Source organism: Hevea brasiliensis, chromosome 4, assembly GCF_030052815.1.
Source record: "Hevea brasiliensis isolate MT/VB/25A 57/8 chromosome 4, ASM3005281v1, whole genome shotgun sequence".
Lineage (NCBI taxonomy): Eukaryota > Viridiplantae > Streptophyta > Magnoliopsida > Malpighiales > Euphorbiaceae > Hevea > Hevea brasiliensis.
The window spans coordinates 17181027-17252065 of NC_079496.1; the positions used below are offsets into that span (position 1 = coordinate 17181027).

The window sequence follows — 71039 nt, forward strand, 5'->3', positions numbered from 1 at the left end:
GTTTACAATTTTGTTTTTCGGTATTTGTCTTTTGCCTACTATTTTTTTTAATTAGTTCTCTGAATCATGTCTGATGCAAAAAATTCAGTAGTTGAAGGGAAAATAACTACTACAACTGAAAATCTCTCATTAATTATAGCTTGATGGGACAAATTACCTTGCATGGTCTAGATTGTGTCTCCTTTTTATTTAAGCTAGAGGGTTGCAGGGTTATCTTACTAGAGATAAGCAAAAACCAGAAAAGCCTGCTTCTACCTACAGTCAATGGGAGTCAGAAAATTCTCTTATCATGTCATGGCTTATCAATTCCATGCAACCACATATAGCTTATGAGTATTTACTGTTGAATATTGCAGCTGCCATTTGGAGTGCAGTTTCTCAGACCTATTCTCAAGTTGGGAACGATGCACAAGTGTATGAGCTTCAAAACAAGGTCCATGGTATGAAATAGGGTGAACTAACTATTGCTCAATATTATGCAGAATAGAGTGGTCTATGACAGGAAGTAGACTTTTACCAGAACTTTCAAGCCTCATGTCCTGAAGATGCTGTTAAATTTCAGAAGTTGGTTGAGAAAGAGCGGATCTATGATTTTCTTACCGGGTTGAATATGGGATATGATCAAATTAGAGTCCCAGTGCTTGGAAAGAATCCTTTACCTACCTTAAGACAGACATACTCTTATGTTCAGCATGAAAAGAGCAGGAGGAGTGCCATGATTCATTCATGTCTGTTGATAAGGCAGGGTTAGTTGCTAATTCCTCACGTGAACAGTCACACGGTTCATTAGATAAGGATCAACTACATTGTGACTATTGTGGAAAAAACCAGCATACTAAGGAACATTGTTGGAAATTGCATGGTCGCCCTACTAAAGGGCGTGGAGGAAAAAGGATTTGCCTTACTAGACCATAAGCTAATGTATCTGAGGTTGTGAATCTGTCTGAAGATACTAACACCACTGAGATGTTTTCCAATGAAGAGGTACAGACTCTAAGGCGTCTGCTATCACAACTTAAATCGCAATCCACCACAGTTGCCTCTTATAACTTCATCAACTCAGGTAATGCTTTACTTGTCAATCTTAATAATTCTTTTTGGTTTATAGATTCTGGAGCAAATAAGCATATGACAGGCTCTTCAAATAAATTCATATCTTATTCTCTATGTTAAGGAAAAGAAAAAGTTTATACTGCGGATAGATCCTTGTCTAGTGTTTTTGGAGCAGGTTCTGTTAAATACATCCCCAATATAAGTCTTAGTTCTGTTTTACATGTGCCTAGCTTTCCTATTAACCTCTTGTCTATGAATTCAAACACAAAAGCTCTAAACTGCAAAATTGAATTTTTTCCATTTCACTGTGTATTTCAGGAATTGACGACAGGGAGAATGATTGGCAGTAGTAGACTGCAAGATGGGCTATATCTCTTGAATGATTATGTTGGCCAGGCTATGTTGGGGCAATCTATGGGTGCTAAGGAACAAATTATCATATGGCATAGGAGACTAAGACATCCTTCATTTACTGTGTAAGAAAAACTTTATCCTTTTCTGTTTAAATAATGCAAAATTGAATTGTTAGTATGTGATGCTTGTGAGTTTGCCAAACATACCAAACAATCTTATCCTGCAATAAATAATAAGGCTTCAGTTCCTTTTATGATTATCCATTCTGATATATGGGGGCCTACTCAAACTGTATCTTTATCGGGTTACAGATGGTTTGTGACATTTATTGATTGTTGCAGTAGGTTAACTTGAGCATATTTGATGAAAGGAAAAAATGAAGTTTTCTCTTTTTTCCAACAGTTCCATAAAATAATTAGTACACATTTTGATGCTCATGTTAAAATATTGAGAACTGATAATGATACAAAATATATGAATGGAGTCTTTCAGAAGTATTTGAAGGCACATAGGATTTTACATTAGACTTGTTGTGTTAATACTAGTTCACAAAATGGAATATCTGAGAAAAAAAATAGACACTTACATGAGGTTGCTAGGTCTCTTATATTTACCATGAATGTTCCTAAACCTTACTGGGGGATACTATTCTTTCTGCTGCATATCTTATTAACAGGATGCCTCTTCGAACATTAGAGTTTAAGAGTCCTTTAGAGGTTTTGCAGGGTAAAAATTCATATACCGTTCCTCCAAAGGTATTTGGTTGTGTTTGCTTTATTCATAAGCTTAATAGTGGAAAATTAGAACCCCGGGCCCTGAAATATATTTTTGTTGGTTATTCTAGCACTCAGAAGGAATATAGGTGTTATCATCCTCCTTTACGAAAATATTTTGTGAGTATGGACGTTACCTTCAAGGAATCTGAATCTTATTTCCATCCACCTCTTCAGGGGGAACATAGGAAGGAAGAGGTATATTTTCCTTCATCCTCATCCTCTCCAACCTTCAATTTCAGGGGGAGAATCTGGGTTTAGAGCCTATACCTAACAATGAAACTCAGGAAAAGTCACCTAAATCTCGAGAAAGACTGACAAGGCAGATTTGAGAATATATACCCGACGAAACAAGACAGATATAGCCATTGAGCAGGAGACTGCTGATCAACTGGAATCCCTGGATTCAATTCCTGGACGTCTTGAGGTATGTGATGAGTCTCCTTTGGCTCCTGATGAGTCTAATTTTGATTCTCAGTCTGTTCTTCTTTCTTCTGATAATGATCTTGATATTCCTATTGCTCTCTAGAAAAGTGTTAGGACCTGTACTAAACATCCCATTTCTAATTTCATCTCCTATAATTCTCTATCTCCATCCTACAGAGCCTTTCTACTATCTGTTTCCTCTGTCTCTATCCCACAGGATTAGAAGAAAGCTTACCTCGATCCAAAATGGAGGCAGCTATAGTGGAGGAGATGAAAGCTTTGGCAAAGAATGAGACATGGAAACTGGTTACTCTCCCACTGGAAAATAAGCTAGTTGGATGCAAGTGGGTGTTCAATATGAAGCATAGAGCAGATGGTTCAATTGAGAGGTATAAGGCCAAACTGGTAGCAAAAGGCTTCACACAGACGTACGGAGTAGTTTACCAAGAGACCTTTGCTCCTGTTGCTAAAATGAATACCATCAGAATTTTGTTGTCATGTGCAGCGAATCTTGAATGGGACTTGCAGCAGTTTGATGTTAAAAATGCCTTTTACATGGTGACTTAGAAGAAGAAAAAGTGTATATGAAAATTCCTTCAGGGTTTGAAGATGAGAAGACCAGAGGGAAAGTTTGCAGATTGAAAAAGACTTTGTATGGTCTAAAACAGTCACCTAGAGCATGGTTTGATAGGTTCAGTAAAGCGATGATCTCCTTTGGATACTGCTACAGCAATGCTGATCATACCTTGTTTACGAGGCATCGTAGAGGCAAAATCACACTAATTATTATCTATGTGGATGATATTGTGGTAACTGGTGACGATAAGGAAGAAATGACTATTTTAAAGGAGCGCCTGGCACAGGAGTTTGAAATCAAAGATTTGCGAAGACTCAAGTACTTTCTTGGAATAGAGGTTGCCAGATCAGATAAGGAAGTCTTTATTTCTCAAAGAAAGTATATCTTGGATCTGTTGGAAGAAACAAGAATGCCGGGCTATAAACCGAAGGAGTCTCCTATTGAGGCCAATCATAAATTGCAAGCTGGAGTTGGAAAATCAGTGGATTTAGGGAGATATCAGAGCTTGGTTAGCAAACTAATTTATCTTTCGCACATTAGACCGGACATAGCATATGCAGTTGGTCTAGTGAGCCAGTATATGCATGATCCTCGTAAATCTCATTTGGAGGTTGTTTTCCGCATCTTGCGATACCTAAAATCTACACCTAGGAAATGACTTCTTTTCTCAAAGCATGGTCACATTTAGATTAAAGCCTTTACAGATGCAAATTGGGTTGGGTCTTTTGATGATAAGAGATCAACATCAAGATACTGTACCTTTGTTGATAGTAATCTAGTCACTTGGAGAAGTAAGAAGCAAAATGTGACAGCTAGATCCAGTGCAGAAGCCAAATTCAGGGCAATGGCTCAAGGTATCTGCGAGTTATTGTAGTTACGGAAGTTGATGGAAGAATTAAAATTGTTTAAAGCTAATGGTTTGTTTTTGTTTTGTGATAACAAAGCTGCAATCAATATAGTTCATAATCCAGTTCAGCATGATCGGACCAAGCATATAGAGATTGATAGACACTTCATAAAAAAAAAAATTGTAGATGGTTCCTTAAGTGTCTCTTACGTAGGTTCGAAAAATCAGTTAGCTGATGTGTTCACTAAAGGATTAAGTTGTAAGGTGTTTCATACCCTAGTTTGCAAGTTGGGCATGTGCAACATACATGAACCAACTTGAGGGAAAGTGTTGGAATCCCTTAATTAGTGCATTAGCTGTAAATTAGAAAGTGTTAAAATCCCTTAATTAGTGCATTAGCTGTAAATTAGAATGTAAATTAGTGATATTAGGGATATTAGTATTTATTAGCTTTTATTTTCTTTCCGATTAAGGCTATAGCCTTTGTGTATAAATTTGAATCATTGTAACACTGTGAAATGCATCAAGAAATTCTTCAAGAAATTCTTCAATTCTCTCTAATCTCAACAAGGTTCATGGGAGAGTTCTTCCTTGAGCCCTTAAAATTTTTATGCTTTTGGGTTCAAAGGAGAGTCTTTCTTTGAACTCTTAAACCCCTTCTATTTAAACTTTTCCTCATAAGTACAAGGGAGAGTACTTTCTTGAGCCCTTTCCAGCATTCTATTTTTATACACTAATTCAAGGGAGAGTCCTCCCTTTGAACCTTTTCTTTTATTTTTTTTTTTTTAACCTGAAGTATCCTTTGAGGTGCTACATCGGAGCCCGGGTGTAGTGATAAATATGCAAGGGTGTAGGGCATTCATCGAAAGCGACGCGCCATGCCGGCGCCCGGGTGTGGTGTTAAGTGAGCAAGGGTTCCCACATCATGGACGGGTGTGGGTAAAGAAGTTAGTCCATAAGACAGATAATAGAACAAATAGTGGAACAGAACACAAGATAGACATAGAAAATAATAGAAGATATCATAGAAGGAGACCAATTAGGAAGGAGCAGGAAAGGAGGAGGATCAGGGTTGGTACTTGGAATGTTGGATCACTTACAGGAAAATTAATGGAGCTTGTGGATACCTTGGAAAGGAGAAGGGTGAATATTGCTTGCATTCAGGAGACTAAATGGGTAGGAGAGAAAAGTAAGGAAGTGGGTAATTCAGGGTATAAATTGTGATTTACCGGAAAGGAGAGAAACAAGAACGGAGTGGGTATAATCATAGACAGACATTGAAAGACGCAGAGTAGTGTGAAAAGAGTAGGAGATAGAATTATACTAGTAAAGCTAGTACTAGACGGAGAAACAATAAATATAGTTAGTGCTTATGCCCCACAAATAGGACTAGACAAAGGAGAGTAAACAAAGGTTTTGGTAAGATATGGATGATTTAATGCAAAGCATACCGAATGAAGAGAATGTTTTCATTGGTGGAGATTTGAATGGACATGTAGGAAGTGATAGGCAAGGTTATGAGAATGTTCATGGAGGTTTTGGTTTTGGCAGTCGAAATGAGGAGGGAAAAAGCATCCTGGATTTTGCTATGGCATACGACCTAATACTAGCAAATACCTACTTTATAAAAAGAGAGTCACATTTAGTGACTTTCAAAAGTGGGCAACATAGAAGCCAAATCGACTTCCTCTTAACCAGGAAGACAAATAGAGCTCTATGCAAGGATTGCAAGATCATTCCAGGAGAGGCTTTAACAAGTCAACATAGGTTGGTGGTCTTGGATGTCAAGTTTAGGAACAATTCAAGTAAGGTCAGAAGAAATAGTGTAGCTCGAACAAAGTGGTGGGAGTTCAAAGGAGTAAAGCAAGTGAAGTTCAAAAATGAGCTTCTTGAGTCCAAAGTATGGAAGCTAGATATGGAGGCCAATGATATGTGGATACAGATGGCATCAAAGATTAGAGAAGTAGCTAGAAAAGTACTTGGGGAGTCTAAAGGACATGGACCACCCTCAAAAGAGAGATGGTGGTGGAATGAGGAAGTACAAAAGGCGTTGAAGAGAAAAAGAGAATGGTATAAGAAATTACCTAAATGTGATAATAATGAGGCATATGAACAAGACAAGATAGCAAAGAAAGAGGCAAAAGGCGATTAGCCAAGCAAGAGCATGTGCCTTTGAAAAGTTATATGAGAAACTTGGAACTAAAGAAGGGAGAAACATATTTATAGATTAGCAAGGAGTAGAGAAAGGAAATGTCAAGATCTCAATCAAGTTAGGTGCATTAAGGATAAAGAAGGAAAAGTGTTGGTGAAAGATGAGGACATTAAAGAAAGATGGAGAAATTATTTTAATGATCTCTTTAATAATAGTCAAAATGGAAATAGCGTGAATATAGATTATAGAACAATAGAAAAGAATGTAAATTATACTAGAAGGATTAGATCTTTAGAAGTAAAGGAAGCACTTAAGAGAATGAAAGTAGGTAAAGCCTGTGGACCCGATGAAATACCAATTGAAGTGTGGAAGTATTTGGGAGATATGGGAGTGGCATGGTTAACTAAATTATTTAATAAGATTCTAAACTCAAAGAAAATGCCTGATGAATGGAGGAAGAGTATTTTAGTACCTATTTTTAAAAAAAAGGAGACATACAGAGTTGCTCAAACTATAGGGAATTAAACTCATGAGCCATACTATGAAGTTGTGGGAGAGAGTTGTGGAGCATCGACTACGCCATGATACTTCTATCTCTCTCAATCAATTTGGTTTCATGCCCGGTCGTTCAACTATGGAAGCGATCTTTCTCATTAGAAGCTTAATGGAGAAATATAGAGATGGGAAGAAAGATCTACACATGGTTTTTATTGATTTGGAGAAGGCTTATGATAGTGTTCCAAAAGAGGTCTTATGGAATGCGTTAGAACAAAAGAGGGTATCTATTAGGTACATACAAGTATTGAAAGATATGTATGAAGGAGCAACTACGATTGTGCGCATGGGAGGGGACACAAGAGATTTTCCGATCTCAATTGGATTACACCAAGGATCAGCCATAAGCCCTTACCTTTTTACATTAGTTTTAGATGAACTGACGAAACATATACAAGAGAGTATTCCTTGGTGCATGATGTTTGCGGATGATATTGTTCTGATAGATGAGACACGAGAAGGAGTCAATAGGAAGCTAGAACTTTGGAGAAGTACTCTAGAGTCAAAGGGTTTTAAGTTAAGTAGAACGAAGACAGAATACATGCATTGCAAGTTCAGTGAAGGCCAAACTGGTGATAGGGAAGGAGTTAGTTTGAATGGAGTGGCACTGTCCCAAAGTAATCACTTTAAATATCTAGGCTCAGTCCTTCAAGTAGATGGGGGATATAAGGAGGATGTTAGTCATAGGATTAAAGCCGGATGGTTGAAGTGGAGACGTGCCACGGGAGTTTTATGTGATCGTAAGATTCCCAATAAATTAAAAGGAAAATTTTACCGCATGACCATACGACTTGCTATGCTATATGGTAGTGAGTGTTGGGCACTGAAAGAGTCGTATGCATCTAAGATAAGAGTTGCAGAGATGAGAATGTTAAGGTGGATGAGTGGTCATACTAGACTAGATAAAGTCCGTAATGAAAGTATTAGAGAAAAGGTAGGAGTGGTGCCAATTGAAGATAAGTTGAGAGAAGGGAGATTGAGGTGGTTTGGTCATGTGAAGCATAGACATACGGAGGCTCCAGTTAGACAAGTAGAACACATTAGGCTAGAGGATAGAAAGAAAAAAAAGGGGTAGACCTAAATTGACTTGGAGGAGAGTAGTACAGCATGACTTAGAAGCATTACACATTTCTGAGGATTTAACCCAAAATCGTTCAGAGTGGAAAAAGCGAATCCATATAGCCGACCCCAAATTTTTGGGATAAAGGCTTAGTTGAGTTGAGTTAACCTGAAGTATCCTTTCATTGTTTTGCTTAACTCATATCCATCACCTTCTGAAATTAATTTAAAATTTTGTATTCTAAATAATAACACATAAACATTGATTTCAACTTCAAATATAATTTAAAATGTCTCTGATCAAATATACAAATAGGATAATAATTTATTTAGTAGAACATAAAATAGTTGTTTGCTTGAAACCTAATTTAAAATTTAGGAATTGGTTAGAATCATTTTCTGTTTGAGGAAAGAGACACATGTGTAGACATGCAGGCTAGGACAGCATTTCTATGCAGGTTATCTTGAAAACAGGAAAAACCCGTTTTTAAGGGAAATCTACCAGATCTTCTGTAAATTTATAAGTAATAAATGTATCAAATGTGTTAATAATTGATTGAATCAATATGGGTAAGGATTGACAGTTAATAATACTGATGATGAGACTTTGATTCGTTGACTGAGAGTCCTCATTAATGAATCAAACTCTCTAGGTTTTAATTTACATATTTCCTTTTGAATTGAAGTCTCCATCGAAGGAAGTGAAAATCTAAACCCATTTTAATTCAATTTTGTCAATATTTTTTTTTTAATCATATGAGTAGCATATATGCATTTTTATAAAATATTCACTTCACACATAACACCCTCTATCGTTTGGGCACTGATGATGAGATTAATGATGGATAAGCTGAAAATCCTCATTACTCATTATAAATCTCTAGAAACCAAATGATACTTTTTCAAAATTAAAATCCTAATTTTGAGGGGGGAGAAGTTAATAAAAATAATAAAGTAGAGTCAAAATTCACTTTTAGGGACATCCTACTTACTTTTGTATTTGGTTTACTATAACAGTGAGAAATTGAGCGCTCCTACATTTATATGACAAATATAAGGAATCGATATAATAATTTAAACTCCAATAAAATATTAGTGTTAAATTATAGTGAGCACACTTTTAAATCTACCTACCCCATTGAGGAACGATGTGGGGTGCCTAATACCTTCCTCACACGTATATAGACCCCGAACCCCGAATCTCTAAATTAGAGGTGGAAAACATTTTTTTCCAAATTTTTAAAAATCAAAAGGTTCTCTTTAATTTTTTCCAAAATTAAAGTGGCGACTCCTCACTTTCCACTTCAGTGAGAATTGTCTGGCCATCGCAAAACCCTTCTACCTTTTAGTGCACCACAATTGTCAATCGAATGACCAATTGCGCCTCCATGATATTCGCATCGAGCATTAGCATCATGCCACCTATGATATGGAGGTTGTAAAGGATCCAATGATACCGGGACAATTTGATTAATGCTTAGTAAATAGCGATAAATTTCGCTTAAAGGCATTGGAAAGGAAAGATCAGGATTCTTAGGTGGTCTGGGGTTGGTCTGAGCAGTTGGTGGTCAAATGAAAGAATTTGGTTGGATAGGTGGCCTGGGAGTGTAAACATGAGATGGGAATTGTTGAGGACGAGGGTATGAATAATGTTGGAATTATGGAGGAACATTAACCACCATTGGGTTTTGATTAGAAAATCGATGATAGAAGGTATTTTGTGAAAAGCGTGATTGGTAGGCCTGCTTAGCCACAGCATGAACCTCTCTTTCTTTTTTCTTTCTTGAATTAATGATCCTTTTTATTGGATTTTCTCCCACGGCTTCCTGCAATCTTCCCAATCTCAAATCTCCAGTCTGTATGATGTCAGCAAAGCTATTGGAGGTATTCCCAATCATCCACTTAAAGTAGGGAGCTTTCAGAGTTTCAATGAATAAAGAGCAAATCTCATTATAGGCTACTATGGATAAACTTCTGCTGCTTTTTTTTTTTCCATCTTTAAGCATATTCCTTGAAACTCTCACCCTCATTTTGCACGAGATTTTGAAGATCCTTTCTAGTTGGAGCTACATCACAGTTAAACTTATACTGTTCTAGGAAGACATCTGTCAAATCCTTCTAGGAGTGTAGTTTACTCCTATCAAACTGAACATACCAGCGCAGAGCTAGGCCTATAAGACTTTCATGGAAAAAGTGAATTAGTAGTTCATCATCAGTTAATACTGACATTTTGGCTATGTAAGTAGCCAAATGTACACACAGGTCTAAAGTGCCACTGTATTGTTCAAATTCTGGAATCTTGAATTTTCGAGGCACCACCACATCTGGGACTAAACCCAAAGCTGACACATTAACTGAGTCATACATGTTCAAACCTTCAATGGCCCTCAGACGCTCCTCAAGGGCTGAAAGCTTCTCATTTTCCACTTTATCTTTTCCCTTATCTAATCTAGTTGATCTATACATCATTCCTCCCACCAATGGATACTGTGAACTAGCAAGTTATGGAGCTAACGTAATAAGCATGATTGCTAGATTAGGAGTCGATGTGTAGCATTCAGCATATGGCAAAGCCTGATTATAAGGTGGGTTAACAGGTTGAGTCATGATAGGGAAAGATGACTAATTTGCTTGGAACATTGTAGTATTTGGGTTGGCTTGGATATTAATAATGGCAGCCGAATCAGTGTTAGCTTGACTTGAATTAGGGGATTGAAAAGTAAAGGATGCTGAAGCTTGATCCTGAGTCCGCTGGGTACTTGAATCCCCAATCATTATTGATAAAGCACTTGCAAAGATATTTATTTAACGAGAGGGCATTACTGTATCCTTGTTACGAGTCATTTCCATCATCATTTTCATCAGTTCAGAAACTTGTTCCTTCAATTCAAAACTTGTCCTTGTAGATTTGGGGCCTACTCTTGCTCTTCCATCATTATTCTCCTTACTCGAGCTCGGGTTAAGTAAACTCTTGATTGAGAGCTTGATTGTCTCACCAGATTTGCTTTAAGTCTAGCAATGTTGATAATTTTTCCTATTAAGAATGTGCATGCGTTAGTTCAATTCATTATGTCATTTGATTATTTTGGTTATTTTCCTTTATTTTGTCAAAAGGATACAGTAATATCTTGGTTTTCGTGTTATTGTTTGCAAAGGGTAATTCGAATCATCTACGTAGTGGCATCATTCAATAGTCAAACCATGAATGACGGAGTCATGTACGTGTCCATGATACTTGTTCATGTGACTTACATGACTTTTCACTCAACCCTGACGAGGATAAATCCTATGGGAGTTTTGCTTTTCATTCATTATCATAATCTTAAGACACAAAACATACCTCCAAATTCCTTTCATTGTATTAATGTCCAGAATTGTTCATCTACATGATCATATATATATTACAAAACTTTTCTGAGAACAAACTCTGTTAACGTCTAGGTTCTGGGAGGCTCTGCAGGATGCTGTGGCATTTCTTAAAGTATTCTTACAACCTCTCTTCTTGTCTTGCTAGATTGAATGTTTGCAGAGCCTACTTTGATTCTGGTAATAATTCTTCTTTACCCTGCACAGCCATCATCTATAATCTATCTACATTTTCTTTTAGTTCTAGATTGGTATGATATTCTTTTCAGTTTTCTCCTTAGTGTATTCTTTCAAAATGTCATTGATCAACTGAGATTGTCCATCATATTCAATCCGTTTCATTTCTAGTTCCTGTTCATATTTATCCACTAACACCTTGTGACAATTAAGCTCTTCTTGTAACCTGTTATTCTGTAAGCCCGCTTCTTTTAGTTTCCCTCAAAGTATTGATTTCTCTCTTTCCCATTGGCCTTTACTTTCCTCATACTCTGCTTTAGTCACCCATATTTCTTCTCTGAACCTCTTCCTTTCATTTTTCACAGCTTGCTGAATATCTTGGATTGATTTGTCTTTCTTTGCCTTTAGCTTCTTAACTTGTTCCTTCAACTGTTGATTTTCATATATTATCTTTTGGAAATGGATTTCTAATTTAGCTCTAGCTTCTTCATATATTACCTGTGGTAATTTATTCTTTGGACCCATCAAATTGGGAATATCATACCCTTTATCTCTCTTTTCCCTCCACATAGGATAGCCTTCTGTCGTGCTAGGCTTTTTAGGTGAACGGTCCATCAAGGTTACTCTTTCCCAAGATTTGCGTAAGGTCTTCAATTCATCTATTTTCCTAGTTTCATGGTAGAAATGAACTTTGGAAAATTCTTTGATTAGCAGGATGAACTGGATACAATCAAATTTCCTCATTACTAAAGCTGGTAAGTAACTTGTACATCCAATCACCCCTATCAAAGGCACAAACTGATAATCCACTGTGTTAAATATGAAAGGTTGACCGGGATTCCAAAGCTTTCTCCAACAATAATTCTGACTGTTATAGCTCATAATAACCTCTTGCCACTGTTATTCGCTCTTCTCTTTTACTACTATCTTCAACATTTTTTCTATAATGGGTTGATCAGAGTACCAAGTCAATCCTTTGATTTCCCGTGGCAATATATGGCTTAAAATCCATAAATACAACTGATTACAACATTTCCAACTTCCTTCACTCTTTTCTTGGCAATAGGTCAAAGTAAAAAAGGTTTCAGTAATAATGGCAGAAATTGGGTTTATGCTTTGCCTTTCTACTGCCTAGAATATCTCCACCACATTTCAACTCACCACATCCAATGGTCCTGGTAGCAAGACTAACCCATAAATGCTCAAAGCAAGCGTCCTCATAGCCATCTCCATCTTCCCATTTTGAATATGCTGGTCAAAGATTTTCTTAATGTAGATCCAAGACCACCCATGGGAATAACGCTTAATAGCTTCCTTAGCTTTTGCCTCCTCCACTGAAATGCCTACTAGGCTGGCAAACCGTTTCCAGGTTTGTCTATAATCAAGATAGAGGTATATACGATTCTGAGCTATATAAGGTATCTCCAACAGTGACAGATATTCTTCTATTATCGGGGTCATATCAATGCCATTAAAGGAGAAGACCCCTTTAAGTAGGATTCCCTAAAGACAATAATGCTTTCAAGGCGAAGTTTTACACCTTGACTTGTAATAAAGAGGCAATCTTCTCATACTTCTTTTCAAACATTATTTGCATATGTGAAGGAAGTAACTTCCAGCATTTAAGCAAACTATCGGAATTGACTGATCTTACTTCAATATTAGTGTGATCAAATGGTGGCAATGAACGAACTTCCATGTCAATACCCTTTTCTTCAGCTTGCAAAGATTCTAAATTTTGAATTAGATCATGCCATCGTTGAATGTTTTGTTCTCGTTGTAAGATCTCATCGGCTGACTGACTTGAGGATGCCATAAAGACTATTGTTGCTCACCCTTTGCAAATAAATGTTTTATGATACCTGATCTAAAAGAAAAATACTATATTAGAACATAAACAATTTAAAAAAAGAATGCCTCGTCATTGAGACTTTACGAGAAATTTTCTCATGATTGTAAATGTTTATGTAAGCAAAATTTTATTCAAGTAATTTCAAGTAGTACTATTAAGGCAAATGATATCTATACATCTATCAAAGTAGGAAGATGTTTAGACTATCTAAATGGTATGATTCGGAATTACTTTTTCTAAAAAAACATGAAAGTGCTTAAGTAATCGTTGTACCAACTACAAGCTAAGAGGCATCACACCTCTATCCATGAATAAAGTGATGACAAATAAAGTAAAGGAGAAGAGAGCACGTCCCTTTTGTCCTAACAATAGGATAATCTTAACAATGGATAAGTGCTATCCAATAGAATGGCTCTATCCTCAAAGGTGGTTTGCTATGGCTCTTGATTAACGTGCTAGTTTAGCTTGAGGGCTAATTCGCTAAGGTTTACAAGGTTCCCAAATTGTTCCTACTGTAAATAGTAGAGCCTCATTTCATTACCATAATATTGACGGGGAAACCCATGGGTATCACGATGAATGCAACGAGTTCTAATCTGAGTGGAAGTTCTCACGGATACTGACGAGAAACCCACGGGTATCGCTACACGACTTCCTCCTACTTCCTAGAGAGTAAAATAGCCCAGAGATAGAGCTCAAATGTGTGAGGATATTGTATAAATGTTAAGTGTGTAAAGGGACATACCAAACTCTTCCCTTTCAGGGGAAACTAAAACTATACACCACCCATCCATCATGATGGCAAATATTCAAACAATCAATCATATGACAAAATAGTTGGTAATAAATAAAGGCAAAAGAATCATCACAATAATTTATGCAGTTAAAAATATATTAAATTTAATAAAACACAAGAACCCTCGATATTTCATAAGTTAAACCCTAAAAGTGATACCTTCATCAGTCAATCTTCATCTGACATAAAACATAATGTAACATTAGAGAACAAGACTAATTCAAGAATCAAGACCGCTGATTAATTGTTCCCAAATAGATAATTTATGCATTGGAGAACATATGGTAGAGAAACCAATATATCAAACTACTTAAACAACAAATATAGATAACAGGAATCCATTTGCAAAATTGTCATGATGAAGAAATTTTATGTTAGTTCCGGCATGTGAGATTAGCAAAAAAGCTCAACTCGATCAGACCAAAAGCACACTATAAATCTAGATAATCATTTGCATGTCCAACAACTGAAATGCTTACTTACCAGAAAAACAACAATAATACAAGTTTTTATTTTTTTTGTTGAAATTTAATCGTCTCATCTTCCTACATATTCTCTGGAGCCAAACAAAATCTTCAGTCTAAAACGCAGAAAATCACAAGTTCTGCTCCTCAGTACCAAACAAGATGTCTAACACAAATTTCATCTACATTTCTTTTCCTACAATTACACACACACACACACACATCTCATCTGTACCAACATATCAACATTAGAAAATAATGAAGATAAGAAAGTGAACAACTAGCTTCCATATGCCTAAATATCCTCATTATGTTGTTTCAAAGAATATCACTTTCATGTAGATAATCAAAAGACAATTCCTTGTAGTTTTCCCACATTTTCTGAGCAGCCAAGAAAGAAAAATTCAATAGAGCATTTGACTTTAAAACCCAAACCAAAAAAAAAATTTCAAAACAGAAAAAAAAATTGTAAAATGTGAAGAACATACCACAAGTCAGTTTGTCTGATAATCCCATACTTTCCCCATGAATTAGTGACAGCTCCCCTTTTCCCTCTCTCCAACTTTTTCTTCTTTCTCTTCTCTCTCTTTCCTCTTTTTCTTCTTCTTATTCATCTTCTCTTCATTCTCTTTCCTTCTCCTCTTCATTTCTTTTTCTTTCTCTCTCCTTTTCCTTTCTTCCTCCTCCTCCCTCTATCACCTCCTTCTCCTCTCCCTCCTCTTCCTCTTGCTCTCTCTCTCTCTCTCTCTCTCTCTCTCTCTCCTCTGTACCAGACTCCGACTTCAATACCTCGACTCTTCACTATAAGAACTCGAATCCGAATCGTAGCTTTTATTGCGTCGCTTTTGCTATCTTCACTTGTCACTTTTGCTGCTTTTCTCATCTTCTTCTTCTTCTTCTCCCGAATCGAAATCGGAGCATTTATCTAACTGCTTATCCCTTATGTGTTTGCTATGGTTTCTATCTTGTGAATAGGAATCAGTGGCGACATGTTGTTGAGTTTTTCCTTTGGATTTTCTGTCTTCCTCTATGTCGTCCTTCTCTAGTAGAGAACTATTTTCATCGGTGGCCATTTTTCCCGCTTGGTTTTGGGGAGAGAGACGCACGAGCACCAGGCTTATAAAGGGAAAGCAAACTTGGGCAGGCATTATAGATTGTGTGAATCTCTACACACTGTCCAAGTGTCCATATTCAATTAACTCGTAGACGATTTAAGCCCAGCATAAGTTGGACTTATTTATTTTGAAAAACTTTATTGAATACTTTCCATTGTTTATGTATACAAAAAAAAGTTATTTGATTTGTAGAAATCATCATATTTCCTGTGGTAAGGTATGATAAAATAATGCAACTTAAGACTTCACTTGTCTTGGAATTTTCTTTTATAAAAAAATAGGATTAGTAATTTTCCATGGATTACACTTTTTAAATGAAATTATGTATTATTTTTTTTAAGATTTTGAGTGGGTTAAAAAGCATAAGCAGTGAATTTATTACTGTACCAAAGTGAGGCAGCCATAGGTGTCAAATCACTGAGTTTTAAGTTTCTATAGAGAATCTCCCCAAAAAAAAGGAAGTTTCTACTATGAATATTGCAAATCTGGCTAAAGTATACATATTTGGGAAGCTTACCAGTCATAATTTAGGGAGCTTGCAAATTATCCAGCTTCTGCCTAGAGGGAAAAACTGAAATGGGAAGAGGGGTTGAAGCCTATTCACATCGTCCAGCAGCCCTATTATAAGCACACCATGTGATCACAGAGTGCAGAAACTGTCCCTACATAAGGTCTCTGTATTTCATACCATCCAGCAAGGCAAAGTTAAAAAAACAGCAGGAATAGATGATGTTCAAGTTCCATTGTAGCAATTCAAAATCTGACAACTAATCATTATCTATCAAAGATCATAAATGGAAAAAGATTTTGGAGTGCTTAGTTGACTTTGTGCATAAAAATTGCTGGCATTGGCAACATGTCTAACACCACAATCCACATGAGCAATAAACTTCGAGTTAGTTTGCCATAACAAAGAAAAATAACCTCTTAAAGCAATTGAATCATTCAACATTCTTGCTGTCTTAAGCTAAGAATCGTCTTTGTTTCCTCATCTACATCTATTTTATCAGCCTTCATGCTCTCCAAAAGACCATTGACCTGTTTGCCACCTCTGACATAGGCCTTAACTAGAGTATGATAAAGTTCCCTATCTTTTGGAACCTTATTCTCCAATGAGCTCACAAATGCTTCTACGTCTTCAGCATCCCCATTATCAGCAAGCCAACTCAATATGCTAGAAATCAGTGTAGGTTTGGGCCTCCACCCTTTATTTTCTGCCTGTAAAGTTAGTGCTTCTTTCATGCATTGAAAAGCTTTTTCCATATTCTGCTTATCCATATATCCTGATGCAATTATAGACCAACTATTTGGAGTTGCAGTCTTCTGTTTTTTCACTATATCTCGAAGCATCGCTTCAGCCTTTTCAACTAATCCCTTCTGACAATACCCAATAAGGAGGACATTCGGAACTCTGAAATCATAACACTGGCAAGATGACTCCCACTCTTGTAGCAATTTCTCAGCTTCTTCAAGCTCCCCAAGCTTGACTAGAGAACCCAGCATGGTTATATAATCTCTGTTGACTTGCTTCTTACACTTGGCTTTTGCAAGACCCCACAACCTCATCATCTCATCTTTATTGCCAAGACTTGCATAAAGTGAAACCAAATGATTGTAGCCTAGTGCATCTTTAGTCACCTTTTCTTCACATTTCTTCAGGTAGACAAGTGCCCTCTCTTTTAAACCTGCTTTTATGTAGATGTTGGCTACTGTGGAATAAGTAATCCAATCCACAGAGATATGAGGTTGGTTATCCATTTCTTCAAGAATTTTCTCCACACCACTAAGATCAGATCTTGCTGCACAAGAGTTCATGCAAATTCTGTAGCTAAAATTGTCAGGAGAGACACCATTCTCCTTCATCTCTGAAAGCACATCAAGAACTTTTTCTAGCTGCCCAGTATTTGTGTAGAGACACATGAGGTCGTTGTAGTTGAGAGGAGAGGAAGCAAAACCCAATTCCTTCATCTTTTGCATATGGTTAAGGGACTTCTCAACAAGACCTTCTCTAACATAACAATTTAGAAGAGCACCATAGATCTTGGCAAGCTTAGCTCGGCCCCCCAAATTCTGGAAGTAGCTCTCTGCAGATTCCAGCCCACGAACTCTACCAATCAGATCCAATTGCACAGCACGGTCACCTGGTGAGAATGTATTGCCTACCTTGCCACTCATCCATTCAGAAACCTGCACCACCAAGAATCTAATATCAAAATAATAAGTAACAAAGAACCCTAAGTTACTTCACGACTTCACCAAATGAAAAATCACATTTAAAAGGGACAAAATATATAACCAAATGAAATAATTATTTCCAACATAACGCTTAATGTAAGGGAGATTCATTTTCTTACTATCTCAACCCTTATTTTTACTCAATTTATCTTTATAGAAAGGAAAACCTTGAACTTGGTATCAATGAGTTCATTAAGCTCAATTACAGTCATCCTAATAATAGAAATTAAATCATTGAGGAATATCAGACTCAGACTTCCTATCACTTATTCCTCCAGATTCCTCAGCTACCAAATGCAGAGCATTTCTCAAATATAAATAAATTCTTTTAGATAACCTTATGAAGCATAATCGTCAACTAAAACTAAAATCACAGCTTAAATTACTTGCGTTCTTATCTATCAAAAACAAACACACACAGAATCCACATCAATTTAAGCAGAAGTCTCTTAATTTTACGAATAATAGACAACCACCTATTATCTGAAAGCAAAACAGAAGTTTTGCAGATCAAAATTTGCTCACCTCAAGAGCTTGCCTGTACCGCCTGCGGGCACGGAGGTCTTTGACAATTCTTTGGAGTTCGAAGCCTTTGATCTTCCTGCCCTCTTCAGCCCACTTATCAAGTACTGGAACCAAACTGATATCTGGGTGACCAAGGGGACTTATTATTGAAAAGAGGTCATTGCTTGCGCTGCTGCAGTATCTTGTTCTCAAGACTGCATTTGCTATGAGGCTTTGGGTTCTGTTAAAGATTGCGAAGAATCGCGTTAGTGCCATTGGGAGATTGAGTTTGGCAATGGTGGTAAGTGAGGGAATGCTTGCTCTAGCTTGGACTGTTGTGAGTTGCGAATTGGGATTAGGGTTTTAGAGAGGGTTTCAGGGGGAAGGTATGGAAAGCAAACGATGTCGCATCGACAGAGGAATAATTTTCTGGAAAACTCCTGTGTCGTTTATAGAGCACAAAGGAAAATTTCACTCCTACAACATAAATTATATGAAAAATTATTTTTTAAATTGATGATATATATTTTTTATAAAATGAATAAAGCCTTAATCATTAATTTTTTATTCTAAAATTAGATATGAAAAATTAATATATAATTATTAAAATTTATCATTATTAATTAATTTAATTTAATTTTTATTTTAAAAATATATCAATTAATTCTTATATTTAAATTTCGTTAATAATTAAATCATCTCACTTAAATTTAATGCATTTTAACAATAATTTAATCAGATGACAAGATTACCCTTATTCTACCCAATTATCCTTGACCCACCTGTCAAAAGCTCCTCCATGGAAACGCCAAAGTTCTTCTTCGTAGAGAAATATGCATGCCTCCCAGTCCAGTTAACTAGCTAGCTCGCTTAATTGAAGGTCCAGCCTTGGTTTTCTAGCCTTTTTGAGGATGGCGAGAGTCAATACCATACTTCCCTTTTAAGGATCTTAAGGAACTCATTAATGTGGAGCCCAATACAAATTACTATATATATATATATATATATATATTCCAAATATTGCTTTTTATTTTAATTTTTTCCAGTAGTGTTTTGAAGGGATTTTACTAAATTTCTTTACTTATTGATTTTCTTAATTTTTAGTTAAATTAAGTTTAAATTGAAACTTTTATATTAAATTAGAATAACAAATTGAGAATGGATTAAATTAAATTTAATAATAAGTAAATTGAGCTCTAAGGAAAAAAAAAAGAAAAAAACTATAAATCTTTTGTACAAAATTATTTCCTTTATTGATAACATTCAATCAAAATACAAAGACGGCATAATTAAACTCCTATTTTTTTGGAGTTGTATGCATATGTGTAATCTTTTTTTAAAAAAATATTAACTGAATACAAATATTTAATTAATATTAACTATACATGTCCTGTAACAGTGCAAAAAATGGCTGTTCTAGGACATGCAAGTTTATTCTTCTAAGAGAATTGATTTTGTGAAGAAAATGTCTGTCCAAACCTCCATGTTGAAGGCACAACATTGAAGAATTCAAGTGTTTTTCCATCAACCAAAGTGAGCTTAAACGACAACGTTTGGCTTCGAAGGTCAACATTGCTTTGCCAATTTGCACCCCAGTTCCTGCGCATTGGCACCCATGATCTTGACCTAGATCCTCTAACCCATGCAGCTTCAATATCACCACTGCCTCCAACATTGGATATCATTATCAAACTGAAATTCGATTGTCCTCTTAACGTGAAATGAACTCCTCCTCTTCTCTTGCATGCCACCCTTCAATTCATAATAAATACACTCATTAAAAATGCAATTTTAAGAAATAAATATATATTAATTTATTTTGAAAATGAAATCATTATTACCTTCTGTAGAGTACAGGAACAATGCCTTCATTGCCTTGTTTGGCGATGCGAAGAAAAGCAGGCATGGACATGTCGAAGTGGTGGCGAGGAGGATCACACCATCCTCCATTATTGTTAGCTGGGCAGAAATTGGTGGTGGTTAACGTCACAACTCCACGTCGGAGACACCACTTGGGGTCAGCCTTAAAGTCGCACATGACTTGATAGCAAGCTCCACAGGCCTCTCCGTTTCTAAAAAGTGCACCACTCACTGCTGTTGTGTGCACTCCAAACCCAGCATGAAATGTATTATCATATCCACATGCTCCTCCTGATCATCAAAAACACAAATTATATCCAGACATTGTAATCTCTCACTATCTCTTTTCATTTTGTGACTTACCGAGAGTGCTAGGATTTTGATTGGCACCATAGAAGGTGGCATGAGCTTGAAGCCAACCGTTAAGTTGACCGTTAATCCCCTCCAAAAACAAACCTAAAATGAGCAAAGAATACCAACAAATAGGCCCCATTTGGAATTTTTCTTACAAAGCAATCAACGGAATGATATATCTAGCTATCAACCTCGAACATAACAATCCTAGAATCAAGTTGCCTCCATTTTTATACAGTTCTGGTACGCGGTTGTCGGTGATTTTATTACAGCAAATCTGGATCTAACCCTAACCCTTTTAATGATTTTTTCAGAATTTGTCGAAAGTTGTTTTTTTTTTTTCCAATTTTGATAAGATAATAACGCGTTTTTCTTCTTCTTTGTTGTTGTTTCAGATCGTATAAAGTACGACAAATGTGTACGGTTTGTGGTGACACAAGTTGGACATTGAACGAGCAAGTGCATGTGATGCTTAGTTTGCTTATCTGCTTTTGAGTCACCTGTCGGTGTTTATAGCTAGTTCTGTTATGTCAATGACATGTCATGCATGCATATGTAAGTTTCTTTATTTATTTGTTTATTTTTGGAATGTGATATTTGATCTTTTTAGCATTTTATCAGTCTGTAAAGTTTATGTTCGCAAATGCTTGTGCTTTAGCAAAACTCACTTCTAATAATTAAATAGTTGAGAGAGTAGAAGCTAGACTTTATATTCCCATATTACACTTTCTATATATCCACCCCAAAAGTTAATTGAAGAAAATATTTATTTGTAACACCCTATGCAAATTCCATATGGAGAAAACACGAGAGAGATGCTGAGTTTATAAGTTGTTGGTTCGTAACCCCTAGTGACGTGTTTTAAAACCGTGAGGGCTTCGGCCCAGAGCGGACAATATCACTAGTGGACCGGGCCGTTACATTTGTGGTATCAGAGCCGCTCCGCGTGCAACCTTGAACGATAGTGGGGCAAATCTCAGTGAACACCCTAGGCAAATCCCACATCGACAAAACACGGGAGAGATGCTGGGTTTATAAGTTGTTGGTTCGTAATCCCTAGTAACGCGTTTTAAAACCGTGAGGGCTTCGGCGCAGAGCGGACAATATCACTAATGGACCGGGCCGTTACATTTGTGGTATCATATACATTTATTATTTATTATTATTTTATTTTAATTAGCTAATAATAATTTAATATATTTATAAAAAATATATATATTTTATTGGATGGTCTGCTTATTTATTTTTAGATATATATATATATTATTTTTGAAATTAAATATATATCTGCAATCTGAACAACCCAGTTCAATAATAACTCTTATCTCATTCTACACCTAATAGAACTCTTGAAATATATATATACCCTAATCATCTCTTCTGCTAAACTTTGCTCTCAAAACCTGTTTGTCACCTCCTTTTTCTATCAAATACTCTCAACAGATAATCCCTAAATTTTTACTTCACTATGCATCACATTCGATTCTGTTTTCAAGGTAAAAATTATCATTATTTATTCAATAATGGATGAATTTGATTAATTTGTTACAACTACCCTAGAAATTTTTTTTTTTCTTTGATCATTAGTATTGAATTGGATTGATCATAATTACTGTGAGACAATATCTTTAAATTTAGAATATATATATATAAATATAAATATATATATATATATATATATATATATATATATATATATATAAGTTTATTATATTTTATTATTATTTGATATTTTTCTTTAATATTTTGGGTGTGTAGAAGATTTGAATATTCATTCTGTCAGCTGAAATTGTCTCTCTTTTATTGAATCTAGCTATTATTTTGGAGGTTCCAGATAAGTGGTAATTATAGTACATGGCACCGTTTTAGTCCCTTTCAAAATTTCTTAGCATTAAGTTTATTATTAAATGAAATTTTAAATTAACATTTTAACAATTATTTTATATGTGATTTTCTAGAGTTTTATTTTATTATTGAATTTTATTTCGATTTTGATTAAATAATTAATTTTGTCAACTATCTCTGTATTAGACTTATTAGGATTTCGAGAACAGGCCTTTAATGTAGTTATATTGATTGATATTTGACTATAAAATTTACCGATGTATTACTGAATTAATTTGATATTGATTTGATTTTATTGACTCTCTGAAACTATTGAAATACACTATTGGAATTGCACTATCAGTTATTATTTACTATCTGAAATTTTTATTGATTTTGATTGATTTGTACAAATTAATTTTCTATTTTGAATTGGTACCTATGCCCAGTATCTGTTTCTGTTATCTGACCCGCCGTGTGGACTATCACAGTATTAGGTTGCATTGTTGAGTCATGCATCATTGCAGTTTATGGTTTGCATTAGTATCATATGCATTGATATCTGTGAAGGAGGAGAAAGGTATCTAATATCTGGTAGCGAGCTTACCATTTAGCCTTTGGTGATGTGGGGTATCATCACCCTGGTGTATTGTACCATAAAATTTTTATTAAATGAATTTATTTTATATATATGTTTTATGAAATTATTTTATTAATGATTTTGACCACATGAGCATGATTTTATTGAATAGAAATTTATTGTGAAATTAATCAAGCTTCTGCTTGTTCCTATTTTGTTGTGTGCTATAATTATCATACACTGAGCATCTAGCTCAAACCACGTTTTCTCTCATGCATTATCTCGTTTTGAAATTCTGGTGATCCAAATATTCAGTCCATTTTCTGAAGAGGGACAACTTTAATTTGTTTTCATGGTATGCCCAAATTCATGTTTTCTCGGGCTAGTAATTAGTTTAGTTTACTGAACAGTTTAAGTTTTTATTGAAATCTGTAGAGACTCCGCAGTTTACTTATGGGATATTTATGATGTTTATTCAGTATTTTGTTTATTTGAATTTTGTCTATTTTTAATATTAGTAAGTGACAATATATTCATTCAAGATACTCTGATAAGGCTTGCATGATTTAAGAATACTTAAATTATGTGCCAGTCACTGTTTAGAATTTTGGGTCGTGACATTATTCAAATTTTATATTTAGCATAAATAAATATTTAAATTATAAAATTTATAAATTAAATATATATGTGGGTAACTCAATATTTAATACGATATTGAGAAAATAAATTAGGTCTAACTGCATCTTAAAAGCTAATTCAATGAAAAAAAATTTATCTAAACCTTATATTTAATATAAAATTTATATCTCAAATCAATGTAAGATAATATCGTATAATAATATAAATGATAAATTTCATCAATAAATTTTAATTTAGAAATATTATAATCGCCTCTAAAATTGAGATTTTTATAAGTTTAATTGCATAAAAAATTATGTAATTTAATATAATTATTATTTCATTCACATTTTTTTTTTGCAAAAATAACTTTGGTGGTAATAATTAGATGGTGATGATAATTATCAAATTATGATGGTGGTAATTAGACGGTGATAAGACGATAGTGGTGATAATAATAGTAGAGATGGTGATTGTTATAAACAGTGATAATAATTTATAAAATGATATTATATCAAATCCATTCTAAAAATTTCAAATCCTTTAATTTCAAATTTTGTTATGATATAATATTATTCTTTTACACGTCATTTTATATTAAAATATAAAATTAAAGAAATATATTTTATATTGAAGATTAAATTTGTAGATTTTTTTTTTGTTTAATTAGAAATGTAAGTGAAACATTGTCACCGACAAATAATTAATTCAGACGACTTGAGAAGCCGAAAATGATTACTTTTAAGACCCGTAATAAATGACGCATAGGATGGGACTAGGAAGGCGGAAACAAGGACGAAGCCATGTCCATCCGCGCGTTGCATCCCATCCCCATTTCTTGGCCATAAAGCAAGCCGATCAAAGCTTCTTAATTATCTTAATTTTATAATAATGAAAATTAAAAATTTTTTCTCACCTTAAATAAATTTAATTTAAACAGCAAAAAACTTATGAGAAAAATTACATAATACAATATTTATTTTTTATGTAATTAATTATATATTTAAGTTATTTAAATTCATATGTATAAGTTATTTTGATTCAGAATAAAAGTCTGATTGAAATCAAGTTAAAATTAATCAATTCGTATTTAATTTAAATGAATTGAAAACGAACTGAATTGATTGGTTTTAAGTCAATTTAGGTTTTTTTTTTTTTATTTAAAAAAATTTTAAAAAATCGACAAGAAAGATATCTGAACCATTGATTTTGAATCAGATCATATCTAACTGAAACTGAAATCTGAATTAGAATCTCAGGCGTTGTGGCTCCAGGTGAATCAGAATGGACAATTCCAAACCAGTTGGTCTGGGAATGAGGGAATCAAAACCACCAATTCGGAACCAATTTAAATTAAAACCAACCCAACGTCCAAGCCTAGTTGATTTGATTTTAATGTTTTGCTTTGAATTTTGATTAATATAGTTTCTCAATCAAAACCTTAGGAAAGTCGTTACATAGAAATAAAATAATTAGTTAAGAAATTTGAATGATAGGTCAAATTACATAAATTTGAAGACTTGGTTCATGTCAATTAATTAATACCTAATTCTTACAATTTACAACAAATTCACGTATGATGAAGTCTTGGAAAAGATGGGTCAGGTCATCCACCAAAGCTTTCCAATTATGCCAAGAAAATATAATTATGAAATGTTTATTTCTTTGCCAATGGCTTTGGTTTGGCTATATTAAAGGATTCAATATTGAGATGAGATCTTAGAATTTATTTTATTTTATTAATTTTGAGTTATTATTTTAATTATTTTATTAATTTATTTAGTTGTGCAAGTTGTTATATATATATATATATATATATATATATATATATATATATATATATATATATATATATTTTTTTTTTTTTTTTTTTTTTTTAATTGCAAGAGATTACATTAAAACTCAAAATAGGCATACTTGCAAAGTTAAGACAGAAAACCAGATTACAAAGCATCTTTAACTCAAGAACAGGCCCAGCCCAGAGGCTTCACACCTCCTCTACACCGCAGAATCCTAGTCCCCGTTCTCAAGCTGCAGATCGCAAACATGCTTAGCACCGCAACAGGAAGCTATCGAAACAGAGAAGCCGTCAGAGACCCAGTGAAGGAGAAGTTTCCACAAAGCCATGCAAGATTGAAAAAACCAAGCAAAGCTAAGAGAAAACCCAAAAAACTCAACAAACTAACCATCATCTCGCAAGGGAACACTATGCTCTCTAACTTTCAACATGAGAGAGTAGAGAAGCAGAGGTTATAGCATCTCACTCTCCTCTAGACATGGACCACCAGCAATAGCAACTTTAACGCCGGCTCTTAATCTCTGGAGACACCTCCCTTTGAATCAACTCCCATAGTCGATGTCAACACTCAAACACACCAAACCCAATTGACTAGAAACAAATCACCAAGATAGAATTCCTCTCAAAGAAGCTTTGGATCTACAACACCCAAAAACAAAATCAAAAGATATATTTACACCCATCTCAGAGGGTAGGGAGGGAAAGAAGCCCGCATTCTAAGCGGAAGAAAGGTTCCCCTGCCCAAAAGGGCAGCAGAACCCACTAAAAACAAACGTCGACTTGACCGAAGAAAAACCTGAACCTTGAAAAAGATGGAGAAACTCTCTCTATAAACAATTAGAGAGAGAGCCGCCGGTGGATTGTGTTGTTATAATCTATTAATGGTTACAATAGATGAAATATATAGCTAAAAATTTTACTCAAAATCATTGTCCATTTCCACTAAAGATATAAAGTTTCATGACCTTACAAGCATGAGGCATTTTTATTCAATGAATTTAATGAGTTCAATTGGATTATAAAAAAAAAAAAAAAAAACTATCAATAAAATTTTAAAAATTATAAAATTATGTTGTAATACACAATAAAGAATTAAAGACTTAAATTAAATTGAATTCTACTGAAACAATTAATGTTAAATTGAATAAACTAACACTTGTAGTCCTCATTTGAAAGTTGAATTCTACAAGAGAATCAACAAAACACAACATTGAAAGGAATTAACTTTACCAGAAAAGAATGACTCAATCCATGGGCCATTAACACTGAAATCTGTGTGCTGCAAGACTTTATATGTGAAATCCATGAGCTAGGGACCAGGATAAAGAAACAGCCAACATTACTACTAAAAATCAAGAGTTCAACAATAGAGCTCAAGAATATCAAATAATATTAATGGATGAGAAAGTGCCTGTAAAGAATAACATTTATTTACAAGCAAAAATGCCACATGGGAAACCTCACAAACTGATTTCCCAGGAAATTTTCTAATAGCGCCTATGTCCTGTGAATATGTTCATGGCTTCTTTTCATTACTTAATACAAGTATACAAAAGCTTAAAACTAAAATGATCAAAACAAGAGAAGACACAGAATGATGCAGCAAAGAAGAAAGATTGTCACCCTATTTAGAGACTTTTCAAGCTGCATCTCCTGCCTCCTCATCCTATGGCTATAGCCTCCCATCAGATGGTTAGAATTTGGGTAGTAATAAGCAAACAAACTTGCGTCCGACGTCCCAAAAATTCTTGCAAACATCATCTCTCCAAACATTCCAATCATGGGATTGAAAATTTGTGACGTTGCTGCATTACCGAGATTTGATGAGGCCAAATAAGGGTTAGGGAAATATGGCTGGTGATGAAAGGACTGTGGTTGTGACTGTGACTGAAAGAAGTTTGGATGAAGTTGCTGACCTTGTTGCGAAGTATTAGAAATTAATGTATTCAATGCAGGAGGTGGCCGACGGGGTATAACTACATCAGGAGAGGCCTTCTTGGATGCTGAATCAGCTCGGCATGTGCCACGCCCGTAAAGGGGGACCAATGAATTTTGGGAAATGTTAGCCTTACAAACAGGGCAGCTTGGCTGCTGCTCATTGGCATCTGGAGAACTTTGAACTTGCAGCCACTTGTAAATACATGGCCAGCAATACAGATGACCACAAAGAGTGACAATAGGATCTTGTGCCGAGTCTAAGCATATGTTGCAGTCAAAACAATCACCATCATCATCTGAGATGCCAGTAGGGGTTGAGATGGATTTCCATTTTGGCTTAAGTGCAACATCTTCAGATTCAAAGTGTACCTCATGCTCAAAGAAGCTTGGTTCCATAGCCATGCTATCTGTTCCAAAATCAAGGTTTCTTAGTATATACAAGGAAATATGCCACGAGAAAGGCCAAAATCAGAACATATGGATACTACAAAGTACAAACATTAGGTACCACATGCATTCGAAGATTACTTCCCTATTAGCATGATTGAGAGAAAAAGAAGAAAAATTGGAGACACAATGAATACATTAATTACAAAAAAACAAAAGGAAAAATTCAGCGATTATCCAATAAGCGCTACTATACCCAATGCCCAGGTACTCAAACACAACGTATATGATCACTAATGAATAAAAGTAAAGGAGCTAACGTTGAAACAACATATATGATAAAAATTTATAAAAGCAACCACAATTGAATGATAAAGAAATGTTAATTGAAGTCAGGCTGGGTTCAATTTAATCCAATAGATAGCAAAAGGCAAAAATGCCTTGACCCAACGATGATGGATGAGCAAAACAGAAACCTGCAGTCATCCATAGCCTCAAACACAGATGCTTAAAACCTTAGCTATTATTCCACATGAACAACTACCACAAAGGGGTAATTCAAAAAGCAGCATATAATATCAATTGTAGTGGAACCCAAACACTAAATTTCCCATATCATTCTCTTTCAGAAGCAAACACTGGACAAACCAAACAAAAGATGGAAAATTTCCAAACAAAATGGAAAACTTGTACAAGACCCACAAAAATGTTATAAGCGTTTTGGATTTCAGCACAACCCAAAAGGTACCAAAAAAAAAAAACAAAAAAAACAAAGACCCATATCAGAAGATCGATTAAGGGCACAAAAGAACAATTAATAGTTAATTCAATCGTAATATCAAACAAATCTAACATTATTATCATAATAATTACGATTAACACCCAATTAAGAAAAAAAAAACTTAGCAAATACAAAAGAAAACGCATTGTCTAATACAAAATCAAAACCAAAACGAAAAAAAAAAAAAAAAAAGAGAGAGAGAGAGAGAAATAGGTGAAGGGAGAGAGAGCCTACCCACAAAGAAAGAGTTGAAACAGATCAAGAAAGAATGTGTAACGAAACAAGAGGTTAGGTTCAACAGCAAATCTAAGTGGAAGGCAAATTGGCCGGTTTAGGAAAGAGAAGAAAGCAGAGAAGATGATAAATACTGAATAAATCAAAACAGAAGAACAGAAACGAAATAGGATTATGCAAGCATATATAAATAGGAGGGACTCCGCCTCCACCGCCTCTTCATGGTATAAAGATACAAAGCCGTGTTTGGCATTTGATATTTTTTTTAAGGCATATACTTTAGCGGGCAAAGTGTAACGCGTATTTTGGTCTTTTTATTATTGAAAATTGTGCATTAATTAAGAACTGAAACTTCAGCTATATTTTTATAAATAAATAATAATTATCTTTAAAATCATCTAATTACAACATCATAATATCTCAATTTAAAAATATAATATAAAATTTTATTAATTTTTAAATTATATATAGTAAATTTTTTTAATTTTTAATTATTAATTTTTAATTAAATGTTGATTTAAATAATCTTAACGTGAAGTTTAGTCAATATTTCTCTTTTCTCTTTATAATGTGTAAATTAAATCATTTTCTCTTTATAGATAGAATAATTTTTTATGCATAAAGAGAATAATTTTATATTTTACATAAGATATGAGAAAAATATTAACTAAGCGTCGTGCGGAAGCTATTCACATTAATTTCTAATTAAAAAATCAATAATTAAAAATAAAAAAAATTTTAATGTGTAAAATTTAAAAATTTAGAAAATTTTATATTATATTTTGAAATTAAATAATTTTAGTGTTATAACTATATAAATCCATGAACAATTATTAAAATTTATTTATATTTTTATCTTAAGGATAAATTATTATATTAAATGGCTTGTTGACATGATATATATGACATGATGCACTGACATAGCACATTATCATATCACATCATATATTATGATGTGTGCTAAGTCAATATTATTTAACACTATTAATAATTTATTTTTGTGAAAAAAATAAAATTAAAATTTCTATTATTAATTGATATAAAATAAAATAAGCTATCAATACTAAAAAGTCAAGATATCGTATTAAATGTGTAATGACATTTAATTTGACTTTTATAATTAAACTAGGAGAAAACTTTATCATGAAACATAAGTAAGCATTAGCTTAAAAATTAAGTTAATGGATCGTTAATTTAATATTTTAATTTTCTTTAACTTATTTTTTTTTATTACCTACACGAGTTCATTAATCTCTCCAATTCCATTAAATATGATAAATTATTTATATTTTATTCATAAAAATTCAAAACTTAATTAAGCAAAGCTATTCAGAAATTTGGGGTTTTTAGCTAAATATTATTTAGATATAATGAACATATATATAAAATATATATTATTTAGAAAAAAAAATCTGATTCTATACCACGATATAATTTATTATTTTATTGCATCTTATTAATAATTTATTTATGGTTATTAGTTAGATAATTTAAATATAACTTAAAAAAAAAACAATATCTGCGTTTTTATTTCTGCACTGAAAAATAGACTTTTATTTTTATATTTTACAAAATTATTTTTGAAATTAGATAAAATTTTCATCTATGCTATTTGAAGACCTAACGATTTAGTTTCTAATATTTAATTTCATTGACTGATTTTTTTTTACTAAAAATCAATCATTTTTATTGTTAAATTAAAGAGAAAAAAAACTTTAACTCAGTAGTGTTGAAGTAATCTTAATCGGAACTGATACTCACCCAAATCGTTCTTTTCTACCATCTCCCCACTGCCCTTATTCTCACTAATTTCACAGTAATTGACCTTCCGCCTTTCTAATTGAATCTTTGCTATTGTGCTCCTCTCTTGCTTGTTGAATAAGGGCAGTGGGGCTTCATCCCAAGCAGGTCTCACTATGACTCCAAATGCCTCTCTTGTCTGCGCTACATGCCTCTTGTAGATGCCATTTTTGGACAACAATTTTTGACCATATGTACTCTGTTAAAGCTACAGGCCCTGCGTCAAAACTGGAAGTGAGCATCTAGAAGGATTTTGAAACGTATTGCAAGTGAGATGAGATGGCGATGGGAGGGCTTAATTATGCTGAGTTGACATCGACGAAGAAAATCGAGTAGTATTTTTCTCTTGGCCATGTGAGACCCGCCATCTTGTGTCACCAGAAATCAAACAATTTCTAACACGTGGCTGCAGATCTGACCACGACATGAACATGGCTTGGGTTGACTTTCTTGTGCATTGAGCTGTTACGTTGATTCTAGAAGCGTCTCTCCCGCCGACTACCAATATGCTTGCTTCCAGTCGTGTTCCACGAAGTGCGCGAGAAATCTTAAAAAAGAAATTTACACTTTGGTTAGACAGGTGGATAAGAGAGAAGGAGGAAAATAATAAAAAAAATAAAAATAAAGAAATAATTTTTTTAATTTAAATAAAAAAATAAAGAAAAAGAAAATTTTATTTTATTTTTTAATTATGTTAAATAAAAAAATAAAGAAAAAGAAAATTTTATTTTATTTTATTTTTTTAATTATTATTTTTTATTTAAAAAGAAATTAAAAAATTAAAGTAACTTATCTTTTATTTTTTATTATTTTTTATTTTTTATTTTTTATTTATCTAAATACAATAAAAAAAATAAGTGATAAAAAATAAGAAAAATTTTCTTTCTTTTATTTTTCTTCCCCTTCAATAATTTATCAAACAGAGTGTTAGGATTCATTATAAAAAGAAACCTTAAATTATTTTAATATTTTAATTTATCGCATAAACATATAATGAAATTCAAAAAATCACAAGTGGTTCTGTAATTGCGAAAGCAGGTGTGGCCCTGTCCATGCAGCCCGTGAAAAGGCCCAACCCTAAGCAATTATTATACAAAAAATAAATATTTAATTAATTTTTTAAATTAAATCTTTAATTAATTTTCATTTTTTGAAAAATTAATTAAACTCTAGAACCTTAAATACAGATGTTTTATTTGGAATTTTGAAGAAGGTGGTTAACTGGTTACCCAACGTCCTGATTTCAAGCTCATGGTAACATCTGCTAGATCTCAATGCTCACAAGCACTCTCACTTCTTTGCTGGTGCTGCTGCACACATATATATATATATCACATTCCAGGGAGAACATTCCCCAGTGAATAAATTGTATGGTCAAGCAACTAGTCACGTGAAATCTGCAGTTAATTAGACAGGCAATTAGATTTCGCATCAGCAGTCCTTTAAACGATATTCTTGTGTTTCTAACAGGTCAAAGATGAAATAGAGGCGGCTGCCTGCTGTGCCCTTGAAGAGCAGATGCAACCGCAACAATTGATCTCTTCTTCCTGCAAAGTCATTTCAAAATTGTAAATACCATTATTATTCGTGATTAGAGCAGGCTTAATTTTATTTTAAAAATTAATTTGAAAAAATTTTCTGTTGTTATCATATGATATTATAAGAAAAGAGCTTATTATGTATATATATTTTCTCTTAATTTTATCATGTAACATTTATTATATAAAAATTATTATATTTTATAATTATAATAATTATTATTATTTATATTAAATATTTAATTTTATTTTTATTTAATTCTCTTTTTAATTTCTTTTTAAATATTTTTATTATTACTATTTTTATCATAATTCTCAAGATTAACTCATTAAAAATATTAGTTATATTTCAATAATTTTATAAATTTATTGTTTAATAATTTATAATTTTTTAATTATTTTATTTAATTATAAAAATTTAAGAATTATATATATTAAAGTTAATGAAATAATGTAAAATTATCTATATTATATATAAATGTATGAAGGAGCAAACATTGACTTTACCCACATAGATTTTACCTAGATTGCTTTTCATTTTTAAAATTAATTATAATTGTATTTTATTATTTAATTATTTTTAAAATTTATGTAAATTTAAAATTATAATTTTAGATTTCATATAAGTTTAAAATTCTTAACCTTATTTATACTTAACTTTAATTAAATATAAAATTTTATAAGAAGTAATTAATTAAAATAAAAAATTAATAAATACAAATAAAAAATATTATTAATCTATTCATAATTTTTTATTATAATCTATATAAGGGAGGAGGAACATTGACATTATCAAAAATACCCTTCATGATTTGTATTATTTACAATTATATTTTCTCAATACTTAAATTAATAAAAAATTAAATTTAATTAGCTATTAAAAATCAATATTTATATAATATATAAGTATGGGAAGGGAGAGCGTTAGCATTACCTAAAACACCCATTATAATTTATTAATATAACAATAAAAAAATCAATTTAATTGGCTATTATAAATTAATTTATTTAATTTTTTTAAAATTAATTTTAGAATTTATATAAATTTAAAACTCTTCATCCTACTTGTACTTCAATTCTACTTAATTAAATTCTTTACTATAATTTTACTAAATTTAATTAACTTTTAAAATCAATATATTTAAATCTATCCTATAATTATTTAATTAATAGAATATTATTAATTAAAGAATTTTAATATTTTAACATAATTTCCGCAATAAGTGTTTTATTCTGATTTGATTACTATATAACTCTCCATGTTTTAGTATACATTCAATATGTAAATAATTTTATAATAATTAATTATAATGGTATCTTTTGGTAAAAGTATTAATGAAAAATTAAAAAAAAATCATAATTAAATTTTTTATTGTAATTCTATTAAATTTAATTAATTTTTAAAAAATAATATATTTAAAAAAAATAAGAATATCCTAAAATTATATATATATATATATATATATATATATATATATATGTTATTGTTGATGATAATTCTCTTTTCCATTTTTGGCCCTTTACATGATTTCAAAGTTTGGTAGAAGATTTAGTACCTTATTTGAGATAAGTGGCATAACTTTTAATAATCTTTTTCTGCAATACTTATAAATAACCTAACTCATAAATAATTTTACTAATAATAAATAATATTATTTAATTTAAAGAATTAGTGTTAGATTTTTTTTTTTAATTTTTAGCTTGGTTAACTAATTTTTTTTTTTTTACAAATTTAGCTTAGTTTTAAAAGTTTTTTTTTTTATTCTACTGTTAAAATTGATTTCATTTAGCTAACATGACATAATTCTGATTGTTGTTTTCTTTTTCAATCAATTGATATATCATATTTTTTTATCATTGATTTATTTTGATTTTTATCATTCATTAAATATTTAAAATTCAGTTAATTTTCAAAAAAATTAAAGAATCAACTATAATAACAAAAAGTTAAAAAAATAAATTTTTTATTATTAGGACTAATTTAAATTATTTAAAATTTTGTGAATAAAAAAAAAATTGAGAGTAGAAAATAGTATATATACCTAATAAGATAGATATTTTGAATCCTATTTAGTTAAAATAAAAGATATTATTAATAAATAAGAAGATATATTACTTGAATACATATAGCTAGAATATAATGAAGTGTGCTTTTAGATATTTACATAGTTTCAATTTAGATCCTTATTTTAGTTTTCTTAATTTTAAAGTTTACTAATTAGTTAATATGAAAATTTGTCTAAAATTACATATAGAGAATATTAATTTACGAATAATTATTTAATGAATATAAATAACGTGCAATGTACAATTAAAATTACTAATACTGTAAAAATAATTATATGGAGTTAAATTCTTTACCCTTTTTCTCCATTTTGTATACTTAATAAACTTTAATTTACTTCTATATTATTTTATTTTTATTTATCTTATTTTAATATACATTTAATAAAGACATATTTTAATTATATATATATATATTAAATAATATATATATAATAAATTATGAAAAAATAAATAAAATTTTATTTTCATAGTTATGATAAACAAAAAAATTTATATTAATATTTAATTTTCATTTTCTTATATTTTTTATATTATAATTAATAAATAATTAATATTATTATTTGGTTAATATTAATCATATTATGTTGTTTTATTATTATTTAGAAAAATTTTTAAATTATATATATATATATAGTAGTTTTATTAAATTTATATTTTTTTATTAATTAATTATATAATTTTTTAAATTATAATTAAGTTATTAATTCCCTAATGATGTATATATAAGTTATAAATTATTTAACTATTATACTTTAATATTATAACAAGTAGCTATTATTATTATTTAATTATTATAAATATCTGAAAAGTTTAATTTAATTAGAGATAGGAAAAATTAAGAGTTAATTAGACTAATTTATTAATTATACCAAGCAAATATATATGTTAATTATATATATAATTATTATATAATTTAATTTTTTAAATACAATCCTTAATTAATTTGATTTTTTAAATTTAAATAATAAAAAATTTTAATTATTAAATATAATTATCATTCATTACGAGGTTTCATAATTTTTAATTTGAAAGTCAATGGTAGTAAAATCTAGGCTCACGTTTATTTAAAAAAAAAAATCAAAATGCTTCAGTAAAATAGTTTAAATACATTTAATTACTGATAATTTATCAATCCAAATTAAAACTAAGTATTAGGGGATATTTAAATTTTTGTGAGAAATTAATGATTAAATTTTCTTTTAAATACATCTAATTTGTAACACTCCAAATTTTTAAATTTATTATTTTGTGGATAAATATTAATATGTTATTTTATTTAAATTTTAGGAAATTATTTGAAATTTTTCGGATTTTAGAAATCGGGTTCGATTTTCCGAAAATATAAAACTTTGATGATTTTTAAAAATTAATTTAAAGACCACGTGGAAAAACTAAAAATATATTTGGACTTTACGAATTTTTCTGAGTTTTCTAGAATTTTTTTGAAATTTTTGGGCCTCGTTTTCGGTCCCAAGGCAGAGTAAAAATTCAAAATTTTGTATCAGCTGAATCGAACCGGATGGGTCGAATCGGATCTACCTTCTTCTTCTTTTTTCTTCTCTCCGCGCATTCCCGTCGCTCTTCCTCTCTCTCCCATTTTCTCTCTTCTCCCTCCTCCCCACGCTTCGCCGCCACCCCAGCCTCCCCACCTTGCCGGCGCCCCGCCCCAGCTCTTCCCCGAAACGCTCCAGGCGGCCGGAAACGTCGCGCGAAGAACCACCTGCCTGCGCGAGCCGTTTCAGCTTCCCGGCCAAAATTCGGTCGATCCGGCCACCGTTTGAGCCAGGTCTTGTGTCGAAACTCATCTACACTTCGAGAGCTTTCCATAGACACCAAGAACACCAAAATCCATCGAGCGGTTTGAACAATTTTTGTCCAGGAAGTTTTAGCCCATTTCGACTTTTGGGCTAGATTTCTCGCAAACCGTGAATCCCACTAGAAAATAGAGAGTACCGGAGCGCTCCACTCGTCGAGAGCTTCGCGGCAATATAAATTTCAAAATTCTTCGACACCGTTTTTTAGTGGATCTTACGAAACTTTGTAGTATTTTTCCGAGCACTAAATGAGCTTCGAAAATTCAGTAAAAATTATATACTAATCTCCGTGTTGTGGGCTTCATATAGGTAAGTTCAATTCGCGGAAATTCAACAGTTGCCCGGGTCTGTAAATTACAGGCCAAACAGACAGACTACCGAAAAAGTCTCGGAATTGGATCGAGAATTTGGCTACCCCACCATTGTCAAATATCTCGAGCGCGTTCCCGAGGTTGGAATCGGCATAGGTAAACCCGAACCTTACTTTTTTTTAATTATCTAGTGCTTGAATTGAATTAAAAATCCATAAAATATTCGTGGTAGCTCAGAAAATTATGATTCTTTTTGAATTAGCTTAGTAATATTGCTAAGGACAGCGGGGCAAAGTTTTAGAATTTTTAGAGCTCATTTGAGTAGTTTTTGCAAAAGGGTCAATTATAAGGACTAAACTGTAATTTTACATATTGTGATTGATGACTATTTGGATGGGCCCAGGAGGGGCTGTGTGATATGATTGAGTTGTGGGTGTATGGTTTGTAGATATAGAAGTGCGTTTTAAGCCCTTTTGCAGGTTGGGTAGGTCCTAGGTATAGGGGAGACTCTGCTGGATTTTCGGCACGACTTAGGACATTTTTGGTCTTTTCTTAGTTTGTATTGAGTAAAATTTATTAAATAATTGTAATAAAATTATCAGGTGAGCCGGGACAACCTTCTTCCTCCGCCCAGCCACCATAGTAACTTCGGTTGAGTCTATGAATAGAATATTAATTTTAATTATAATTTCAATATTATCATATGTTCAGGTATGCTCATGCATCACTTATATGTATATATCTATATAGTAAAATACTAGGCACATTTTATATTGCATTCTTAATTGATGGATTGCCATGGGTGTTGTTTGTGGTAATTTGGAGTAGTGTGCGTGCGTTAGCGTGCATGTGGTATGGTGTTGGATATGGACAGGACGAATAGACACGGCTTGAGAGATTCGCTGAGACCCGGTCCTTCAGGGTAGACACGGCTTGAGATCTTCGCTTGGACCCCGTATTTGGTTTATTAAGTGAAAGTCCGGCTGAGATCTTCGCTGGCAGAGGTTGGATTAAGAGGGCTGTATAGGGGATCAGCTCCCATATATGTATTGTTTGACATTATCGGGTGTGTGAGTGCTCCAAATTGCCTTTTTGATGTGACTTGTATGAAATTTATGACGATGTTGCATTTCACTCCACAGGGTACATTAGCTGTAGATAGCTATAGAGATTATGGTTAAAATTGATTTTTTACTCTCTGAGTCGAACGCTCACTCCTGTTCACCTATTTTTTTTCAGGATACAGGAGGTTTATTTTTGAGTTTTAACCTGTTCCCATCCCTCGCAGGTTGCCTGTTTATGTTATGATATTGTATAATTTTTATTTACTTCTAGAATTCCGCATGTGTTAGAAATATTTATTTAATTTGGGTCTGTAATATAATTGCCATGTTGGACCTGTAAACTTATTAAAAGCATGTATGTTGGACTGGATGAGGAAGCCAAGCTCCCATTTATTTTTATGGCATCATGATTATATGGAGGGTGAGCTGAGCTCCCTAGATGATTATATATTGTGTTTACAGGTAGGGTGAGTCAAAAACTCCTCGTTAAATGGTCCATTTTATGACTGGACTCTGTCCGGTTGAATTCTTCAAATTGGGCCCAAATGGGCCTTAGAGTTGGGTTGAGGAATAGTTAAGCTTACTACAGGCCTCGGGGACTTTAGGTTGGCCCAGGTCCTAGTGTCAGTCCGGCCCATAGGTTGGGTCGTGACAAATGTGGTATCAGAGCTTAGGCTCTAGATTCATAGGGAAAATTTATCTAAAATGGTGGAAAGAGTCTAATAGGAGTCACATGCAGAAAATAGGGTCCACATTTGTCTTGCATTGTCATCTTTGCTTCTAGTTTCTGCATTATATAATTGTGTGTAAATATGAGTCTATAGAGCTGTGTAACATGCCGTTTTGAAATTTTATGGGCTAATGCTGCTGAATTTTCAGGAAAATACGTAGAAGCAGAAGAGCTGCCACTGCACCAGAACCAGATGTGCCTGACGAGGTGTCAGCACAGGATGAGGATCCTGTCCCGAGGAGGCGGGATAAGAGGCCTAGAGCTGCTCAAGTAGAGGAGCAGTCACCACCAGTTCAGGAACAGTCTTTTGTGGTCCCGGGTCCCATGGACCCAATGGTAGCTACTTTAGCTGGTTTGCAGAGAACCATCGATATGATGGCACAGTATATGGTCCACCCTCCCCAACAGCAGCAGTCTATCGCACTAAGAGGGGAACCTTACAAACAAATAATTAATTTCAAAAAGTTGGTGCCCGGTACTTATGATGTGTCAGACGATACCTATCGGTTTTTGGATTCCTGCAAATAGGCAGGCATGGAGTTGCAGTTGACTGATAGGAGGCTTATAGAGTGTGTTCAGCATGTATTAAGGCCAGTGCCAAGATAGTGGATGATAAACTACGTACTACCTCATATTAAGGGATTATTTTGGACCCAGTTTATGGAACTGTTTATCAATAAGTTTGTGCCAGAAAATTTCAGAGATCAAAAGCAGTGGGCCTTTAAAGCCTTAAGGCAGGATGGCAGATCTGTAGATGAATATGCTATAGAATTTCTGGAACTGAGCAGATATGCCCCTACAGTAGTGGCTATAGAAAGTATGAAGGTAAAAAGGTTTCTAAAGGGGCTGGATAGGAGGTATGCAAACCTGGCCATGATATCGGATCAGTCTTTTGATATGGTAGTTGATCGAGCCTAACAGATTGAGATTAGCTATACAGGAGATGACAGCAGAAGGGCAAAGAAGAATAGAGCAGAAGGTTCTTTAGGTGTTCCCTATACGGGTACCACGGATAGCAGAGGCCAAAGTTATTACAGAGGAAGAAATAGGAATAAGAAGAGTGGTTTTAAACACAAATCTCGAGGATTCAGACCAGGGTACAGATCCAGCAGTGATCACAGTTCAAGATACAGCAGTTCTGGGTCTAGTTTACGATTCTCCTTTACACCTTGTGCACAGTGTGGAAAAGGACATTCAGGACCTTGTATGATGGGTTCAGGAGTATGTTTCAGGTGTGGCCAGCCGGGTCACTTTGATAGAGAATGTCCAGTGTTCAGTGAGCCACAGATGAGATCACAGGGTTCTATTGTAAATGTTCCTCGTCAGTTGTATCCTGGTGCTTCCAGCATGGCAAGCAGTCAGTTCAGTGGCCAATAGGGCCGAGGACAAGGAGGACGAGGATTTGGAGGCAGATCAAGAGGTAGGAGTCAATATCAGAGTTCTACAACGCAGGGTAGGGGTCAAGCTCGGGTTTTTACCCTGACCCACCAGGATGCTCAGGCTTCCAATGCAGTTGTGGCAGGTATTCTTCTAGTCTGTTCCCATAAAGTTGGTGTTTTGATAGATCCGGGTGCTATGCACTCATTTGTCTCCTCAGTGTTTGCCATGAGATACAACTTTAGAATGCCCTTGTCTGTAGCTACCCCGCTTAGTGACAGCATAGATGTAGATATGGTTTTTCCGAGTAGCCCAGTAGTAGTGGATGGAAGAATCCTCCCAGCAGACTTGGTTCCTCTACCAGTAATGGATTTCGATATAATTTTGGGAATGGATTGGTTGACAACTCATTATGCCACTTTAGACTGCAGGAACAAAAAGGTGTATTTCCACATACCTGGTGTGGAAGAGTTTAACTTTGATGGTGACAGGAGCATGGCTCCATATAATTTGGTGTTAGCAATTAGTGCTAGAAAAATGTTGAGGCGTGAATGTCAAGGGTATTTGGCATTGGTGAGAGATACATCTGTAGAAGGTGTCAACATGGAAAATGTTCCTATTGTCAGAGAATTCATGGATGTCTTTCCTGAGGAGCTTCCAGGGTTGCCACCAGGAAGGAAAATAGAGTTCTGTATTGTTGTTGTGCTGGGTACAAACCCCATATCAATGCCGCCTTACAGGATGGCACCAGCAGAATTGAAAGAGCTAAAAGAGCAACTACAGGAGCTTTTGGACAAGGGTTTCATATGTCCGAGCACTTCACCTTGGGGTGCTCCTGTTCTATTTGTGAGAAAGAAAGATGGGTCCTTAAGGTTGTGTATTGATTATAAACTGCTGAATAAGGTGACTATGAAGAATAAGTATCCACTTCCTCGGATCGATGATCTGTTTGATCAGCTCCAAGGGGCTAAATTATTTTCCAAAATAGACCTACGATCAGGCTACCATTAATTGAGAATAAGAAATGAGGATGTATCCAAAACTATATTCATGACAAGATATGGTCATTATGAGTACTTGGTGATGTCTTTTGGACTCACTAATGCACCAGCAGCCTTCATGGACTTGATGAACAGGGTGTTCAGGCCATTCTTAGACCGTTTTGTCATCGTATTCATAGATGACATTTCGGTATACTCTCGGACCAAGGAAGAACACGTGTGGCACTTGAGGATGGTGTTATAGACTTTAAGAGAGCACCAGCTATATGCCAAATTTTCAAAATGTGAATTTTGGCTAGAAAGCATCTCATTCTTGGGACACGTGATTTCTAGTGAAGGCATTCAAGTGGATCCCAAGAAAATTGAGACTGTAACTGATTGGCTTAGGCCTATAACAGTCACTGAGGTGCGAAGTTTTCTAGGCTTAGCTGGCTACTATAGGCGTTTTGTGCAGGATTTTTCCAGGATAGCTGCTCCCCTAACTAAGTTAACTCAGAAGAATGTTCCATTCATTTGGACAAATGATTGTGAAGAGAGTTTCCAGAAGCTTAAGGAGTGTCTAACCACCGCCCCTGTGTTGACATTACCGATGAGTGGTAAAGGATATACCGTGTACTGTGATGCCTCCAGAGTTGGCTTAGGGTGTGTTTTGATGCAGAATGGAAAAGTAGTAGCTTATACTTCGAGGCAGCTAAAGAGGCATGAGTAGAACTATCCCACCCATGATTTGGAAATGGTGGCTGTAGTCTTTGCACTAAAGATCTAGAGACACTACCTGTATGGTGAAGTGTGCGAGATATACACCGATCACAAGAGTTTGAAGTACATCTTTCAACAGAGGGATTTAAATTTGAGACAGAGGAGATGGATAGAGCTTCTGAAGGACTATGACTGTACCATCCTGGGAAGGCCATTGTAGTAGCAGATGCTTTAAGCAAAAAATCTTCTGGCAGCTTGGCGCACATATTAGCGGAGAAGAGACCGTTGATTCAGGAAGTACATGAGTTGATGGATCAAGGTCTAATCTTAGATCTTTCAGATAAGGGGGTATTGTTGGCCCATTTTTCAGTGAGGCCAGACCTACGAGACAGAGTCAGAGTTTCCCAGCACAGAGACCATCAATTGATAAAGATCATAGAAAGAGTACAGTAGGGTAAAGGTGGTGAGTTTGGATTTGCCAATGATGGAACCCTTATGCAAGGTTCCAGGATATGTGTGCCCGATATGGACAATCTCAGAAATGAAATCATGCGAAAGGCACACTATACACTGTACAATGTCCACCCAGGCTCCACCAAGATGTACTATGATATGAAAGATAACTATTGGTGGAATGGCATGAAGAGAGACATAGCAGACTTTGTGTCCAAGTGCTTGACTTGTCAGAAGGTGAAATTTGAAAATCAGAGGCCGTCAGGGAAGCTGTAAGAGCTCCCTATCCTAGAATGGAAGTGAAAAATGATTATTATGGATTTTGTGACTGGGTTGCCTCGTACCACTTGGGGATATGATTCGATATGGGTGATTATAGACCGTCTAACTAAATCAGCTCATTTCTTACCTGTGAAAATCAAATATTCTGTTGCACAGTAAGCCTGACTCTATATTCGAGAAATAGTCAGATTGCATAGAGTTTCGGCTTCCATAATATTTGACGGAGGGCCCCAATTCACTTCTCGATTTTGGAGGTGTTAGTACTATGCCCTAGAGCATATCATTTAGTATGTATCTTGTACATATTTTTATTAATAAAAGGCATTTCCACTTTTCCATTTACATAAGATATTTATGTGTAATAGAAAAAGTCCATTGATATTTTGTTAGAAATTCTATTATTAAGTTGTTAAGAATATGAGTGACAGTTTTTCTAGTACAAAGTATCATAAATAGGTTCACAATCGATGATACTTCATAATAAGGACATGACTTATCCAGAAAGATTGTATTCATATTTGTTCCCAAGTTATTTATATGAGATATAAATAAGATAGAATGGTGAGTCTCATGCCATATAACAAATATGATAGGTACTTATACATGATAAGTAAGCCGAACCAGTGACACTTGTGACAAGCACATGGAGTTTACTCTTGTCAATGTTTTATCATAAATCATATCAGTGCATATAATCTTTAGACCTGAGATAGCACGGTTATCTTGTATATAGGTGGTTTGAGTTTAATACTGCTTTCATACTTGTACTGTGTATGGGTATATGGGCATGTGTTGGCTCCTACTAGTTATATATAGAGGTAGGTGTTGATCAAGATGGAATCTGTTCCTCTAAGTAAATAGAGATAAAATCCTATGTTCATTTAATTGTTCTTAATGTTTTAAGTTCCTGCCCAGGACAGATAGATTTATTCAGAAAGAGTTTCTGATGAGAAAATCTTTTTAATCAAGAACTGGAATTAAAAGAGAACATAATATTCATAGCAAATAGAGTTTGACATAAACCATGACTCCAGCTTGAGTTGGGATTTTGTAACAGAGAGATTCTAGTGCATGGTAACATATGATTATAGGTTCATTTAAGGTAAACCTTATTACTAATTGGGTGGCCATGGAATGCTATGCTAGGTGTTAACCATGGTCTATGAGGTGCATAAAATGATTTAGAGAAATCATTTATGATAAGAAAGAGTTTTGATGATATTAAGAGTTGATATCATATCTCACTGCCAATTAGTGATGAGCCTAGTAAGTCACACACATACACAAGTTATCACCTAATTAAATATGATTTAATTAATTAATTAAAGAGTTTAATTGATTAATTAAATAGGTTTGGTTTGCAATTAGATTGCAAAGTCCCTAGCATGACTTGAAACCAAATCTAGATTATTTGATGTATAGTATAAGTTAAATTTATATTTAAAGTGTTTAAATATAAATTTAATTAATGAGAAATTAATTAATAGAGATTAATTAATTAATTTATATTTGATATAAATTGATTAGAAGAAGAGAAATAATTATTTTGGGTTAAGAACTCAAAATTAAGACACAGGGGCATTTTGGTCATTTCACTGGGTGACATATGGCACCATGAGATGGTGACACATGTAATTACACATAAGCTTGCCAAATGTCTTTTAATCATGTAAGATGATTAAAATTAAGATTAAATATAGGTTTGACACTTGGCACAATGTGATTGGGTTAATTAAACCTAGAGCCAATCAGAGGGTGACATGTGGCAAGGGTTTAATGTGTTGACCTAGCTATGTAAGTGTTGTTATGAAAAGAAAATAAAACAACCAGCAGCTCCTCTTCTTTGTGTCGCCACCCAAAGGCTCCTCTCCCTCTCTTCTTCTTCATCTCTCACCTATTCCAAGAGATTAGCAAACAATCTCTTGAATTAAAAATACTGGAAATTGTTTCTAGTGTCCTGTTTACATCTTTAATCTCTTAAAAGGCAGAACTTGATTTTCTAAATAATAGAAAAAGCTTTAGAAGCTGTTCAAGGGCTACCATAGGTGTTCTTGGTGTGGACAAGCTAGAGAGACAACATCTGGTGTCCTGATGATGCATCTCAAAGGCGCAAATACACTGCAGTGCATTAAGAGATTAGTGTGTTTGTTCTTGATTTAATCTAGGGTTTTAAAATTAATCTGATTAATTTTAAAATCTTAAATGGCAAATACAGATCCAAAAACATATTAAAAGAGTTTAATATGTTGTTTATCATTGAAATTAAATAGATAAAAATAAATCTTGCATGATGCATGTGACCCTAGGTGAAAATTTTTGAATTCAATGGTATAAACTTGTGTTTTTCATGCTTCCGCTGCTTCAGGAGGAAGTTGCAGTAGGCACTTGGCAAACAGTTGAAATTTAGTACCACTTTTCACCCTCAGACAAACGGGTAGTCCGAAAGAACAATCCAAACACTGGAATACATGCTTCGCATGTGTGTATTGGATTTTGGAGGTCAATGGGATGATCAGTTACCCTTGGTGGAGTTTGCCTACAACAACAGTTATCATTCCAACATAGGGATGGCACCCTATGAGGCATTATATGGCAGAAATTGTAGGTCTCCTCTGTGTTGGACAGAAATGGGAGAAGCGAAGGTGCATGATATAGACCTAGTGCAGTACACTTCAGAGTTAGTTCCTTTACTCAGGGAATGATTGAAAACAGCTTTCACTAGGCAAAAAAGTTATGCAGATCCCAGACGGAGGGATGTGGAGTTTGCAGTAGGCGATTACGTATTCCTAAAGATTTTTCCGATGAAGGGAGTCATGAAATTTGGAAAGAAGGGCAAGTTGGCTCCTCAGTATATTGGACCTTTTAAGGTTACTGATAGAGTTGGAGCAGTTGCCTATCGGTTGGAGTTACCACCCAACCTTTCTCATGTTCATCATGTATTTCACATCTCCATGCTCAGGAAATACATTCTCGATCCTTCTCATGTGCTACAGCCGGATATAGTAGAGTTGAAAGAAGACTTAACGTTTGAGGAACAACCTGTAGCCATAGTGGACTACCAAGTGAGGCAGCTAAGATTAAAACAGATCCCTATGGTTAAAGTTTTGTGGAGGAGCCAGTCAGTGGAAGAGTGCACTTGGGAGTCAGAGTAGGACATGCGTAACAAGTACCCTTATCTATTCAGTGTGTAATTCTGTACTTTATTCTGCCTTGTGTAAAATTTGAGAACGAATTTTCTATAAGGGGAGAAGAATGTAACACCTCAAATTTTTAAATTTATTATTTTGTGGATAAATATTAATATATTATTTTATTTAAATTTTAGAAAATTATTTGAAATTTTTCAAATTTTAGAAATCAGGTTTGATTTTCCTAAAATATAAAACTTTGATGATTTTTAAAAATTAATTTAAAAATCACATGGTAAAACTAAAAATATATTTAGACTCTATGAATTTTTCTGAGTTTTCTAGAATTTTTTCGAAATTTTTTGGCCTCGTTTTCTATCCCAAGGCAGAGTAAAAATTTAAAATTTTGTATCCTGAATCGGACCGGTCGAATCGAATCAGACCAGATTGGACCTGTCGAATTGGACCGGCCTTCTTCTTGTTTTTTCTTCTCCCTGTGCGTTCCTGTCGCTCTTCCTCTCTCTCCCGTTTTCTCTCTCCTTCCTCCTCCCCACACTATGCCGCAGCCACTCCAGCCTCCCCATCTCGCCGACGCGCCGCCCTAGCTCTTCCCCGCCACTGGCCGACGCTCCAGGCGGCCAAAAACGTTGCGCAAAAAACCACCCGTGTGAGCATGCCATTTTGGCTTCCTAGCCAAAATCCAGTCTATCCGGCCACCGTTTGGGCTGGGTCTTGTGTCAGAACTCATCTACACCTCGAGAGCTTTCCATAGATAACAAGAATACCAAAATTCATCGAGCGGTTTGCCTAATTTTTGTCCGAGAAGTTTTAGGCTATTTTGACTTTTGGGCTATATTTCTCGCAAACCGTGAACCCCACTAAAAAACTGAGAGTACCGGAGTGCTCCACTCGTCGAGAGCTTCGTGGCATTATAAATTTCAAAATTTTTTGACACTGTTTTTCGGTGGCTCCCATGAAACTTTGTAATGTTTTTCCAAGCACTAAATGAGCTTAGAAAATTTCATAAAAATTATATACTAACCCCCGTATTGTGGGCTTCGTGTAGGTACCTTCAATTCGTGGAAATTCAACGGTTGCCCAGGTCTGTAAATTGCGGGCCAGACAGACAGGCTACTGAAAAAAGTCTCGGAATTATATCGAGATTTTGGCTACCCCACTGTTGTTAGACGTCCCAAGCGCATTCCCGAGGTCGGAATCGGCATAGGTTGTCACACCTTACCCCTCTGTAAGTCATAACATGATCCCGTAGAATACCTAATGAACTACCAAACTTCTCCTACCGATAACTCATTAAGTACCCTACAAGGGATTTTAAAACAATTTTCTTATTTTTTACAAGTGGTGAGCATTTTCTAATAGGTATTTAAAACATTTAATTAAAATTAAATGTAGTTAATAATTTTGGCCCATTTTATTTTTCTGCAAATTTTATAAAAATTTTGACAGAGTTCCGTCTGTATTTTGAGAAAACAGTTCTTCAAATACCTGAAAAAAAAAACACTTTTAAAAATTTTCTCAACCACTACTTCAATTTCACAATCAATCTCAACAATTTCTCAAATCTCAAAATTCAACAGTCAACATTTCTTAATTTCCAAAAATCAATCATCAGTAAAATAATATCTATCAATCTCATTCAATTTAAAATAAAACATTTCCATTCATTAAAGATAACAAACTATATATATACATCATACCAAAATCTACAGTATGAAAATTCAAACTAAATTTTATTACAATTTTATACAAACTTTGTACAAACTGCTCAAGACCGATTTACATGTCCATACATTTATATGCAATACATACATCAAAATAAATATTTACAGGCAGGGTATAAATTATACCCGATAACTTTAAGTTGATAAATCCTCAATCCTCAGCAGCTCAGTCTGCTACTCCTCTAGTCTCTATATCTGCGATAGCAATAAAAGCTATCACTGAGTACTAGAACTCAGTGGTGCACAACATACTAAAATAATCTATATGCAGAAATAAAATCACATTTATTCAAATTTTGAACTGAGCATGCGAGTTAAATACAAAACATCATTTATGAGATTTTAATCCCAAACAATTTCATTTTAAAGTATTAAATCACATTTCATAAAACCCACAATTAGATAATGCCATTCGAAACAAATATAATCTCAATAGTCAGAGGCTAAAGAGAAATCACATCACAAGGCTAGCTAGATCAAATATATGGATAACCATTCACATCTTCTTCTACTGGCACACCTCAACACTTCTCCAGAGAAGGAATCAAAATTCGAAACTAATTACCCCCACTAGTCATGCTAGTGAGGTGTTTAAATATATGGTTATGACACAGTGGTTTCAAAACTTATTTTAACAATTTGCTAAACATTGTCATTTCAAATATACACAATAACTTTCACAATTTAAATTAAAATATCATAAATAAGGTCACAATAAACTTTCAATAATTCAAAGCAAAAGTAAAATGCATATTTCATTCACTTTATCAATGAATTTTAAAGCATAGTGATGTTGTGCACAAACCTCAAGCGAGTCGCCTCTTGGCCTTGACTTGGTTCCTCGGGTTCTTTTTCGGTATTCTTTTCAACTGAAACACACAATTTTACAGTGTTTTAGTATCATAACTTAGCATAAATCCAAAAATAAATTTAACTTCACTTTTACTTAGCTCTAACGTGCTAAACTCGACGTTCTTGAAATTTCGTATTTTGGGTTACTATTCACTACACTATTCAAGTCAAATTGTTGACTTTCTAAGGCTTAATAGGTATGGAAATTCTAACTTCACCCACATACCATGTAACACCCCAAAATTTTAAATTTTATGAGCATTATTGGTATTTTAATTTTATTTAAATTTTAGGAAATTTTTTGAGATTTTTCGGTTTTTAAAAATCGGGTTCGATTTTCTGAAAATATAAACTTTGATGATTTTTAAAAATTAATTTAAAGACCACGTGGCAAAACTAAAAATATATTTGGAGTCTACGTATTTTTCTGAGTTTTCTGAAATTTTTTTTCGGAATTTTTGGACCTCGTTTTCGGTCCCGAGGCAGAGTAAAAATTCAAAATTTTGTATCTTGAATCGAACGGGCCGAATCGAACCGGACCGGATCGGACTGGTCGAATCGGACAGGCTCCCTTCCCTTTTTCTTCCTCCCGCGCGCGTCCCTTCCCTCTTCTCTCTTCCTCCCGTTTTCTCTCTCCCCACCGCCTGTCGGCCCGACCACCTCCCCCTGCCACCCAGTAGGCCGGCGCGCCACCCACCTCCCGGCCTAGCGTAGTCGCCCCAAGCGGAACCTGGCGAATTCCCTCCCTCGCCTGGCGTTTCTCTGGCCAAAATCCGGCCGATTCGGCCACCAATTGGATCGGGTCTTGTGTCTAAAATCATCTACTCGGCGAGAGCTTTCCATAGACACCAAGAACGCCGAAATCCATCGAGCGGTTTGTCCAATTTTTGCTCGGGAAGTTTTTAGCCCATTTCGACTTTTGGGCTAGATTTCTCGAAAACCGTGAATTCCACTAGAAAACCGAGGGTACCAGCACGCTCTACTTGTCGAGAGCTTCGCGGTGACATAAATTTCAAATTTTTCCGACACCGTTTTTCGGTGGGTCCCACGGAACTTCGCAGTGTTTTTCCGAGCCTTTAATGAGCTTAGAAAATTCTGAAAAATTTATATACTAACCCCCGTGTTATGGGCTTCGTGTAGGTATCATCGATTCGCGAGAATTCGACGATTGGCCAGATCGCAAAATTCGGCGAACGGACACATTCTGGAAAAGTCTCGAATTGGACCGAGGTTTTGGCTAGCCGCCCATTGTCGACGTCGAGCGTTCCCGAAGTCGGAATCGGCAAAGGTAAACCCGAACCTTGCTTTTTCGTAATTTTCTAGTGCTTAAATAGGATTAAAAATCCATAAAATATTCGTGGTAGCTTAGAAAATTATGATTCTTTTTGCAATAGCTTAGTAATATCGCTAAGGACCGCAGGGCAAAGTTTTAGAATTTTTAGAGCTTATTTGGGCAGTTTTTGCAAAAATGGTCAATTATAGGGACTAAATTGAAATTTTACATATTGTGATGGATGATTGATTTGATGGGCCCAGGAGGGGCTGTGTGATGTGATTGAGTTGTGGACATATGGATTGTGAATATAGAAGTGTGTTTTGAGCCCTTTTGCAGGTTGGGTAGGTCCTAGGTATAGGGGAGACTCTGCCGGATTTTCGGCACGACTTAGGACGTATTGGTCTTTTTCTTTATTTGTATTGAGTCATTTGTATTAAATAATTGTAATATAATTGTCAGGTGAGCCGGGACAGCCTTCTTCCTCCGCCCAGCCGCCACAGTGATTGTTGTAAAGTCTGTGAGTAAAATATTAATTTTAATTGTAATTTCGATATTATTATATGTTCAGCATGCCCATGCATCACTTATATGCATATATTTATGTAGTTAAACTCTAGGCACGATTTATGTTGCATTTATAACTGTTAACGTGCCATGGATGTTGTTGTGGTAATTTGGAGCAGTGTGCGTGCGTTGGTGTGCGTGTGATGTGGTGTGGACTATGGACAGGACGGGTAGTCACGGCTTGAGTTCTTCGCTGGGACCCGATCCTTCGAGGGGTAGTCATGGCTTGAGTTCTTCGCTGGCACCAGGTTGGATTTAAGAGAGCTGTATAGGGGATCAGCTCCCATATATTATGATTGATGCTACAGGGTGCGTGAGTGCTCCAAATTACCTTTTTGATGTTATGATGGGAAAATGTTGTTGATGTTGCATTTCACTCTACAGGGTGCATTAGTTTTAGATAGTTATAGAGATTATGGTTAAAATTGATATTTTACTCTCTGAGTCGAACGCTCACTCCTGTTCAAAAATTTTTCCAGGCCACAGGAGGATGTTTTTGAGGTTAACCTGCTTTCTCCCTCGCAGGTCGATTACTAATGTTTGTATAAACTTGTTAAATCTTAGAATTTCCGCATGTGTTAGAAATGTTTATTTGATTTGGGTCTGTAACCTAAATTATTATTTTGGACCTGTAAACTTAATATTATATGCATGTTTGATGGATTGGATGAGAGAGCTGAGCTCCCATTTATTTTTATGCTGATGAGTATGTGGAGGGTGAGCTGAGCTCCCCAATTGAGTATTTATTGTATTTACAGGTCGGGTGAGTCGAAAACTCCCCGTTGGAAAGTCCATTTTATGGTCGGCCTCTGTCCGTTTGTTTTCTTGAAATTGGGCCCAATGGGCCTTAGAGTTGGGTTAATGAACAGTTAGGCTTACTACGGGCCTCGGGGGCTTTAGGCTGGCCCAGGTCCTAGTGCCGGTCCGGCCCATAGGTTGGGTCGTGACATACCACATTTTGGTCACTAAATTTGTTGGTTTTGGTTATTTATTCAAATTCTAAGTCTTTTAGGAAAATTTGATAAATTTTCAGTTTTGGTGTCTAAGGTTGCACTGTTCCATTGGTCACTTTTCTGTTGGAATTTGGCAAAACTTTCTTCATAGAAAATGTTTCCTATTGTCTTAAGTTTATTCTCCTTTTTGAATCACTCAAATTGGAGTTTTGTAGCTCAAGTTATAGCCATTTGAACCATAGCTGCCGGATTAGACACAACTCAGAATTCTGGGCAATTTTTGGTGCTGGTAGTTTTGAGTCACCAACTTGGGGTGGCCAAATGACTTGGTTGCTGACAGAATTTGGGTTTGTGTTCTGCATGAAAGTTTTAGGTCTATATCTCATCTAACCACTGGTAAAATTTCAAGTCATTTAGACCTTCCTAGCTCAAGTTATGATCAAATGAATAAACACTATTCATTTGATCAGTTTGTACAGGGCAGCCTGCAATTTTCTAATTTTGGTCAAGTTATTCATTAGGTTTTGGTCACTTTTTGGGCATGCTTCCTAAATCAAAATTGTGTCATTTAGTGTCTATTTTCATTCCCAATTGGTCCCATACCAATTGGACTTGTAAAATTTCATCTTTGGTCCCTCAAAGGAAATTTGGTCATGCTGTTGGTACTCCATCTGAATTTGGCTTTGATTCAAACAATTCTAACACACTTAATTAGGTCACAAATGACCATTTTTCACTTCACATTAGGTCAAAAATATCATTTACCAATTTCTCCAAATTTTTGCCTCTAAATCCTAGGTCTCAAACCCTAACCACACTAATTCGTTGCATCTAACTAATTCAAAGCATATAAACACAATCTTTCAACTCATTCAAGCATCCTAACATGTTTAACTCAATCAAACTCATGCAAATCACCCTCCCCTTCATGCTGGCCGAATTTCAGTGTAGTCCCTCACACATATTTTTATTTCATTTCTTTAGTTTCTAAGCTCATTTAAGTAACTAAACATGCATTTAAAGTAGAAAGTTAAAAGTTAGCATACTACCCTTTCTTAGGTGTCTTTTTCCTCTTCTTATTTCTCCTCCTTTCTTCTTCTTTTTGTAGAAAATAGCTAAATCAAGGGTCTAGGTTAAGATTTACTTAAAGACTTTAGGGGAATTCATGGTTAATTTAGGGTGTATGAAGCTTGACTTAAGAGCTCTAATGGAGTTTTGCAATGGTGAGGGAGAGAGAGAGTGAGGGCGGCACAAGGTGAGAAAGAAGAAGACTTTTGGTTATTATTTTTTTTCTTTTCTTTTCCCTCTTTTATGACTTATGAAAGACCAAAAATCAATTTAATTAAATATATTAACTATATTCTTTATGGCATCGTGCATGATGTCATCTCCTTTTTAACTTTTTCATTTTTTTTTTCTATTTATTTTTCTATTAGTTCTTTAATTTAATTCTCGATTCTGAAATTTTCTTTTTTTCGATTTTATTTGACAGTTAGGTTAGGAGTAAGCTCTTGGGTCAATTGACCAAATTGTCTCTCGCCGGTTCGACCCGGTTTGCAAATAATATAATATTTCTTTCGGCTCCCTGACCTAATTATTTGACTGGCTTAACAGTTCTTTTTCGTGACTTTCTCTTTTCCACTGTATTCGTAATGGTCCTAAGGACCGCAGCGTCACATTTTACGGTTTAAAATTTGAGTTTAAAACGATTTCGCAGTCCTTCCCGAGAAGGTCACCCATCATTGTGACTCTCGGCTCGTTTAACTTCTTATGTCCTGTTCTTCTTATTTATACTTAACTAATTGACAAATTCTAATTATTTGTGTTTATGGCTTATCTAGTTGTCTTAAGTGTGGTTCTAATCTCCTTAATTGTCCAGACCAACTCCGATCACCGGAACAGTAAAATATACCAGGCTATGCAAATGGGGGTGTTACATAGGTAAACCCGAACCTTACTTTTTCTTAATTATCTAGTGCTTGAATTGGATTAAAAATCCATAAAATATTCTTGGTAGCTCAAAAAATTATGATTCTTTTTGCATTAGCTTAGTAATATTGCTAAGGTCCACGGGGCAAAGTTTTAGAATTTTTAGAGCTCATATGAGTAGTTTTTGCAAAAGGGTCAAATATAAGGACTAAATTGTAATTTTACATATTATGATTGATGACTGTTTAAGTGGGCCTAGGAAGGGCTGTGTGATGTGATTGAGTTGTGGGTGTGTGGTTTTGTGGATATAGAAATGCGTTTTAAGCCCTTTTGCAGGTTGGATAAGTCCTAGGTATAGGGGAGACTCTGCCGGATTTTTGGCACGACTTAGGACATCTTTGATCTTTTCTTAGTTTGTATTGAGTCAAATTTATTAAATAATTGTAATAAAATTATTAGGTGAGCCGGAACAGCCTTCCTCCTCCGCCCAGCCGCCACAGTGACTTCGGTTGAGTCTATGAGTAGAATATTAATTTTAATTATAATTTCAATATTATTATATGTTTAGGTATGCTCATGCATCACTTATATGTATATATCTATGTAATTAAACACTAGGCACATTTTATATTTCATTCTTAATTGATGGATTGCCATGGGTGTTATTTGTGGTAATTTGGAACAGTGTGCATGCGTTTGCATGCGTGTGGTATGGTGTTGATATGGATAGGACGGGTAGACACGACTTGAGAGATTCGCTGGGACCCGGTCCTTCGAGGTAGACACGGCTTGAGATCTTTGCTGAGACCCTATATTTGGTTTATTAAGCAAAAGTCCGGCTGAGATCTTCGCTGGCAGAAGTTGGATTAAGAGGGCTGTATAGGGGATTAGCTCCCATATATGTATTGTTTGACATTATCGAGTGTGTAAGTGCTCCAAATTTCCTTTTTAATGTGATTTGTATGAAATTTATGACGATGTTGCATTTCACTCCACATGGTACATTAGCTGTAGATAGCTATAGAGATTATGGTTAAAATTGATATTTTACTCTCTGAGTCGAATGCTCACTCCTGTTCACCTTTTTTTTTTTTTTTTTTTTTTCAGGATACAGGAGGTTTATTTTTGAGTTTTAACTTGTTTCCATCCCTCGCTGGTTGCCTGTTTATGTTATAATATTGTATAATTTTTATTTACTCCTAGAATTATGCATTTGTTAGAAATATTTATTTGATTTGGGTCTATAATATAATTACCATGTTGGACCTGTAAACTTATTAAAAGCATGTATGTTGGACTGGATGAGGGAGCCGAGCTCCCATTTATTTTTATGGCATCATGATTATATGGAGGGTGAGCTGAGCTCCCCAGATGATTATATATTGTGTTTATAGGTTGGGTGAGTTAAAAACTCCCCATTAAATGGTCCATTTTATGGCTGGACTCTGTCCGGTTGAATTATTGAAATTAGGCCCAAATGGGCCTTAGAGTTGGGTTGAGGAATAGTTAGGCTTACTACGGACCTCGGGGGCTTTAGGCTGGCCCAGGTCTTAATGCCGGTTCGGCGCATAGGTTGGGTCGTGACATAATTATTAAAGTAACACCTATCCATTAATTTTTAATTTTTTTTCAAAAAAAGTCAATATTAAATTTTTTTTTATATATTCCTTAAACAGATATAATATATAATTACTAAATTTAATTATTACACGTTATTATGTTCTCTAATTTTTAATTTAAAAATATATATAATAATAAAATTAAGACTCATATTTATTTTTATAAGAAAATCAATATGTAAAAGTTTTCACTCTTCGTCTTATATATTTAATAAATTTTAATTTACTTTAAAATTATTTTATTTTTATTATTTTAAAATAATTTTATTATTATTATTATTATAAAAAAATAATTTATGACAATTAAAAAAATATTTACGAGCAACTATCAACTTATTTAATTAAAATTTATCATTAACGATTTAGAATTTAAATATTTAAATAACAAAATTACAATTCTTTTAATTAAAAAATAATATTTTTTTAATTAATAATAATTTAATTACAAATACTCCGTTAATTTCATAAATAGCACAAACATTTTGTCGGACGATAACTACCAATATATATACTCACAACCCGCAGCTGATACGCAAGCCAAGATATTTGCCGCAAATGACATTGTTGCTATCAACATTCTTGAGCCTTCGACTGTGGATGGAATCGTTTGCTCATGTCATGGTAAAATGAAAGTATATGGTCCTAGGATAGGCATGGACGCTCCTCAATTGCATTCCCATTAGCTGTGCTAGTGCTGATCACCGAGCTGACGGACTGACAGTAATTGTATGCACAATTCTTTGGGTTCCTAACCAAATAAATAAGTATATTAAACCTCTATTGAACTAAATTTATATTATTATTTTAATTTTATTTCAATTCTTCATTAAATTTTTTTTTCTAAATTACACATGGACGTATGCAATTTAATATTATATTTAAATTCTCTTTTTTTTTATAATTTTAATTATAAATATATTAAATTACCTTATGATTTTAATTATAAGTGTATTAATATATATTTGTATTAACAATGTATAATATGTATTAGTGTGTGTATTAGCTTAATTTTAAAACGTAAATGGTAATTAAGTACAACTTTCTATGATAGCACACAATTATTTGAAGAATCGAAACCCAAATCAAAACTAGATGAAACCAAAACATCAATAATCAAAACCCAAACTATACCAACTTTAGTTGCTTCGAGGTGGTCCAAGACCTAACCTTTATTTACATGAATTTTTTGGTGAAAAACTTACGTCTTCTTTTTTTTGGTAAAAAATATATACAAGTTTGCTCTACACTCTTGCTACCCAAGATTCTTCAATAGACATGCAACAAGAGATAATTGTTTGCAAACTAATCCGACTTAAAAAAAAAAAAAAGAAACAGAATATTGAAGTACTGTTTGAATAGGCAAGTGATATATCTAATATTATATAAAGATAAAATAAAACACAGCTGCTTCCAGTACTATACAGAGGAATAATTGAGTTTATTATGGAAGCAAAGCATCTCAACTTGGGGAGTTAAAGCTAAAGAGAGAAGAAAGCAATTCTAAGAAGATTTTAGTTCCAGCAAGTGCTCTCTTCACTCTCCCCCTTTACAAGAACTTATCTATGCTAGTGACTAAAGTACTTTTGGGAACTGCACCAATAATAGCATCTTTCTTCTCACCATTCTTGAATATCATAACAGTTGGGATGCTTCTAATTCCATATTGGGTTGCGATTGCAGGACTGTCATCAGTATTAAGCTTGTAGCATTTAAGCTTTCCAGTATATTCCCTAGAAAGTTCATCGATTACAGGGTGGATCATACGGCAAGGACCACACCATGGAGCCCAGAATTCAACAAGGACAGGGGATTCAGATCCAAGAACAAGATTCTTCCATGTTTTCTCATTAACAGCAAGCACTGAAAATTTCAAAAAGCAATAGATTTATTTCAATTAGTTTATGTTTCATATATCACTGAGCCATTACATCCGTAAAGACATTCCAGATTAACATGCAATGTGACGATTAGAACAAAGATGATAATTTACTAGTTTTATACATGGAATACATAACATTAATTTTCGCTTCAAAACTGGGTTTTTTAGCCAATTTCAATTAGATTAGGACTAAGGTTGAGTGTTGAATTTACTCGATGCTGCGCTATGCATCTAAGGTAGAAACTTCCATTATTTTCAGAACTAGCAACTTCAATCATTTGGCAAAACTTAAGCACCACACTTTTGCAAATGTAATTTCAGTGTCAGCCAAACAGCCTAGACTAGAATATTCTCCTGTCAATGATGATGGGACGTCAGCTTATTATTATTATTATTATTATTATGAAAAATTCTTGCCGAGGCCGATACCCAAAACACAAAACACAAGTAGAATTTACACAAGAAAAAATTCCTTCATTATTATTATGTCCATTCCTTGCTTAATAATTTTCCCCTTAGTTTAGGTCAGTTACCATCTGATATCATAGAGTAGCTGGCTACCATCAAACTGGGCTTGGGCTTGGGCCCGAAATAAAATCTCAACTGCTCTCTAGCCCTTCATGGTATGCATATCCTCCAGCACCAAATATATTGCTTTCTCAACAATTGTTATTGTCATTAGTGTTCAATTATGGTTCTAACAAAGCCTTGATCATCAGATTATCAAATTCGACGAAGTTTTTCATGAGAATATCAATACTCACACTCTCCACTTTAATAAGCATCAAATTCATAAATGATTTCAGCCATCACACCACTCGGATGTACGGAGCAGAACTTAGATACTAATTACCAGTAAACACTCATTTTAATTTAATTCATCAAAATAAGGCAAAAAATCTCAAACCAGTTTAAAACAATAACACAAAAGACTGCGATCCTTACCTCCAACAGCAGTTTCCTGTGTCTCGCACACGATCCTCCCACGAGCAAGTCTAGAACGAATGGGAGTCTGAGTGACCGATCCAAAGGAGCGAATCTTGAGACCACTGGCCTCCGGTAACCTCACGGCTGGTCTCTTGCTGATAGATGAAATCGGAGAGGCAGAAGCAGTGAGGGAAGGAGAGACTGTAGATTTGGGGAAAGAAGGAAAGGAAGGAATGGAAAGGGAATCGAGTACGGTAGCCATGGAAGCCGAGGATCGCAGCTCCCTAAAATGGAAAGAGAGAGGATTGTCTTTGTAGGGAAGTGAAAAGCGCAGATTAGATCGAGAGAGGTAGAGAGAGAGAGAGAGAGAGAGAGCGAGGGCGTGCGTTGTTGCTTTGGAGTTTGTTGGTTTGGAATTTAGCTCAAGGAAATAGATATTGAACTATTTGGAGGATGAGGAAAGTGGTCCTGCATATTCCCATGTGCTTTCATCCTATTGGTCGGATCAGTAACCCAACCGTTTGATGCCACGTTATCATTTCCATATAATTTATATTTTTATTTTCATAAATAATTTACGCATTTTCATATATAATATTATTATAGTATTATAAATATTATATTTAGTTATTTAAATTAAAATGTTAATTTTAATATCATTTTAATCAATTATATAAATAAAAATATTTATTAATTTAATAATTATTTTTTTATTTAGTCATTATAAAAATCGAGTCGAATGATTTTAAAATAAAAAAATATATAGAATGTTCCCTGCTATATTATATTTATAAAATTTTAATTACTCTATAAAATATGTAGCATCAATTCCACATGCATAAAAGAGAAAGAGTAAGTCCTCTAAGGCACTTAATAATTTCCCTCTAAATTATAATTAAAACATTAAAAAAAATTACAATTGATTTTAATTATTTTTTTAAACAACTTAATCTTTTAATTTTATCAATGTGATTTTATTTGAAAACTTAGCTTCCTTTGTTTATAATAAATTAAAATTAAAATAAGAATAATATTATCACTATATATTAATTAACATATAAAAATATTTAATAAATTTTTTTTTTCTCATATAATGAGTTCGATTCAATTATTAAATCAAATTGAAATTACTCGGTTCGTTCCCCAATTATTTCGGTTATAGATCCATCTCCAACCTGTTGGCCCACAGCTTATTCATAAAGCTGAAATAAAGTAGATTCTTTAGCCAATGCAATGAACAACCAGCAAACCTGTCAAGATAGTATTTAATATTTTTATTTAATTAAAATATTATTTATATTATTTAATAATATAAATTTTATATTAATATTTAAAAATTAAGAAAATATTTTATAAAAAATTATTCATTTTAATTTTTAAAAATTAAAAAATTAATTTAATTAAAATTAAAAAAATAATATTATTAATTTTATATTTAATAAAATATTTTATTTTAAATTAATATATAAATAATTACTACTAATCATCAATATTTAACGGCTACTAAAAGAGCATCAAAATTCTATTTTGAATAATCTATATTTATTATCGAAATTTTTAGTAATCAATTTTGAAAAATGAATGGGCCGATTTCCGTGCTTTCCTCGTGTCAACCCACGTCCTCTATATTCTTCCCAGACCCATCGCTTCTGTAGCGACATTGACCACAACCACCATAGATAACATTCACACGTGAAAGGACTGTCCAATCACGATAAGCAGAACATCTCAATGAACACTTGTACAGATGCTATTGGTGGATTCTCATTAAGCAAATTACATACTGTCCTTGTCTATGTAACAGTCAAGAAGAAGAAGCGTTTCCTGAATTCTCCACCCTCTATATAATTTTTCAGTCTGTTTCAGAGAAACCCTTCTATATAATATATATCTTCTTCTTCTTCTTCTTCTTCTTCCATGGAGATGTCTAGGAGATGCAAGGAAAAGCAATCCTCTGAGAGGAGAGTTATCGCAGGAGAAGCAAAGACGATGATCCATGATAGGATTCCTACAGAGGAAGTGATGAAGCTAGCTGCCATTGCAATCAGCTTAAATGTGCGGCCGAGATCATCCGATATGCCACTGCATATGCAAGAACGTGCTTTTCGCTATGCAAGATCTTTTCTTGACTCAGCTCCAAAACACCGCCCCAATCCAACCCACCTTGCTCGAGCCCTTAAAAAGGTCCGTCGTCCCTCTCTCTATCTATCTCTCCTCCTCTGTGGGCTCTGACTTTGAACTGCTTACAGGAGTTTGACTCGGCCTACGGGCTAGCATGGCACTGTGTAGTGGGGACGAGTTTCGGATCGTTTGTGACTCACTCAGCGGGTGGGTTCGTGTACTTCTGTATAGAGCCGCTGTCTATTCTCCTGTTCAAAACAGAGGTAGAGTTGGTGACGGAATTGGAGGCTTGAATGGATTGTTGACAAATGAGTCGTCAACAAATGAGCAGTACACCTGACCTGAGTGCTATGTACCCGAGTGTAGGGTGTTTAAAAAATATGTAATTCGTTTATTTATTAAATATAATATTTTATAACATACGGTGTAAGATGATTTTTTATTATTTAATAATAATTCGAGGATTATAGAGTTGTTATTATTATATAGTTTAATCTGATAACTTTTTCGTGCGTATAAAATGGGTACTTTGCAGATACTTTCAGGCGGAAGGTAAAGCTTGGAAAGATCTTCTTCGGATAATCAAATGCAGCGCTCAATGACGAGCTCTTCTTCAGCATGGCAAACCACACATTAACAGTCGTTGAAGTTGATGCTGTTTATGTGAAACCTTTTGAAGCTGAGACCATTCTGATTACTCCTGGACAAACTACAAATGTTCTTTTAAAAACCAAGTCTCAATATCCAAATGCCTCATTTTTTTCATGACTGCTAGACCCTATGTAACTGGCCTAGGCACTTTTGACAGTACATCTGTCGCTGGGATTTTAGAATATGAAGCTTCACCTAAAACCCATCAGCCTGTCCTCTCAATTAAGAAATTTGCACTTTTTAAACCAAATTTACCAGCCGTTAATGATACTTCTTTTGTAACAAAATTTGCAAATAAACATCAAAGCTTGGCGAGCACAGAATTCCCTGCAAATGTGCCTCAGATGGTTGATAGGCAATTTTTCCTTCACAGTTGGCCTTGGATCGAGCCCCTGCCACAAAAACAATACCTGCCAGGGGCCAAATGGAACAATGATCGCAGCTTCAGTTAATAATGTATCATTTGCAATGCCAACCAAAGCTCTACTCCAATCCCACTTTTTGGGTCAATCAAAGGGTGTCTAAAATCCATTATTTCCTTTTAGTTATACTGGGAACCCGCCAAATAATACTATGGTCATTGGTCAGCAATGGAACAAAGCTGGTGGTGCTTCCTTTCAACACTAGTGCAGAGCTTATCATGCAGGACACCAGCATACTCGGTGCAGAGAGCCACCCTCTCCACTTGCATGGCCTCAACTTCTTTGTTGTTGGACAAGGTTTTGGGAACTTTGATCCAAATAAGGACCCTGCAAATTTCAATCTTGTTGACCCCATTGACAGGAACACAGTGGCTGTACCCTCTGGTGGGTAGGTTGCAGTACGATTCCTTGCAGACAGCCCAGGTTGGCATAATTGAGCTGCTTAATTTCAAATTTCAGCAACGACTAATTTATTCTAAAAATATGTTATTATCAAATATCAATTATAATTATTCTATATTCAATACCTTAGAATTAAATTATAATATTATTTTTAGTTCGTTTACGAAGATTGAGGGCTAACCAAGCAGCTGTGTTGGCCATTGATTTGCCACTCACCATGCCCCTTAGCTTAGCCCTACTACCCTCAGAAAGTAGGGCCACCCCGCTCACTAAGAACGGGTTAGACATCAAGCAATATATGATGTTCTGCATGGCAGCATGGTCAGGTTATATTCAACTATAATCAAGTGGGCGTTAAAGCCAATAGAAATGAAAGTTATGGATTGAGTTTAGTTGCATATAATCACAAGGTTAAGCAGGCCAATAGAAACCCTATCTTTACTCAATCTGCCTTTCTGTTCAACTCTACAAAATTTCTGAGAAAAGAAAAACAATAAAATGTATGCTTTTCAAGTTCTCCAGAAAGAGTGAAGTTGAGAAGTTTGATTTTGCCATTGAACTGGAAAGGCTTAGATAACAAGGAAATAACAGAAGGGTCCAACGGTATTAAAAAAATATTGCAGCATACAAAATCACATACCTTCCAAGTACAACAGCAATTGGTAAAAATATGCAAAACGTTACATGCTAGTTCACTATACTTACTATACAAACATGATACCAAAACAAACACAGAAGAAAAAAAAGGGATAAGAAGCAGCATTTAATATAATCCAACTTAAAATCAATGGTCTAATTTGAATTGTATGAACTAGGACAAATTCCGCACACGCATCAAAGTTTCTATCTTTTCAACATCCTCTGGAGCGTCAACACCATGTGCCTCATGGTCAACTTTTATCACCTGCAAAAACATTTGTGTGCGCATTATGGTATCTGAATATTTCAGCAACCTAACACCATCAGCCTTGACACTTGACAGAGAGACAGGGCCTTCCAAGTTCTCTTTAAAAAAGAAATACAAAATTCAATTGTGATAGAATGACAAGGGGCAGAATAGCATAATTTCCTGAATGAGCTGAAAATACTGAAAAATTTTAGAAATCATTGCAATGTCAAAAATATTTTGCTAGGAGTATAGCATAAATCCAGCTATTCAAAGGAAGGTTGGAGGGAGAAAGTGGCAGGCGAAATTCACTTTACCTTCATTTTATAACCATTCTCAAGGACTTTAAGCTGCTCCAGATCTTCTTCTAGTTGCAATGGAGTAGGTTGAAGTTCTGGATATATCTTTAGAAAATTTGCATCATAGCTCTGATCAGAAATAGAGTGAGCGATTCATAAGAACAGAGCAAACACACACATGCTCTCAGAGACATGTACCACCCAAACACATGAAGAGATCAATTATAAGGAAAATATGACATCTTCATACCTGAATCCCAAGATGAAGCAAATATGGAAATTGTGGGTTGACTTTTCCTGATCTGTATCAAGTGGCAAAAAAATGCATCACGCGGCCCAATAAATGAGTAAAAGCATAGAAGAGAAATAAAAAGAAAGCAAAACCACCAATTTTTCAATATCAGTAAACTCACTTATTAGAAGGAACGAGTCCCCTTGAAAAATAAATAGCATAACCTCGATTATCCACCACACATTTCACTCTATTGGGATCAAATGCATCTTCAGGCTTTAAAGATGTTACAGCAGTACTAAACACTGCATCTGGGGATGCCTGCACCATATGTAAATTTCAACAACTCAATGCCTTAAATAAATGAAAAGCTTCAAACTGAGATAAATGTCCAAAAATTGCAAACTGATTTTATAGCCATACAACATATTTCTTTTCTTCAAGAATATAACTGAATTTAACAGGATATTTTATGATATGCAAAAGAGGCCTTTGTTCAAATATTAAAAAATAAAAAAGATCAACGTGAATTTGTTCATATGATGTAAAAGTCACATTTCATGAGAGGAACATGTGTAGAATGGTAAACAAATTTACCTGCAGTGCTTTAACAATTCCATCAATTATCTCAGGTTCAATGAGAGGCTCATCCCCCTGAATATTGACAACAACATCATATTTCTTTTCTAGCTTTCCAAGAGCTTCATTGCATCTTTCTGTACCTGTATGCTAATACAGATTATTACAATCTGCAAATCCAATATCAAATTGTATTTTTATACTTAGATATTGACCAAGTGACCATACCATTTCTACAAGATTCTGAAGTCATTATCACATCTGCCCCAAATCCACGACAACACTCTGCAATCTTTTCATCATCCGTTGCCACAACTGCATCAATCACAAACTACGAATGAGATATCATAAACACAAAAAACAAGTATACACATGCAAAAATACAAGAAACAGGGACACACAAGGAGTAATCACAATGCTAAACGAACATTTATCAAATCAACTAGGTGGTCAGCTACAAAGTGCAGCCTATGGATGATGTCTTCAGCATTTTTTTTTCCTTTTTTGGTGGAAAAAAGGATTAAACAAAAGCAAACACAACACTACACCACATGAGAGTAGGCCACTCCCATTTTATCATGAGAAATCCACTCCAAGAGCTCAAGAGGAGGGCTCTACAACATATGGACACGTAACCCAACTCTTACAGCATAGCCAGCCAAGAAGTCTGCACATCTATTAGTTTCACAGTACACATGCACAACACGAACCTCCCAATTGTGGGTACCGAGACTCTGAATGGAAATCACCAAAGATCTCAAGCTGCCAACGGGTTTTTCAGTACCATTAACCATAGACACAGCAGCAAAATTGTCACATTCCAAAATAACTTGGGAAAATTCCTTCTGCCTAGAAACCTGCAGACCAACTTAATTGCCCAAAGCTCAGCACCAATCGGAGAACTTTTACCAAATTTGGCAACATAACCTCGCTGCCACATCTCAACTTCTACACGAAGCATCCACATTAATTTTATACCAAGAACTCCACGGTGGCCTCCATAGAATCCAAATCTGACCCTGACAAGGATTGGGCAGAATAACAGAACTCTCTTTCTTAAAAGAATCCCGAATATTCTCACAATAGGCAAAAATAGCTAAAACAGTACCAGCTGAATCTTCATGCTTACCACTAAACAATAACTTGTTCCTTCAGCATTTTTAATTGCCCATCGAAAATCCCTGTCCACTGCCCCCAACCCCAACCTCTGAAAGAAGAAGAAGATAATATCTACCAAGCACATGCTACACCTTGAAAAAAGAAAATATTATTTATCCAAGAAACTCTATCATTGATTTCATTGGCATAACTACATTTTTTTTCATTAATTTATCTTTTTCTGTTCACAGGAATGGAGAAATGAAAAACATCCAGTGCTAAACAAGTTGGATGGACAAGTCCAACCCATAAATAATAAATTAACTTTTTTGTGGGGCTCCCTGAACCAAATCCAGACTTCTGCACTTGACATCTAGATGCATTGTGATGTAACCTAACCCTAGATAATGAACATAAGTAGCATTTAAGCATTTCTGCTACAATCAAGATATGTAGTTGAATGCATTTCTAAAGATATTGCTCTAATTAAACAGAAAATCTTAGCATCATTTCCAAATAAATTAGATGAATCTCAGCAAAATTAATTTACCTATGTGATCCAAGGTAGTTGCTAATTTTGCTCTTTCCCAAGTTCTCTGTAGATCATCAACCAAATGCATTAGAAAACATACATTACAGTCCATTTATTATGTTATCGATACATGTCCACAAGGTGTTTCTACAATTAAACTAAAGAATTTCATAAAATTTTATAAAATTCATCCGCAATTCTATACATTACATGTTTGGAATATAAAATTTATGGTTTTTTTTTATAATTCCATATTGTTATGTCAGAAACTATTAAGATATTTACAAGTTCTCATTGTTAATTTTATGGAATTCGTTAACTTGAAGCAAATTCTATAACAATTGATGGAATTTTCAAATGAATTCGTACAGTCTCTGTGCTAATACTTTCTTTCCTTGTATAGTCTCTGTGTTAATACTCTCTCTCCTTGTCCTTTTTCTCTCAAAACATAAAATTATTGAAATTTGAGGTCCTAGTATAGATATACCAAATATAAAAAATGCCAGCAATTGAATTTTTAGTGGATCCCTAACCATTTTCCATAGAATTCTTTTATCTATAATAGATTTATCTAAAAATGAAATGAATTACTTGTTGATGTGGTTGCAAACAATTTGATGAGCTTAATTTACCTCCAAAAAGGAATAAATAATCTAGAAACAGGAAGTGCACAATGTCAGTTCTTTTTTGTTTCTAAAGATGAACAAAGGATTCTCTCACTTCTTGAAGTGTAATCATGGTTCTCACAATCAATCAACTTAATATAGGCTTTCCTCATAACCATGTTATTGAGCTCAACCATAGGAAGTGTTAGAGTGAGGATCCACGCATCCTCCAAGAGAAAAGATCGAAGATCTCACACTGTGGTCATTGGCAATATGAATCTGACAAGCGATAAACAAATTAAGAAATTCAATATTATATTCATTCAGCAGCTCTTTGAACCTCTAATGAAGCATTTCACTGCTAATTAAAATTGGCTGACGTTGTTTAGGCCAACCATTGGATCACAAAAAATGTTAATTGATGATTGCTCATCGTTTAACAATCCGAAATGCGAAAGCCGTTCCAGATTTTGTACCAAATCATTCAACTTTAACATTAAACTACACAAAAGAACAGAAACGGGAAAATTGAACTCATGTAAAATCTTTTCGTAAAAATTTAAAAGATAATAAAAAAAAATTTGAAGCAAATATGATTTATACCTGAATCATGGGTTTCCCTAGAATTTGGACTAGTGGCTTGCCCTGGAACCGAGAGGAAGCGAAACGAGCAGGTATGATTCCTACAACCCGGCTTCGGAACTTTCTGAATCTACCCAGATAAGCACGAGCACCGAAAGCAGCAGCAATCGCAGCTCCAGCCACAATACCATGCACAATCCATAACTTGGCCAATGATGAGGAAGAAGAAGAAGAAGAAGAAGAAGAAGAGCACGTCGTCATTGGTTGAATGGTTTTCAAACTGTTTGCCGCACTTGAGGTGTTGAATTAGAGAGAGAGAGAGAGAGAAAGAGTTAACGGGCGAAACGCAAATGCGGCCTATATTATCATCATCAGCCGTGCTGTAAATTCACCGTTACTCAGACGCGTTCAATTTGCACAATGTTATATCTGTTTTTTCCTCAAATTCTAAACACTTTTTTTGTTTATTTAGAATTTTTTTTCTAAACTAAAATAAATATATAATTACAATTATATTGTGATATTATAAATTATTAATTAATTTATTTTTAAAATTATTTTGTTATGTTTTGAAAAAATTAATAAAAAATATTAATTTAAACAAAAAAATTATTAATTTATCAATGTAATGTTTTACGCGTATACTTTGAATCTCATTTGTTAAATGGCTGAAAAAATAGATGGAAATCTCGGTTTGCTCTCCTCCAGAAAAATGCAAGTTTGTGGGAAAAATAGGAAACTCCTATTAATAAATAAATATCATATTATATAAAATCATAGAAAACTTATACAAAATTATATATTTTTTTATTAATTGAGTGTATATTCACCTAATACATACAATAGTTTTCCCAATCAATGTTGCATGATTGGCGGTGCATGTGATGACAAACTTAGGGCAGTTTGCTTTTGTATAAATCATTTGACATTTTTCTTAAAGAAACATTTTTATGTGGCACTCTGTCGCAGGTGACCATTTGAGGTTCTGCTTGATCCAGCAATTAATCTAACATGTGGCAGGGATTACTTCGGCAATCGCTCCGCTTGTAGCTTTCGTAAAATAAATGAACACAGCATCAAACCGAAAAACAGATTTCTGACTTGGTATGCAAAATATTATTAATATTTATGACATTATTTGATCCAAGAATTTACTGCAACTCAATTCCATTGGTTTGTGCATATCTTAACATCGACATTTGAAATGTTGTAGCAATATCCAATAGATCATCAGTACGTTGGTTTGAGATACAGTACACAAAATAATGAAGTGTCACCCCTGTATTACGTTAGAGACAACCAACCTGACAAAGCAAAGTAGCTTGTGAAGCCAAAATGTCTAGGAAGCTTAAATAAATGATAATCAATTGTACACTAACTTAAATGTTACTGATACAAGAAAAAAAAATGCTCATGTCAAAATTGTATGCTGCTATTTGTCCTTCACTTCTGCATTTCTCACTATTCTTTATTCTTTGGTGTGGTAAGCTGCTCCACGTTCAACAATTCAAAGCCAAAAACCAACATCATCCCACTAATTTTAAGCTCCAAAATGTGGTCAGCAGAATCACTCATTCAACGTTTGTAATAACATACAGCTTTGGGTCCACCACACAATCACGGTTGTAATTCACTTCTGCAGGTGTTGGCACGCCAATAGCAGCGTTTGAACTGTGAATGGTCAATAACACATATTACATGGGTGAGTAAACCATCTGCAGGGGAGAAAAAACCACAGCAGAGATAGCTAATGAATGATCTCAAGTGAGGAGACATAACAAAGATTTTGCATGCAATATCTTTTCAGTGGCGCCATGGAGATCCACCAATATTATAGCTAAACCCATTTTCATCATCTCGGTTATGTCTCCAACGCTGTTTCTTTCTTCCTCTTTTCGACCCATTTTCTTCATGACTGATCTTCCCCACATCACCATTTTCTTTTATCTTTCTAAACTTGTCTTTGGAAGAAGATTTCCTTTTCTTCCCAGATGATTGTGCATCACCATCTCCAGCTACTCCACCTCCCCGTGGCAGTTCTTCATCATCTAACAACCAGTTACCCAAAATCTCCTGGTGATCATCATGATGTGACTGTATTGGCTCCCCAGCTCCCGGCAGCAGGGCATCGAAAGTCACCTCCCCATTGCATCCTCCTTTCCGCTCCAGCAAAACAGGGTCTGGTCTAATTATGGTGCCAAGAATGCTCCTGTTCGGGCCTAAGCTTAAGATGGTCTTTGGATTTGTCAATGTTGAAAATGCCATTGAAAAGGCTGACCTAATCTGCAACAAGGATTTGACAACTAGTTAATAATCTTTACAGTAACAAAGGAATAAATAATTTTTATCTTAATATGAATCTGATTTTTTGCCAGAAACATAAGAATCCGAGGAATTCTCAAACTTCACATTCCATGTGATGTGAACAGATAATTCTGCTAGGCTAACTTGAGCAAATAAAAAACCTAGCCAATGTCCACCCTGCCTTGCACAGATGAAAGATGCATAGCTTGTTGTCAACATAATTGAGGTTAAATCACTGATTTCAAAACAAGTTTCGAATTCAAATGCAGCATTCAACTGAAACCAGCCATCAGCCACAGTTGAACATAAGCCAATTGAAAACTGCAATATTTGACAAGTATGGTGCTCTTTGCACACCGAATTGAATGTCAAGTAAGAAAGTTTGATTCAGGATATCATCTATAGGAGTTAAGCAAAGTCTAGAAAAGTTGCAACCTCAGAGTCATTGCTGCACTGCAAGGTTATAGTGGCTTGACAAGGGATTGACTCAATACAACCAGCATAACTTACAGATCAATGAATAGCAAAACAAAATGTAGATGACTAACAGCCTAAGAACTTCAATCCTTCTACAAACTAGCAAATTACATTTTTTTTTTCTTCCTTTTTGATCAGTACAGTTAGTAACAAGCTATATAACTTCATAATTCAATCATTGGGATAAACCGCCACTAATCCATCAAAACACACCACCATTCAAGAAATGGAGATCAAAATTAAATAAGAGGGAAAACCATGGCCTCTAACTAGAAAATATAGGTTCTGAACTCAGAGAAGGAACTCGTCAACATGAAACAACACACACAGGTAGGGGTGGCCACTGGGCCACGCCAGGCCAGCTCCAATTCAAGGTTCAGGGGAATGGGAACCAGACTGCAATGTCCCCCTCACTTCCAATTCCAATTTGGTTGTGGTTTTGATTTGATTCAGTTTGGCTTTGATCAAAGCCAATAGTTGAAATTTTTCAAAATTTTTATTTCTTTAAAAAAGAAAAATCCAGTTTGGCCTGTAAACTGGTCCAATTCTGAACCAGACCATGGCCAGGTCTACACACAGGATATCTAGATTTATTCAAGCCCAGCAAATTTTAGATCCGTAGGCATTCTGAACCTTTCAGTTCAATAAACATCATGCATCACTTTAAATTTTCAACAGAGTAACAGCTTGAAAATGAATTATTGATGACAAGATATTCAGTAGCTTTGCAATTTTAGAAAGAGTAAAGATGCATTGGATTTTTTTTCAGTTTAATAGCATAGTTGCCAAATGTCATTATAGCACACTTGTGAATAAAAGAGTATTGACAAATGTCTTTTTTATATGGATTAAACAGGCCAATCAAATATATTTGGTGATCAAGCTGGCTAATGTGAAAGATAGTCAAATTATGGGTCTAATCAGATCAAATATTAATTCTGTTAAACAGGTCAACCAGATTTGGCTCAAACAGGTAGGTTTGATTCATGTCCATAAATCAAGTCAAAAGATTGCCACCCCTGCATTCTTCAGTTAAATGGTTGACAAAATGTGCTGCAATGACACTCAAATCACTCTCTTACATTGATATTGGGATTTGGGCATTTATAATTCATAATTGCTGGTGCTGTGCAGTGAAAGCAACAAGAAAAGAAGATTCTGGATCATTGAACAAACCTGGAAGTAATTAAATGAGTTCTTCCCAATGTCATTGTCTGGTGCCTAATCCATCAAAGGGGGAAAAAATGCTTTACCAACCAAATTAAATATAGATAAATAAAAACATTATTAGTGTAGGGTCGATTTTTATCCAGTTTCATTCTCATCCCAATTAGTCTGCTGCATCAAGGTGCAGAATGCTTGCCCGTAATCAGTGTGAAAGGCAAAGCAGGTTATCGTAACCTGTTTTGCCTTTTGGGGGGAGTGCACTATTAAGAGAGGGGCGGACCAGCCATGGGGTGGAAATCAGCTAAATCCACTCTTAGCTATAAAGGTATATCAACCAACCCATCCAAACCACGTAAATGCCATATTAAGAAATCACACCGATACATTTTCAGTTGACAACCTACTATTTTATTTGCAAAATATAGTCAATTAATACACAGAAATTTCATGTAAGCAAGTTGACCTGTGGATCTTCAATGGCGATGAGAAATGGCCGTCCCTTGTTTATAAACCTAAAATAGAATAGAAGGAAGAAAATAAAAAATAAGCATAACCTTATCATTAGGCCAAGTGTAAGAAGATCAATATTTGCATCCTGTAGCTGAAAGTTTTTTGCTCTTTTTACCCTTTCCTATGCTTTGAAAAGAAAGTGCCTGCCCCATTGCAAGATACACCAACATCTATGGTGTTCAATTTGCGCCCGTAAAAGTCAAAAAAATGTATCTGCTACCCAAAAACAACATAGTTAGAATATATAAGCCTATAAAATTTGTTTTATCAAGTCCCTAAATGAAAGGGTTCACATCTGTTGATTCAATTGTACAAGGATGATGCTTAATATAACATCAATGTTTTTGAACCCGAATTTGATGTTACTTTGCATGGTTCACATGATATACACAAGCAAATAAAGCTCTTCCTAGTTTCTATTCATCAAAACACTATAAAACAACTTATATAAAAAAATCTGGTTATTTTAGAAAACATACCAGGAGGACTCCCAAATTATCTTCTAAAGAAGATTGGCACTCTCTGAGATTCTGTAGCATCAAATGCATTAGATTACATGAGCAATATTATTAGATGAAGAGCAAAATGGGAAAAAGTGACATTCCATCTAAAGTACAGCACTGGACATTCCAAAAATTAGTTGATTAGGGAAAAGAAACTTTTAAGTAGCCTAATCATAGAGAAAACACAACATTGGCCACATCACTTTATTACTGTATCACAGTAGATTGGAAAAAAAGAGATGTCAAATACGGATGACGATAATTCAAGTTGCTACACCAATTACCTAATTCATAGAACTTAGTTATTACTCATATACTTAATTAACCCTGTAAAAGCAACCCCCCCCCCCCCCCCCCTTCCCTCTCTCTCTCTCTCTCTCCCCTCTCTTTTCACACTAACCATAATTAATTCATTTACAAAATAAATTTTAATTCCTCACTAAACACTTACCTTCCTTAATTACATAGTTTCACCAAAATGATACAATAGCTTTGACAAAAGCAATTTGAGGACATCCGTAGGATTACTGGCAAGGAGATGCCCAATTTGAAAATAAAAGCCTAAACCTAGAAGAGGAGTACTTTGGTCACCGGGAAAGTGTCCCTGTTAGTAAGGCATTTCCTTTTTTTATTTAGGAATTTTAATACTAGTTATACCATCTTATTTAGGGCTCTAGAGCTTTATCAATAATTCTCCTATTTAGGATTACTAATCCACTAGGACAAGTCTTTTAATCTCATCTATAAAAAAAAAAAAAAAAAAAAGTCTTTTAATCTCAGGGATTTCTACATCTACAGCCCTAAATCCCTGTAGTCTCTTGACACTGCTCACAACACGGTGAAAAGCTTTTAAACTTATCCTAGTTCTACCAACAGCATCCCAAATCCTCCAAGATTTTCTTACTCTTTCTTCAGTAACTAGACCTCTTTAACACTAAATCTCAGTTTCGAATTGCTGCAGGGAAATTGAAATTCCCCAACCCAG

The 71039-nt window shown here is 34.4% G+C and overlaps 8 protein-coding genes and 1 pseudogene across 9 annotated transcripts in view; 3 read left to right on the forward strand and 6 right to left on the reverse strand.

The window, feature by feature from the left end:
* The first annotated feature begins 289 nt into the window (after positions 1 to 289).
* LOC131179411 (uncharacterized) lies at positions 290 to 2709 on the forward strand. The gene is made up of 8 exons (XM_058146255.1): positions 290 to 433; positions 503 to 746; positions 950 to 1063; positions 1175 to 1275; positions 1372 to 1471; positions 1583 to 1721; positions 2084 to 2378; positions 2494 to 2709. Exons 1-8 carry the CDS (start codon positions 290 to 292, stop codon positions 2707 to 2709), a joined length of 1353 nt encoding a protein of 450 aa, XP_058002238.1.
* A 13652-nt stretch (positions 2710 to 16361) lies between these two features.
* Positions 16362 to 18745, reverse strand: LOC110641966 (pentatricopeptide repeat-containing protein At4g21705, mitochondrial). Its single transcript, XM_021793871.2, has 2 exons — positions 18327 to 18745; positions 16362 to 17753 (listed from the first exon to the last, which is right to left on the reverse strand). Exons 1-2 carry the CDS (start codon positions 18579 to 18581, stop codon positions 16512 to 16514), a joined length of 1497 nt encoding a protein of 498 aa, XP_021649563.1. The 5' UTR covers positions 18582 to 18745; the 3' UTR covers positions 16362 to 16511.
* An 802-nt stretch (positions 18746 to 19547) lies between these two features.
* Positions 19548 to 20814, reverse strand: LOC110641975 (expansin-A12). Its single transcript, XM_021793886.2, has 3 exons — positions 20529 to 20814; positions 20147 to 20456; positions 19548 to 20057 (listed from the first exon to the last, which is right to left on the reverse strand). The coding sequence occupies exons 1-3, from the start codon at positions 20656 to 20658 to the stop codon at positions 19745 to 19747; spliced, it is 753 nt and encodes a 250-aa protein (XP_021649578.2). The 5' UTR covers positions 20659 to 20814; the 3' UTR covers positions 19548 to 19744.
* Positions 20815 to 26706: 5892 nt separating this feature from the next.
* On the reverse strand, positions 26707 to 28874 carry LOC110641976 (E3 ubiquitin-protein ligase RMA3). 2 transcript variants are annotated; one of them, XM_058145475.1, is made up of 3 exons: positions 28680 to 28874; positions 27256 to 27684; positions 26707 to 27144 (listed from the first exon to the last, which is right to left on the reverse strand). In XM_058145475.1, exons 2-3 carry the CDS (start codon positions 27677 to 27679, stop codon positions 26912 to 26914), a joined length of 657 nt encoding a protein of 218 aa, XP_058001458.1. In that variant the 5' UTR covers positions 27680 to 27684; positions 28680 to 28874; the 3' UTR covers positions 26707 to 26911. The 2 variants fall into 2 exon arrangements, with proteins under 2 accessions (XP_058001458.1, XP_058001457.1); XM_058145474.1 differs by having other exon boundaries at positions 26707 to 27684; positions 28680 to 28872.
* Positions 28875 to 55228: 26354 nt separating this feature from the next.
* LOC110641962 (uncharacterized) lies at positions 55229 to 57104 on the reverse strand. Its single transcript, XM_021793864.2, has 2 exons — positions 56703 to 57104; positions 55229 to 55738 (listed from the first exon to the last, which is right to left on the reverse strand). Exons 1-2 carry the CDS (start codon positions 56944 to 56946, stop codon positions 55425 to 55427), a joined length of 558 nt encoding a protein of 185 aa, XP_021649556.2. The 5' UTR covers positions 56947 to 57104; the 3' UTR covers positions 55229 to 55424.
* A 1385-nt stretch (positions 57105 to 58489) lies between these two features.
* Positions 58490 to 59276, forward strand: LOC110641963 (dynein light chain 1, cytoplasmic). The gene is made up of 2 exons (XM_021793866.2): positions 58490 to 58868; positions 58934 to 59276. Exons 1-2 carry the CDS (start codon positions 58602 to 58604, stop codon positions 59096 to 59098), a joined length of 432 nt encoding a protein of 143 aa, XP_021649558.2. The 5' UTR covers positions 58490 to 58601; the 3' UTR covers positions 59099 to 59276.
* LOC110641956 (laccase-17-like) lies at positions 59114 to 60791 on the forward strand (annotated as a pseudogene).
* Positions 60792 to 60865: 74 nt separating this feature from the next.
* On the reverse strand, positions 60866 to 65447 carry LOC110641961 (3-deoxy-manno-octulosonate cytidylyltransferase, mitochondrial). The gene is made up of 8 exons (XM_021793863.2): positions 65115 to 65447; positions 63925 to 63970; positions 62505 to 62591; positions 62295 to 62419; positions 61879 to 62018; positions 61716 to 61767; positions 61484 to 61594; positions 60866 to 61184 (listed from the first exon to the last, which is right to left on the reverse strand). Exons 1-8 carry the CDS (start codon positions 65352 to 65354, stop codon positions 61092 to 61094), a joined length of 894 nt encoding a protein of 297 aa, XP_021649555.2. The 5' UTR covers positions 65355 to 65447; the 3' UTR covers positions 60866 to 61091.
* Positions 65448 to 66291: 844 nt separating this feature from the next.
* Positions 66292 to 71039, reverse strand: part of LOC110641964 (uncharacterized) — a 13140-nt gene continuing 8392 nt past the window's right edge. The window contains exons 9-13 of the mRNA XM_021793868.2: positions 70031 to 70081; positions 69667 to 69764; positions 69505 to 69553; positions 69051 to 69095; positions 66292 to 67376 (exon numbers count right to left, since the gene is read on the reverse strand). Of these exons, the coding sequence (XP_021649560.2) occupies positions 66897 to 67376; positions 69051 to 69095; positions 69505 to 69553; positions 69667 to 69764; positions 70031 to 70081 (723 nt within the window). The 3' untranslated portion in view covers positions 66292 to 66896. The remainder of the gene's footprint in view (positions 67377 to 69050; positions 69096 to 69504; positions 69554 to 69666; positions 69765 to 70030; positions 70082 to 71039) is intronic.

What these genes read in the sequence shown, in the direction of transcription:
- LOC110641966 (XM_021793871.2), bottom strand. Translation starts at nt 18,581, where the DNA reads ATGGCACTAACGCGATTCTTCGCAATCTTTAACAGAACCCAAAGCCTC. An exon ending in GGTACAGGCAAGCTCTTGAG is followed by an intron (nt 17,754 to 18,326) that starts GTGAGCAAATTT and finishes TTGGTGGTGCAG; the next exon opens with GTTTCTGAATGGATGAGTGG.
- LOC110641961 (XM_021793863.2), bottom strand. Translation starts at nt 65,354, where the DNA reads ATGACGACGTGCTCTTCTTCTTCTTCTTCTTCTTCTTCTTCCTCATCA. An exon ending in AACTACCTTGGATCACATAG is followed by an intron (nt 62,592 to 63,924) that starts GTAAATTAATTT and finishes TGATTGATGCAG; the next exon opens with TTGTGGCAACGGATGATGAA. An exon ending in AGAATGGTTATAAAATGAAG is followed by an intron (nt 61,185 to 61,483) that starts GTAAAGTGAATT and finishes ATGTTTTTGCAG; the next exon opens with GTGATAAAAGTTGACCATGA.
- LOC110641963 (XM_021793866.2), top strand. Translation starts at nt 58,602, where the DNA reads ATGGAGATGTCTAGGAGATGCAAGGAAAAGCAATCCTCTGAGAGGAGA. An exon ending in TTGCTCGAGCCCTTAAAAAG is followed by an intron (nt 58,869 to 58,933) that starts GTCCGTCGTCCC and finishes AACTGCTTACAG; the next exon opens with GAGTTTGACTCGGCCTACGG.
- LOC131179411 (XM_058146255.1), top strand. Translation starts at nt 290, where the DNA reads ATGTCATGGCTTATCAATTCCATGCAACCACATATAGCTTATGAGTAT. An exon ending in ATGTCTGTTGATAAGGCAGG is followed by an intron (nt 747 to 949) that starts GTTAGTTGCTAA and finishes ATCTGTCTGAAG; the next exon opens with ATACTAACACCACTGAGATG. An exon ending in GTCTTAGTTCTGTTTTACAT is followed by an intron (nt 1,276 to 1,371) that starts GTGCCTAGCTTT and finishes TGTGTATTTCAG; the next exon opens with GAATTGACGACAGGGAGAAT.
- LOC110641976 (XM_058145474.1), bottom strand. Translation starts at nt 27,679, where the DNA reads ATGGCTATGGAACCAAGCTTCTTTGAGCATGAGGTACACTTTGAATCT.
- LOC110641975 (XM_021793886.2), bottom strand. Translation starts at nt 20,658, where the DNA reads ATGGGGCCTATTTGTTGGTATTCTTTGCTCATTTTAGGTTTGTTTTTG. An exon ending in TCAAAATCCTAGCACTCTCG is followed by an intron (nt 20,457 to 20,528) that starts GTAAGTCACAAA and finishes TTTGATGATCAG; the next exon opens with GAGGAGCATGTGGATATGAT. An exon ending in GTTCCTGTACTCTACAGAAG is followed by an intron (nt 20,058 to 20,146) that starts GTAATAATGATT and finishes TATGAATTGAAG; the next exon opens with GGTGGCATGCAAGAGAAGAG.
- LOC110641962 (XM_021793864.2), bottom strand. Translation starts at nt 56,946, where the DNA reads ATGGCTACCGTACTCGATTCCCTTTCCATTCCTTCCTTTCCTTCTTTC. An exon ending in ACAGGAAACTGCTGTTGGAG is followed by an intron (nt 55,739 to 56,702) that starts GTAAGGATCGCA and finishes TGAAATTTTCAG; the next exon opens with TGCTTGCTGTTAATGAGAAA.